At 45.0% G+C, this 60,948-nt stretch overlaps 3 protein-coding genes across 5 annotated transcripts; all 3 read left to right on the forward strand.

Moving 5' to 3' along the window:
* The first annotated feature begins 21,724 nt into the window (after positions 1 to 21,724).
* LOC310696583 (SUN domain-containing protein 3-like) lies at positions 21,725 to 41,794 on the forward strand. Its single transcript, XM_083482304.1, has 13 exons — positions 21,725 to 22,066; positions 25,311 to 25,408; positions 27,971 to 28,084; positions 29,185 to 29,269; positions 31,224 to 31,294; positions 31,518 to 31,573; positions 32,279 to 32,319; positions 33,636 to 33,795; positions 35,178 to 35,262; positions 35,945 to 36,060; positions 37,188 to 37,355; positions 38,713 to 38,802; positions 41,252 to 41,794. The coding sequence occupies exons 1-13, from the start codon at positions 21,954 to 21,956 to the stop codon at positions 41,378 to 41,380; spliced, it is 1,326 nt and encodes a 441-aa protein (XP_083338430.1). The 5' UTR covers positions 21,725 to 21,953; the 3' UTR covers positions 41,381 to 41,794.
* Positions 41,795 to 44,534: 2,740 nt separating this feature from the next.
* On the forward strand, positions 44,535 to 50,635 carry NDUFB6 (NADH:ubiquinone oxidoreductase subunit B6). The gene is made up of 4 exons (XM_083481274.1): positions 44,535 to 44,855; positions 48,172 to 48,264; positions 49,262 to 49,306; positions 50,478 to 50,635. Exons 1-4 carry the CDS (start codon positions 44,622 to 44,624, stop codon positions 50,541 to 50,543), a joined length of 438 nt encoding a protein of 145 aa, XP_083337400.1. The 5' UTR covers positions 44,535 to 44,621; the 3' UTR covers positions 50,544 to 50,635.
* Positions 50,636 to 51,479: 844 nt separating this feature from the next.
* On the forward strand, positions 51,480 to 60,489 carry TOPORS (TOP1 binding arginine/serine rich protein, E3 ubiquitin ligase). 3 transcript variants are annotated; one of them, XM_083481271.1, is made up of 3 exons: positions 51,480 to 54,598; positions 54,639 to 55,070; positions 56,794 to 60,489. In XM_083481271.1, the coding sequence occupies exons 2-3, from the start codon at positions 54,996 to 54,998 to the stop codon at positions 59,749 to 59,751; spliced, it is 3,033 nt and encodes a 1,010-aa protein (XP_083337397.1). In that variant the 5' UTR covers positions 51,480 to 54,598; positions 54,639 to 54,995; the 3' UTR covers positions 59,752 to 60,489. The 3 variants fall into 3 exon arrangements, with proteins under 3 accessions (XP_083337397.1, XP_083337398.1, XP_083337399.1); XM_083481272.1 differs by having other exon boundaries at positions 53,680 to 54,598; positions 54,635 to 55,070; XM_083481273.1 differs by lacking the exons at positions 51,480 to 54,598; positions 54,639 to 55,070 and adding an exon at positions 55,168 to 55,296.
* The last annotated feature ends 459 nt before the right edge of the window (positions 60,490 to 60,948 follow it).

The raw sequence follows: 60,948 nt of genomic DNA on the forward strand, positions 1-60,948 counted from the left end.
AGAATGATTTTCTGTCTTAGGTAACAACAAGGATTCCAGAAAAATCCTGGAAGGCAAAAGTGAATTCATCTGTCTGTCAGATTATTTTTACTAGTGTCCATGCAGCAGTGCTCTGGTCCATGGGGTCATGAAGAGTCGGACACGACTAAACAACTAAACAACAACAACATGCAGCATTTTGGTTTGGTTGTACTGCCATGCCTCAGAGATGTTATAAGAATTTAAGGTCTCAAATATGTAAATTAAATGTTCATAAATTTACAAGGCAAACACACACACAAGTATATAAACCATGTGTCAACAACAACAACAACAACAACAACAACAACAATTTATTATTTATACCCTGCCCATCTGGTTGGGTTTCCCCAGCCACTCTGGGCAGCTTCCAACAAAATATTAAAATACAGTAGTCCATCAAAAATTAAAAGCTTCCCTAAAGAGGGCTGCCTTCAGATGTCTACTAAAAGTCTGGTAGTTGTTGTTCTCTTTGACATCTGGTGAGAGGGCATTCCACAGGGCGGATGCCACTACCGAGAAGGCCCTCTGGCTGGTTCCCTGTAACTTGGCTTCTCGCAGTGAGGGAACCACCAGAAGGCCCTAGGCGCTGGACCTCAGTGTCCAAGTAGAACAATGGGGGTGGAGACGCTCCTTCAGGTATACTGGGTCGAGGCCATTTAGGGCTTTAAAGGTCAGCACCAAGACTTTGTACAGGAGAGCAATGGACCTCAAAATGGGGAAAGCCTCCCCATTGTCTCTTTGCTTACAAATCCTGTCTTAAGGGCGTATTTGTGTATGAATAGGGCAAGCCTGTGACCTGGATTCAGGAACTAAAGTATTTACCATCACAAAAGAATGGCCAGGCTGCCCAGGTAAAGCAGTCAGTGACCATTATCAGGTTTCCTGCCAGACAGGATTTCTGCTGTAGACCGCCTCCTGTGATGGATTTCTGCTGTAGACCGCCTCCTTCTGTGGTGTATATATGATGTTTAGGGGGTTGGTCTTGGGCTACAGGGTGGGCAATTTCAAAAGTCTATATAAGGGCTTGCGCCACACCATTGTTCTGGGTTTTCTCCTCTCTCCTGCATGTGGTGAGTGGGGACCCTGTTTTAATAAACATCAGGCTTACTAGCCACTTTGCTTCTCCATATCCTCTGGTTGGCCTCTGTTATTTTCTCCTAGCGATAGGGAACCCACTTAAGGACTCTATGCGGGCTCTTGGATACCCCATAAAGGAAAACCAGCAGTTTTTTTCTTATAACAGAGGAGGAGCTGCATTATAGATAACGCTTTACCATTCCAGTATTTGCATTTCAATAGTAGATCCTGATTTCAGGCGAACACAAAAAGTCCCCATTAACTTCAGAAGCCCGTTCAATTTTCCTGAAGAATAAAAGACTGGGTAGAGAAAAATTGTCAAGGACAAATTGGTTAGTCCAAAGGCTTGAGGGAGGTTGTATAAATCTTTTAACAGTTTTCCCACAGAACGTTTAAAAATAGAAATATGTTTTAGGTTGGACTGTTTGGGTTTTCTTTGCGGGGGAGGGGGGAGTTGCAGTTGGCATTGGACTTTTCTTTCAAAAGAAGGTTACTGCTTCTCTTGGATGAAATTCTTGCCTTTCGGGTTGTAAATTAGCAAGGACTAGGAGGTGATTTTAGTTCCATTAATTTTATTCCGAGCTCAAGTCAAAAAGAGTTTTTTTTTTATCATAGCAACAATTATATTTATAGACAGAACCACACACATTTACAATGAGAGCTAAAAAGCCACGCCACAGGGAGAACCTGCAGGAAACCAACTTCCCCCTGTTATAAGAATTCTTAGGTCTCAAATATAAATTAAATGTTCATAAATGTACACGCCAAACACATACATAGGTATACAGTGGTACCTCAGGTTACATACGTTTCAGGTTACATACGCTTCAGGTTACACACTCCGCTAACCCAGAAATAGTGCCTCAGGTTAAGAACTTTGCTTCAGGATAAGAACAGAAATCGGGCTCCGGCGGCGTGGCAGCAGCAGGAAGCCCCATTAGCTAAAGTGGTGCTTCAGCTTAAGAACAGTTTCAGGTTAAGAACAGACCTCCAGAACGAATTAAATGCTTAACCTGAGGTACCACTGTATAAACCATGTGTCTAAAATAGTACAGTAGAGCAATCCTGAAGTCATTTTGACTCTCCCAAATTGACCTCAAATATTTCTCTGCAAGGAGAAAGGAAATGGGAAAGCCTCCCCATTGTCTTTTGCTTACAAATCCTGTCTTAAGGGTGTATTTGTGTATGAATAGGGTGAGCGTGTGACCTGGATTCAGGAACTAAAAGTATCAACCATCACAAAAGAATGGCCAGGCTGCCCAGGTAAAGCAATCAGTGATCATTATCAGGTATCCTGGCAGACAGGATTTCTGCTGTAGGCGGCCTCCTTCTGTGATGTATGTATGATGTTTTGGGGGGTGGTCTTGAGCTACGGGGTGGGCAACTTCAAAAGTCTCTATAAGGGCTTGCACACCTTTGTTCCGGGTTCTCTCCTCCCTCCTGAGTGTGGTGAGTGGTGAGTGGTGAGCCTGTTGCAACAGTTTATTAACATCAGGCTTATTAGCTGCTTTGCTTCTCAATATACGCTAGTTGGCCTCTGTTATTTTCTCCTGCCCATAGGCGCCGACTCCATGGGGCTTGAGGGGGCCCGAGCCCCCTCAAAAATTCGTTTGGGGGGGCTCCGCCCCCCCCATAATCTCCGGCGCCCCTCCAGCAGAGCGCCATCGCCGCCCCTCCCCCAGCCCAAAATGCACAGGGTCGGGCTGCACGCCTCCTGCCCTCCCTCCCGAGCAAAAGCTCCACCCAATTTCCGCTCCGGAGCTGATTAATAGGCGCAGCACGCTCTCCCCTATTCGCTCACGAGGAGGCGGCGCCACTTTATTTGCATATTCATGAGCTTATTTATTATTCATGAGCTTTCCCGGGCCCCCCCAATATTTTTTATAAGTCTGCGTCCCTGCTCCTGCCAAAAGGGAACCCACTTAAAGACTCTATACAGGCTCTTGGATCATAGCTGTCAACATTTCCCTTTTCTTGTGAGGAATCCTATTCGGAATAAGGGAATGTCCCTTTAAAAAAGGGAAACGTTGACAGATATGTCTTGGATACCCCATAAGGCAAAGGGAGCAGTTTTCCCCTATAACACCCCCATCCATGGATTTAGCTCTTGCAACCTTCCTCCTATGGAGTTAATTTTTCTAAACCCTCAGACTGGCTTGGAAAACCTTTTCCGATTTCTTACCTGTTTTGTTTTGGAGGTTCTTGAATAATATCCAAGTTAATTTTAAAGGAAGCTTGCCCACCTCTAGGTCTTTCCCCAGGATCCCCAAACCTTAGATCTATGAGATGGGAATGGGCACCTCTTGCAAATGCATGTCATTCCATATGCATGTTTCCTTGAAAGTAAGTGCCATGATATCCAGTGGTGCTTAGCAAATGTGCTTTGGACTGTAGCCTTGGGCCTCACGCTATGCATAGTCTGAAATCAGCAACAGAGGGCTTCACGGCAGGTCACTTTCAGAAAGGTCTCTGCCTCCAGAAATTGCTGATACGGCAAGAGTATTTCTTGAGATCTCTTTTCCCGCCAGAGAGAGAGCTTTCACTGAAATGCTGGAGATATATGGCAAAGGCTATTCTTCTGGTCGGTCGTCATTTCTGATGACTTTCCTGTTACTCTTCTAATTAGATATAGAAAAGATAATCGAGATTTCCCCCCCCCCCTATTCAGCAGCATATTAATGGCAAAGCAGCCTGATGCATTTTGCTACCTAAGGAGGAAAGTCCAAACATTAAGCACCCCTCCTCTCCCGACTCCCATACACACATCTCACTGTAGGTAAAGGTAAAAGGTAAAGGTCCCTTGGACAGTTAAGTCCAGTCAAAGGCGACTCTGGGGTTGCGGCAATCATCTCGCTTTCAGGCCGAGGGACCTGGCGTTTGTCCACAGACAGCTTTCCGGGTTATGTGGCCAGCAGGAAATAATAATAATAATAATAATAATAATAATAATAATAATAATAATAATAATAATAATTTATTTATTTATACCTCACCCATCTGGCTGGGTTTCCCCAGCCACTCTGGGCGGCTTCCAACAAAATATTAAAATACAATGGTCTGTTAAACATTAAATCTTCCCTAAAGAGGGCTGCCTTCAGATGTCTTCTAAAAGTCTGGTAGTTGCTCTTCTCTTTGACATCTGGTGGGAGGGCGTTCCACAGGGTGGGTGCCACTACCGAGAAGGCCCTCTGCCTGGTTCCCTGTAACTTGGCTTCTCACAGTGAGGGAACCACTAGAAGGCCCTTGGAGCTGGACCTCAGTGTCCAGGCAGAACAATGGGGGTGGAGAAGCTCCTTCAGGTATACTGGACCGAGGCCATTTAGGGCTTTAAAGGTCAGCACCAACACTTTGAATTGTGCTCAGAAACGTACTGGGAGCCAATGTAGGTCTTCCAAGACTGGTGTTATGTGGTCTCGGCGGCCGCTCCCAGTCACCAGTCTAGCTGCCGCATTCTGGATTAGTTGTAGTTTCCGGGTCACCTTCAAAGGTAGCCCCATGTAGAGCACATTGCAGTAGTTCAAGCGAGAGATAACTAGAGCATGCACACCTCTGGTGAGACAGTCTGAGGGCAGATAGGGTCTCAGCCAGAATACCAGATGGAGCTGGTAAATAGCTGCCCTGGACACAGAATTGACCTGCACCTCCATGGACAGCTGTGAGTCCAAAATGACTCCCAGACTGCATACTTGGTCCTTCAAGGGCACAGTTATCGTACCCTAAAAATATCATTCACCAGTTTCTGTTCACCTGTCCTGTGGGAACGGTTTTGCTGAAATCCAGCCCATCTAGCAAGATGATCAATTACTTCATGAGGAACTCCTCTTGCCATTAGGAATAGGGGCTGGCTTTTTCTGCATATCCACTTGCCCTACCATGTAGATTTCTAGAGTAGGACAAATGTGTGCTTTGGTAGATACAAATAAACACACACATACGAAGAAATGCTGGCTATACTTGATTTGGGCTCATTTTTTTCTACAGTTTTAAAACACAGCTCTTGAATGTTGTGACTCGTTATAATGCAAGTTTCCGCTGTTCCTACGCCTCAGAAGTTCTGGTTAAACTAGGAACGTTCCTGGAGTTAATACTGGAATTGGAGCATGCACAGATTGCTAAAGCTTTCAGTTCCTTCCATTTGCCTGCATATTTCCCCCTCTATGTTGTTGATATGGGATGCGGGTGGCGCTGTGGGTTAAACCACAAAGCCTAGGGCTTGCTGATCAGAATGTCAGTGGTTCGAATCCCCGTGACGGGGTGAGCTCCCATTGCTCGGTCCCTGCTCCTGCCAACCTAGCAGTTTGAAAGCACATGAAAGTGCAAGTAGAAAAATAGGTACCGCTCTGGCGGGAAGGTAAACGGAGTTTCTGTGCGCTGCTCGGGTTCGCCAGAAGTTGCTTAGTCATGCTGGCCACATGACCCAGAAGCTGTACACTGGCTCCCTCGGCCAAGAAAGTGAGATGAGTGCCGCAACCCCAGAGTCGGCCACGACTGGACCTAATGGTCAGGGGCCCCTTTACCTTTACCTTTACGTTGTTGATATACATGCATGACATGATAATCCCCAGCCCCAAAAAAGGAAATATCCATGTGTATGATTGCACTGAGGTTCTTTTTGCACAGTTTCTATTAATAGTCATTCACCAAATATAGATTTGCAAGAGTCATGTGCATCAGCTAATGGACTATCTGTGCTGTGATCACTGGGCCTGACTTGGGGCTCATCTACACCAAGCGATTTCCCCCTTGTCCCCTTCCTTCCCAAGCAAAAACCCACTCTTTAGTGATAGATCGGAACAAATGGCTACCCAGTGGGAACCTTGATTGCCATTTGCTCCAATTGAGCTCTAAGGAACAGTTTTCCCCAGGGGAGAGCAGCAGGACAACAGGATGCATGGATAAGCCCTTGGTCTGCCGCTAACAAATGTATGCCCTATCTATATATGCCCTCCCTGATCCTAGAGGGCAGATTTGCTAAACTCTCCTTCAAGGATAAGTGCTGTCCTTGCAATCTTTTAGAACTCGAAACAGTCTCTTGTGTGTTTTGCAACTGTGGATTTTACCAAGGGGCTAGAGAACACATAATTTATCCCCTTACAAGGCAATTTCCTAGTGAATCCTTAGAGACCTTTTTAAGTATCTTCCTTAAGGGGTCTAATAAATCTGTGGCAATATATCTGAACATTGAAATATCTTTCTATGGCGGTTGATTCCTGGCTGCTACCTTTGTTCTTCCGAGGCTGTGGTTTGGTTTGGTTTTTTACAAAAGCTATTCTGTGCTTCCTTCAATAGCTGACCTTAATAAATATTTGCTTCGTTAATCTTTTATCAATGCCCACCATTCCATGCACATTCGTAAAAGAGAAAGGATTCGCGATACAATCAAATCTTCGGATCCCAGCAAGATTTCTTTCTGAAATGATTCATCACTGTGCAAATGCAAGAACTAGAAGACATAAATTAGTAAGTGAAGGAACGGCAAGTTGTGGCAAACTGAGACCATGCAGACCTCTGTCCAAACTTTAGAATGAAACAACTAAACAAAAGACAGGCCAAACAACAGTGGATCTCTAATGCATCTGGACCATGTCAGAAACGAGAACAGGCAATTTGGAACTCCAAAACCCAGGGGTACCTTTACTGTTCATGGTTTAATTGACACTGAAATGAGAATGCCTACAGATGTATTGGTGAAAAGGTTTAACATAGGGAATTTCCATGAGGATATACATATTGAAAGCAAGAAGAACTCTCTCTGAGCTGTACCTATTTAATGATTACCTGTTGGCTGTTTCTCTACTCTGTGCTTAGAGAGAACCTTTGATCATGTGATGAAGATATTGAGTTGCAAATTCGCCATCTTGAAAGCTGTGGTGTTTTCAGTCTCTCTGAACACTACAGGGAGAACAATGCGTGCAACAGGCTCTGCAAGAGCTGCCTAGCCTAAGGACAATGGAGGCTGGAATTGGAATGGGGGAGAGAAACAGTTTGGATTTTGGGAATCTGTTATTTCTAAGAAGATGCTGAGCCTGTGCTGGTGTCAGGCTTCAGGGACTTGGTTTCCTCCCCGTCCTCCCCTTTGGCAGTAGATAAGCAGAACAAAGGAAAAGGAGTCTTCTTACCAGTTAGAAACTTTAATGATCACAGCGAGAGAACAAATAATCTCTTTCCTAGGAATGGCGGTGCTCCCAATTAAGGGTTCCACCCACTTCCTCCCTAGCCACTCACATCACTACCGCGTCTTGTAACCTGGTCCCATAACCACTGTGCTTTCTGTGCTGCCACCTTATCAGCTCTTCTTGATTTTTGGCTGAGTGGATGAATGCTTTCCAGAAACAGTGAATTTATTAACTCTCTCTCTCCCAGTGCATCTTCTCCTAGCTGTTCCGCAACCAGTATTTTCCCAGCTTCTGCCTTCTGAACTATGCCCCTCTGCAAACCACTGTTCCAAATCTATAATGTCCTGCTGCTCCTGGGAAGATTCAGGATCCTGATCAGGAGCAGGTGGATGGGGGAGACTCCCAGCCCCATTCCTCCCCAGTGCAGCCCTCCTCAGCACGATCCCTGACATCTAGGCAGCACAAGACATTGTACTGATATTTTGGTTGTATCTTCGACGCTTTTGAAGAGCACTGCCAGTGAAACTTTGAATATTATTTTTATGGACCTGGACAATGATTTCTTCCCAAAGGAGTTGGTTCTTATGCTTCCAAACGCTTCAAACTGCGCAATATTAATACCTGCAACATTTACAAGTTCAGAAGCAGGGCTGGTCAGCTCCTGGTTTCGTGCTGCAAAGGAATCCCTCCTCTGTCAGTGTCAGGAGTGTGTGCAGGAGCCAGGCCCTGTGACCAATAGGACTTTGCAGGACTGGGGCCTTCTTAAGTTTGTTCTGAAGAGGCAAGGCGCGGCCGCACAGGTGAGGCCGATTGGTAACGCACAGTACCTAGTGGCAAGAGCCGGGAAGGGATATAAGGTCAGCATTTCCCTTCGGCTCTTTGCCACAGCAACACGCTTCCTGCCTTGGGCTTCTTGCTTCCTGATCCTTGAACCTCGGCTTCTTGACTCCTTGCTTCCAGACCCTCGGTCCCTTGACTTTGTGACTTCTTGCTTCCTGACCCTCAGACCCTTGGCTTCTTGACTCCCGGCTCTCTGACCCTCGGACTCTTGGCTTCCTGACTCCTGGCTTCTGGACTCCCGTTCCTGCTCCCACCCCGCCTTCTTGCCCCCGGTCCCAACGTCCTCAGCTGGGACTTCTACCGCCCGTGAACTGGACCGTGGCAGTCAGTGAGCTAGGAGGGATTTCCTGGTTGCAGTGGCCATGCCCCGAACACCACGGTGCACGAGTCGCCACCTTTTAAATTCCCCACAGTGCCCCAGAAGGACACTAGAATCAGGGCATCATGGAAAATTAAAGGAGTGGCGCTAGATCTAGCTCCCTGGCACTGTTCGAGTGTTTGGGTCAAGTACTATTTCTTTAACGGGCACCTAGGGCAGGCAACAGCAGTGGTTTGTGCCAGGACTGTGGGACCTTGGCATGCGCTGTCCAATGATATCAGGTGCTGAACCTGACCCAGCTTAGAATTTCAGAAGCATTCCTACTTGTGAACTAGAGCATGTAAATTCCTCCAGTAATACTATCAATCCCATAAGATAACTTCCTTGCATTTCTTCTTCTCTAGTATAATGCAACTGCAGCGAACTCTGACAGATCACTGTCAGGTCCCAGAACCAGCTTCCTCCAGATCCTTTAATCAGGGCTTGCTGTGCTTAATTCTTTCAATAAGGATTTTCCTACCCTTTTCTCCTTGCTTAGGCAAGCATCCCTGCTTTGTTCTTGCTAGCACCTATCAAAGCAAACATGGTCAAATTGTTTCACTAACGAGCATGAAGTAGCAAAGCCCAGTATGCTGGTTATCCTCAAAATAAATAAATTCAACATCTGCCAGAGTCTTGCGTTATCACACGAGGCAGACTCACAGCCTTCTCTGAAAGCCTCTAGCTGCGGAAAATACCTTTATTATTTATTTAAGAAAAGGAACCCAAAAATGGAACGGGCAGAAGGGGTAATTTCAGGATGTGCCTGTTCAGCTCAAAGCATTTTGATGGCTCTGAACCAATTAGCAAGCAAGCAAAGACTATCAGAAAGGGGGAGGGAATTAATACAGAGAGTCATAAAATCTGCCAAACTCTTGCATAGCAAAACCATAGAGCATCCGAAGAGCAAAGAAAAACGGGGTGAGATGATTCAGACATGCTTTTAAAAATTAGGATGGGAGATCCTAATATAACTTGGGGTTTTTGGGGGTTACTTCCTGAGCTTCGCCATTATGCTTCCATGCTGCTTCAACAACTGTGACTAGGGATGGACTGTGTATATATCGTCACTTATTTTGGCTCCAGTGCACTGGTTTTCAAAGCCATTTACCCATGGTATTAGCCACAATCTATATCTGTTCTTGTTTAGTTGTTTAGTCATTTAGTTGTGTCTGACTCTTCATGACCCCATGGACCAGAGCACTCCAAGCACTCCTGTCTTCCACTGCCTCCCACAGTTTGGTCGAACTCATGTTGGTAGCTTCAAGAACACTATCCAACCATCTCGTCCTCTGTTGTCCCCTTTTCCTTGTGCCCTCCATCTTTCCCAACATCAGGGTCTTTTCCAGGGAATCTTCTCTTCTCATGAGGTGGCCAAAGTATTGGAGCCTCAGCTTCAGGATCTGTCTTTCCAGTGAGCACTCAGGGCTGATTTCCTTCAGAATGGAGACGTTTGATCTTGTTGCAGTCCATGGGACTCTCAAGAGTCTCCTCCAGCACCATAATTCAAAAGCATCAATTCTTCAGCGATCAGCCTTCTTTATGGACCAGCTCTCACTTCCATACATCACTACTGGGAAAACCATGGCTTTAACTATATGGACCTTTGTTGGCAAGGCGATGTCTCTGCTTTTTAAGATGCTGTCTAGGTTTGTCATTGCTTTTCACAGGAGGTGCCGCAGGAGGTAATGATGGGCACAGTGGTGCCCGTGAGCACCACGTTGGCATTCTCTGGTACAGGCTATACAGAGCTAAAAGGCCAACGGTCTCATGCATTAGAAGACCAGGTTTTTGAGCGGATCTCTTGCAATTAAGCAAATAGTCAAGGAGCTAGTAAGCAGCTTTCTTTTGTGCATTCTGGCTGAAACAAAAAGCAAGACGGCAGAACCCCACGTGCTGTGTTTGGGGAGAAATTCCACCGTGATTCATCCTTCCCCATCCTCTGGCAAGCAATTTGTACCCAGCTGTCACAAGGATTCCCCAAAGGTATGCGATGTTACCTACCATCTGTGCTAACGGTCCCCGGGCGCAGAAGATTAGGCCTGATTAAGCAAAGGTGAGCTTTCGGGGCAGTGCACTACAATTCACTTATGCAAGCCTCATTGAAATCCGTGGGAAATACAGGGCCATGTCTTTGCTCCTCAAAAATGCAGCCATCGGGCCCTCATAGCCAAATTGCAAGCCATGCTGGAGTCAGCAGAAGCAACCAGTCACCAGAAATAATGCAAGGATTAAGATAAATGAGCTGAATTCAGTAAATGTGAAGAAAGAGCTCAGCTAACTAAGAGGGGTGATCCCTGTCATTAAAAAAAAAAAATGCACACAAATCTATTTTTAGAATTAATTATAATGAGAATATTGTTATTCTTGGTCTCTTCTCGCCCAGTTGCTTTCCTTTCGTTAGACACATTCACCTGCTGATTAACCCTTTTCGAGCTGGGCTTAGTCCTCTCCAATATTGCCTGTAATATATAAGGAGCCAGTTATGAAGTCACCATTTTAGATATATGTAATACATTTCTGTATTGGACAACTGCACTGTGCTCTATTGTAGGGCTTCCCCCAGGGATCGACCTGGAAGTCACAGCAGGTGCAGAATGAGATTGTAGTTTTTTTAAAAAAAACAACTTGGATTTTCTGCAACAGTAAAATACAGGCTTCCTCAACCTCGGCCCTCCAGATGTTTTGAGACTACAATTCCCATCATCCCTGACCGTTGATCCTGCTAGCTAGGGAATCATGGGAGTTGTAGGCCAAAGACATCTGGAGGGCCGAGGTTGAGGGAGCCTGGTAAAAAAGAACAAAAAATCATTTGTACCTACAGGACCACCTCTCCTGGAATGTCCCACAGAGGACCTTACAGTCTCCAAATAAAAACATCTTGCAGATCCTGGGCCACAGGGAGATTAGGCTGGCCTCAACCAGAGCCAGGGCTTTTTCGGCCGTGGCCCCAATCTGGTGGAACGCTCTGTCACAAGAGACTAGGGCCCTGCAGGACTTGATATCTTCCCGCAGGGCCTGCAAGACGGAGCTGTTCCAACAGGCCTTTGGCCAAGGCACAGCCTTTGGCAATCCTCATAGAACTCTAGCCCAATGGTTGCCATTAATTTGATTCAGAATTGATTTTGGAATGAACTGATTTTAGAATGTATTTCAATTAATTGATTGTGATTTTATGTAAACTGTGTTACTTGTATTGTTGTTAGCTGCTCTGAGCCCAGCGTCAGCTGGGGAGGGCAGGATATAAATAAAATTTTATTATTAATAATAATAATAATATTGGCAAGCCACAAGAGGATTGTGAATGGATGCCACACATCGCCACTGACGCTCCGATTAAAATGTATGTGAACAAAGCATGGCAATTGCACCCTAAGCACCTAGCATGGAAGCAGCCTTGCTGCAAATAATATGTTTCGGCAGGGAGAAAGTATAACATCAGAGAAGATGGGCAGATTGCCTGTTTGATTTAATATGGTGCGGTGTATACTGTAAGGAGTTGTTCTTCAAGCTGTGCCTTCCGCATTTGAATTACTACCGGTAAATCGTTGAACAATCCCAAAGTTTGTTTTCATAATGACCGCTCCCCACTTAAAATGGGGGGCGCCCTTTGCGTGGACGCGCGCAGCCCCAAGATCTAGAGCGGCTCCAACAGCATAGGCTTGGCTTTGCCTTCCCTCAGGTGGGATACCTGGAGGTCTCCACCTACCTCAGTCAGTTGTCCAATCCCACCTGGGGGAAGCGTTGCCAAGGAGACCAGACCAGGTAGGGGAGGGATTACCTGCCCACACAATAGAGGGAGGATCTTACCTAGGAATCCTCACTTGGCTCCAGAACTTCTCCCACCCACCTCAGTTAATGTCTTATTTTGCAGGTTAACTTTTCTTCACAGGTTTTGCAGGTTAACTTTTCTTCACAGGTATGCGGGCGCTGCTACGTTAAGGTCGCTGTTAAAGGGCCGGAAAGGAATTTCCCTGCATTGGCAGGTTTCACCTTTCCCGTAGCAAAACGTCACAACTTTGGCGGTATCAGGCCTTGGGCGGAATCCTTTTGTCCATCTTCCTCTTGCGGTGGCGATACCAGGGTTCCCCGTTAAAGGGGTTTTCTGAAGGGAGGCTTTGGCCGTACACCGAAAGGTCGTCATTGCTCTCTCCTGCGGCGGCGGCGTTACGGGGGCGGCCCTCTCTGCTTGAACATATGTTCTCCAGAGCCGGCCCATCCCCCCCACACACACACTGGATAACCCTGATGCTCCCTAGGTCCCCGGCTGGGGACCGGGGAGGGAGAACGCCCAATGCCTGAGCCAAGGTCTACCCACATTTGAAATTTAATAAAGTTGTGGCCAATTTAATCCCATAGCACGTTGTCTTGAGTCGTTATTCCACATGACGGGGGGGACCGCACGGGATCTGGGGACTCCGCCTGTCCACGCAAATGAGAACCGCAGACTCACAGAACTGTAGAGTTGGAAGGGACCTGAAGAGTCATCTAGTCCAACCCCCTAGAAAGCCGGAATCTCAGCAATGGCCATCCATTTCCTGCTTAGAAACATCCAAGGAAGGAGAGTCCACCACCTTCCGAGGGAGACCATTCCACCGTCAAACGGCTCTTACTGACTGGTGTTTATTCAGAATCTCCTTTCTTGTAACTTGAAGCCATGGGTTCCAAAATATAGTCCGGCCCACCACATGGTCTGAGGCCGGGGTCAGCAAACTTTTTCAGCAGGGGGCCGGTCCACTGTCCCTCAGACCTTGTGGGGGGCCGGACTATATTTTGAAGAAGAAATAAATGAAAGAATTTCTATGCCCCACAAATAACCCAGAGATACATTTTAAATCAAAGCGCACATTCTACTCATGTAAAAACCCACTGATTCCTGGACAGTCTGTGGGCCGGATTTAGAAGGCGATTGGGCCGGATCCGGCCCCCGGGCCTTAGTTTGCCTACCCATGGTCTGAGGGATGGTGGACCAGCCCACAGCTGAAAAAGATTGCTGACCTCTGATCTAAACTGTCTTCCTCTTCCTCCTCCCTGGAAGGGTCAAGCTGGGCAGTGGTCTCCACCATTCCTCCTCTGCCCAGTCCCTGACAGAGGCATATTTGGAAATCTGAGAAGCTTCCATCGGTGCCACAAAACATCCCACTTTGCAGAAGAAAAACTATTGATGCTCAGAACCACACATTACCAAACACACTGTAATAAACGAAAATCTGCCCTTATTCCCTTATGGGGGACACAAGAGCCCTTTTAGAGTCCTTTGCAGGTTCTCCATCGGTTGGAGAAAATAACAGAGGCCAACCAGAGAATATGGAGAAGCAAAGCAGCTAGTCAGCCTGATCTTTATTGATCTGTTGCAACAGGGTGCTCCCCTCACACGCAGGAAAGGAGGAGGAACCCAGAACCTGGTGTGCCTGCTCTTATATAGACATTTCAAATTGCCTGCCCTGCAGTCCAAGACCACCACCAGAAGCATCACATCGATCACAGAATGGGTGTAGCTCAAGACCACCCCCCAGACACATCATACCTACATCACAGAAAGGGCGGTCTACAGCAGAAATCTGAGTGTGTTGTTTATCTCCTGTCTGGCAGGTTACCTGTTAATGCTTACTTGCTTCGATACCCTGGGGAGCCTGGCCAGTCTTTTGTAATGATAAATACTTAGTTCCTGAGCCCAGGTCACAGGCTCACCCTAATCATACACAGACATACCCTTAAGACAGGTTTTGTGAATGAAAAGACAATGGGGAGGCTTTTCCATTTTCCTTTGACCTTGCAGAGAAAACATTTGGTCCGTCTGGGAGCCAAAACGGTTCCAGGGCTGTTTTCCTGTGCTGCTTCAGACATGTTGTTTATATATTTATGTACGTGTTTGCTTGGTACATTTATGAACATTTATTATATATATAATACCTTATCTTTTTTTTATTTCAACACAAAACAGGCAAAATGCGTACGCCACTCCAAAAGAAATGAAACACAAAAACACAAAGCAGGCGAGCAGCCCCTCATCAACCCCCTCAAAAGAAAATAAAAATTAAAACTCAAATATTATTTTTTTTAATGGGAGGGGAAGGGGGGGGATGACTGAGGGTCCCACAAGCATCACACTAGGGACCCACACAAGTCTAGCTTATGTGCATTGGTAGAGTTTGTAGTTACAAAAAAGACACCGAATTTTTAAAGTAATGTATATGAAGGTACACCTGCAAGAGCACACTCTTCTGCTTTGAATTTGTTGATCCCAATAACGCCATGGTTTAATCCTACACCCAGAAGCACAATGTGGTTTGACGGTTCAAGGAGGAAGATACCACCCCATATAATGGGACTGCAGATGGTTTTCACAATCCCAGGGGTGTCTGAAGGCCAAACAACATCAAAACAGAATGCAGGCCGAAGGGGTGTTCTGCCACCTTGTGGACGATTGTAAGGAGAAAACATTTTGAGTGCCTTTTCTCACACTAGCCAAGCAGTCAGGTTCACAAAGTGACAGCTGCTCACTGCTTCCTGTTTGTATCTAAAATTGCCTGCAGGTTTCACCAGGAATTCCTTTCTTTTTAATTGCCTTTAGGATCAATGAGCCTTGCTTTCACAGAAAAGGTGCTCCATATTTGAATTGCTAGTCCAAAAGGGTCTAAATTCTGGTTTGGATGCCTCTCCCAGAAATGAATAAGCCCATTTCACACAAGGTGAGTGTATGCTTTGCACATGTTCTTTGTACATGATCTGACCAAATGTGCCCATTTTAATCATGTACAATGTTTATGAACCTGATCTTCCTAATCCAAACCAATCTGTCCTGGTTTTTCTGGGACAGTTGAGGAGTATGTCTTTGTCGCAAATGGCTTGGCCAGGATTTTAACCTGAGTGACATACATCACTAAAAGCACATTTCCCACATGTTCACATGCGTACCTTAAAAAAAAAGGAAGTGAATAGAATTTACCTAGATCAAGGAGTCCGAATAAGTGTGGGGTGTTGTGTGTGTGAATGTGTCTCTGTGTATGTGAATGTGTGTCTCTGTGCGTGAGAGAAACAGAGACAGGGTATATGACAGATAATGTTTCAGTTCCAGCTTCAAGGACCCATACAGATAGAAACTGCACACAGCAATAAGTGACTTCTAGCCAGCTGTGCTCCTTTATGTCCTGGTATTACACTTGCCCTATTTTTTTGGTTTCAAAGCAGTTCCCAGCCTCCGCACTGTGTCCTTTTGCTTCAACTTAACCCTTGGTTTCTTGCTGTTCGCTGGCCTTTCCCCATTCCCGTCACTGAAGTCTCTACGGTTCATCTTTTCTCTCAGATCTACGAAGCTTGTTATTCTTCTTGGCAAGCCTGTACATGCAGAGAGAGCATTTCAGCTGTTTTACCTTCAGCGTTCCCTCAAGAGATTTCTCCCTTGCCTAGAAAGAGCACATTTTCTACATACAGCATTAGAAGTGCTAAATAGCACCAGGAGATGCAATTAAGCATCTTCGGCAGCAAAACTTTAAAAGATGAGTTTTAGATGTAGCATGGGCCCAGGGGAATTAAAAATCAAGTTTACCTTTCTCTGTTTTGTATTGCTGTCTTTCAAGCTTCCTTTTCTTGACTTCAGAGAGATTACAGGCAAATCCTTGTCTCACGGAAGATGCCTCTCATCCAAAGTATTGACTAGACCTAGGCCTGCTTCACTTTGGCAAGATGGCACCCTCATGCGCTGTCAAACAGCAATGGGCATTTCCATAGTATTTGGGAAACTATGGTGCTCAAAACGCCCTGGCTACTAGAAAATTCTAAAACTGAGCTTTTGGCATCTAAGAGTCAGCAGCTGCAATAAGAAGCTAACCTCAGAACAGTGGCAATACTTCGACACAGAACAATACAAGCTGCACATGGGTCAGAGTGCTGGGAGTTGTGATTTCCTAAGCAGCCAAGAATGAAGATAGATGAGAGAAACAGAGAGAGAGAGAGAGAGAGAGAGAGAGATGGATGGAGATGATAGATAGATAGATAGATAGATAGATAGATAGATAGATGATAGATAGATAGATAGATAGATAGATAGATAGATAGATAGATGATAGATAGATAGATGATAGATAGATAGATAGATAGATAGATAGATAGATAGATAGATAGATGATAGATAGATAGATGATAGATAGATGATAGATAGAAAGATAGATAGATGATAGATAGATGATAGATAGATAGATAGATAGATAGATAGATAGATAGATAGATAGATAGATAGATGATAGATGATAGATGATAGATAGATATAGATGATAGATAGATATAGATGATATAGGTAGATGATAGATGATAGATAGATATATAGATGATAGATGATACCCTGAGACCTCCGGGTATAGGGCGGTATATAAATTCAAATAATCATAATCAATCACCTCAAGGCGTCAAAATGTCTTATGCTGGCCCTAGCTTTAAATCTGCATCTTAAGATGCATGCTAAAGCGGCTTAAGGAATATTGCACCTGACTGTAGTTCATGTTTGAATTTTCACACACATGCATTTTTCCTTAATTGGGGATACACACACACCTGCAACCTCCTTTATTGGCACTTTCAGACATCTCGGGATATCAATTTCGAGGTGCATGTGCGAAAAACATTGTTGAGAAAGTATCCCTGTATGGGCAATTCTGTCTGTCCAGCAGCGATGTTGCTTCTTTTGCCTTTAAAAACCCAGTTTAACACATCCCATATCCAAGCCGCGTCCTCTGAATGTTGCTATGGGTCTTGCGTCTTCCCAAATCCCTGCTCCACCTCTCCCCGTTTCAGAATTCAAACTGGCAACCCCAAAACTAGTTGTTTGAGTAACAAGGAGAGAAATAGCAGTGGTGGAGAAGAGAGCCCCTACAACTCTTTAAATGTCAGTTACACAGCTCTTACAACTGAGGCTTGCTAATATATGCAGATAAAATTCATAATCAATGAGAGAATACAAAGAGGTGCTTTTTTAATTTAAAAAACAAACAAACGAACAAACCGTCGCTTCCATCCTTCACCCATCTCATTAGTTTTATTTTGAAAATTAAATGGAAGCCTGTGTACCCTTCAAAGCAACTTTGCAGAGAACAAAGAATAAAAGGAATAAGCATCAAGAAAACAAAATTGGATTTGGGCAATTAAAAAACATGAGCCTGCTTCATTCATAACCTTTTGCTAAAGACAGTACAGATGCCAATTCAGGCAGTCAATTATTTCCATAGTTTCCATTAGTGGTTTTCTATTGATTAGGCTAGCCTATCATTGGGCAGAAATATAACTAGATTTATTCATTTTTAATTGCTTGCACCTTCCTCTATAAACATACTTAATGGGGTTTTTTTAGTGCTAAAGATCAGCCATTGTTAAGATAATACGAGTATTTATAAGACATATTCATATTTCAGTATTGAAATGCATTTAATATTTATAAAATAATGTTGAACTCCTCACTTCTAGCCATTAAATGACACATTTTCGTGTGTGTGTGTAAAAGTGTGTCCCAAAATCGAGTCAATGCAAAGGAAATGGGAATTCGCTCATGACTACCGTATTTACTCGGATGTAATGGGCACCTTTTTTTGGCCAAATTATCTCACAGAAATTAGGGTGCACATTAGATTCGATGGCACATTAGATTCGATGGCAAGCTTGAAAAACACCGCTGACATAGCAAATGCTTTTTTGGTTTCGAGGTTTTGAAAATTGAGGTGTGCATTAGATTCGACTTTGCGTTAGTTTCACATAAATACCGTATTTTTTGCACCATAACACTCACTTTTTTCCTCCTAAAAAGTAAGGGGAAATGTTTGTGCGTGTTATGGAGGGAATGCCTACGGGTGGCATGCCTACAGATTTTCCTCCTCTAAAAACTATGTGTGTGTTATGGTCGGGTGCGTGTTATAGAGCGAAAAATACGGTACATTATACTTTGGAATGAATCCACACACCTAATGGGGGAAGGCACTATTTTTTGTGGCAATTCCTGAATCTGCCTGAATACTTGCACAACCATGAGAGAGAGAGAGAGAGAGAGAGAGAGAGAGAGAGAGAGAGAAAGGGAAATCCTGGAGTTCCATATTGCATGTCTTAGAAGTCTTAGAGTCATAGAACTGCAGAGCTGGAAGGAACCCCAATCATAGCTGTCAACATTTCCCTTTTTTTAAGGGAAATTCCCTTATTCTGAATAGGATTCCTCACAAGAAAAGGGAAAAGTTGACAGCTATGACCCCAATGGTCATCTAGCCCACCCCTTGCGATGCAGGAATATTTTGTAGAACATGGAACTCAAACCCACAACCCTGAGATTAAGAGTCCCATGCTATACTGACTGAGCTATCCTTGTTGAAGAGTCTAGCAGAGCGTATGCCATTTCTTTTACATAAATATTGTGGGATCAGTATGGAGCTGGAGATACACAAAAGATTTTGCCACAATAAGTTGGTAATAATAATACCTTTATTGTCATTGTACAATCTGTGCCCAATGAAATTAAATTAGCCTCCCTGCCCCCCAAAAACACTCAATCTCTTATCGAACAACACACCACCTCACAAGTCAATTGCACTGTGTTATTTTCCTTTCAACAGCCTAACAGCCCATGGATAGAAGCTATTTTTTAGCCTGTTGGTACTGCTGATTATACTTCTATATCTCCTGCCCGAGGGTAGAAGATTAAAGAGGTGCTGGCTGGGGTGTGAATCATCCCTGAGAATTTTTCTCGCTCTCCTAAGGCAACGATCCCTTCCAATGTTATCTAGCAGGCTCAGGGGACAGCCCATGATATCATGTGCTGTGTTCCCCACCCTCTGCAAAGACTTTCTGTCCATGGCTGTCAAGCCAATGTACCACACTGTGATACAATATGAGACAACACATTCTATTGTGGACCGGTAGAAGGAGGTTATCAACTGTTGTTTAACATTGTTCTTTCGCAAGACCCTGAGTCTCTGTCGGGCCTTTCTGACCACCTGAGTTATGCTGATTTTCCAAGTGAGGTCCTCACTAAGATAAACTCCCAGGAATTTAAAGGAGGAGACTCTATCCACACACACACACCCCTGCTATACAACGGGGCAGGTTCCCCTCTCTTCCGGAAATCCAACACCACCTCCTTTGTCTTAAAGGTAAAGGGACCCCTGACCGTTAGGTCCAGTCGTGACTGACTCTGGGGTTGCAGTGCTCATCTCGCTTTATTGGCCGAGGGAGCTGGCGTACAGTTTCCGGGTTATATGACTAAGCCGCTTCTGGTGAACCAGAGCAGCACATGGAAACACCGTTTACCTTCCCACCGGAGTGGTACCTGTTTATCTACTTGCACTTTGACGTGCTTTCGAACTGCTAGGTTGGCAGGAGCAGGGACCGAGCAACGGGAGCTCACCCCATCACGGGGATTCGAACCGCGACCTTCTCATTGGTAAGTCCTAGGCTCTGTGGTTTAACCCACAGCGCCACCCGCAACCCTACTAATATTTAGGTGCAAGTTATTCTCTAAGCATTGCTGTAATCTGCTCTGATTGTATATTTTATCTTTATGAACGCTGTTTTTTGTGTGTTATGCAAGCTGGTATTTGACCGTAATAAATTATCTATCATTCTCTAAGCACCATTTAGATACTTTTTCAACCTGGTCAGCCTGTTAAGGTGCTCCTAGACTCATCGTTTGAGAAAAGGACAAGAGGAGCAACACTCAGTCTTACGAGCCTGTTATGAGTCTCTTTCACACTTGCTAGGCAAACCGCTGATCATTGCAGCATGAAGCTAAGCTGGGCAATCTAGGAGCAGTGGTTGGAGCATCAGACTCTTAATGTCAGGTCGTGGATTGGGGGAAAGATTCCCGCACTGCAGGGGGTTGAACTAGATGACCCTTGGGGTCCCTTCCAAATCTCCTGCTTCTAGAAACCATCCTTCTCTAGCATTTACAGATTGTGATCAAGACGTAAACGATTACTGACCTCTAGTGGAAATGGGAGGCCTTTCAACTAATTTTTGTTTCACTCTGAGCACGGGAAGACCTTTTGAAAAAGAATGTACTGTTAACTTTCTTTTATTTAGCAGAACGCCTATACAGTGGTACCACGGGTTACAGATGCTTCAGGTTACAGACTCCACTAACCCAGAAATAGTACCTCGGGTTAAGAACTTTGTTTCAGGATGAGAACAGAAATCGTGCAGCAGTGGCACAGCAGCAGCGGGAGGCCCCATTAGCTAAAGTGGTACCTCAGGTTAAGAACAGTTTCAGGTTAAGAACGGATCTCCGGAACGAATTAAGTTCTTAACCTGAGGTACCACTGTACTGTTTGGTTGTAGGAAAACCTCTAATTAGCTTACAAATGTATATAATGAAACATTGAATTTTTCAATTGGAAACAGTTAAGAAAACATTCCAAAGAGGATTAACAGTAGCTGAAAAGAGAGAAAACACATGTAACTTCTACATGTCTAGATAGGCTTGGACAAACAAAAAATCTTTCAAAAATAATACAACAAAGGCACCTACTTAATGTCAGCAGGCAAGGAGCTTGAAAATGCAGGTGCTGCCTCAATAAAAACCCAATTTCTTACAAGTATGGAATGAGTATTATGGGACACCTATAACCAGTGCTTTTTTTCTGGGGGTACACAGGGGTACGCATACCCCTAAACATTTTGTGAATCTTTGTACTTTTGTCCATTTACTGTATTTATTTTCCCTGATTTGAACTATAAAATGGTGGTTTCCTTGAGTCAAAATGAGAGTACCCCTAAACATATTTTTTAAAGAAAAAAGCACTGCCTATAATGGAATATACATTTGAGAATATTTGCATTAACAATTTTTTAAGGTGCCTGCTCTACCGCTTACAACCAACTTAGGATCTAAATTGTCAAGAGGAGTATGATGGATTAGCCCATAGTGAGATTCATGTGAAACCATGCTTTTAAGAGAGCTAAACAGCAGCAGCAGCAGCAGCAGCAACAACAACAACAACAACAACAACAACAACAACAATTTATTTATACCCCACCTATCCAGCTGGGTTACCCAAGCCACTCTGGGCAGCTTCCAAACACATATTAAAACTCAATAAATCCTCAAACATGTCTTCTAAAAGTTGTGTAGTTGTTTATCTCCTTGACATCTGTTTGAGGGCGTTCCACAGGGCGGGCGCCAGTACCAAGAAGGCCTTTTGCCTGGATTCCTTCTAACAAAAGTTCTACACCTCAGGTTATCAAGCCCTAAGGGATCCAGGAGCCATTATTTATGGATCTCACCCAGTCAATCTAATCCTAACTCGTCCGCCATTATGATGTCACGAAGCCATCTCACCGCAGAGTTCCTATTATGACATCACCTACTGGACGCCTGGCAGATAATCTCCACATACTTCAGAAGTGCATTGGAAAGACAGAATGGGTGCCACTTTGATGATGACTTATTAAAAGAGGTCCTCCCTTTGGTCGTGTGTGCAATTTTGGCGGGTGTCGGTTTTCAGTGTCCATGATACAGTGGGAAGAATCCAACAGATTTGTCTCGGAATACATCCAGTCCCCCCTTCTCAAGAATGAACGGGAAGCGGTCTGTGCGGAGAAGTTTGGAGCAACCAACACAAGGCTTTCAGGATAACCCAAATATTTCCAGTGGGCCAACGGGATCCAGTGGAACGCAGTCAAACAGGTAGAGCAATATTGTGTGTATTTGTATCCTGGTAAAGTAACAGGATAGGGACGCGGGTGGCACTGTGGGTTAAACTACAGAGCCTAGGACTGGCGGTCAGAAGGTTGGCAGTTCGAATCCCCGTGACGGGGTGAGCTCCCGTTGCTCGGTCCCAGCTCCTGCCAACCTAGCACGTCGAAAGCACGTCAAAGTGCAAGTAGATAAATAAGTACCGCTCCGGCGGGAAGGTAAACGGCATTTCCATGCGCTGCTCTGGTTCGCCAGAAGCGGCTTAGTCATGCCGGCTTAGTCATGACCCGGAAGCTGTATGCCGGCTCCCTCGGCCAGTAAAGTGAGATGAGCGCCGCAACCCCAGAGTCGGTCACAAGTGGACCTAATGTTCATGGGTCCCTTTACCTTTAAAGTATCAGGATAAAAAACATGGGGGAAAAGGACACATAAGAGAACGCTTAGGTTTATAACTTTAATATTGCCAGAGGGTACCTTCAGACACGGGTAGTGCTGTTGTCTAAACCAGCATTTCCCAACCTTGGGCCTCCAGCTGTTTTTGGACTACAACTCCCATAATCCTCAGCTAGCAAGACCAGTGGTCAGGGATGATGGGAATTGTAGTTCAAAAACAGCTGGAGGCCCAAGGTTGGGAAACACTGGTCTAAACCACTGAGCCTCTTGGGCTTGCAGATCGGAAGGTTGGCGGTTCAAATCCCCATGATGGGGTGAGCTCCCGTTGCTCTGTCCCAGCTCCTGCCAACCTAGCAGTTCAAAAGCACACCAGTGCAAGTAGATAAATAGGTACCACTGTGTCAGGAAGGTAAACAGCATTTTCGTGCATTCTGGTTTCCTTCACAGTGTCCCGTTGCACCAGAAGCACTTTAGTCATGCTGGCCACATGAGTCGAAAAGCTGTCTGTGGACAAACACTGGTTCCCTCAGCCTGAAAGCGAGACGAGCGCCACAACCCCATAGTCACCTTTGACTGGACTTAACTGTCCAGGGGTTCTTTACCTCATTTACCTTTACCTTTTACCTCAGGCTGTCAGTATTTTGCAGGTGAGGTTCAAGTGCATTCCATGGCATTTCGGGTTGTGCAATTCAAGTAAATTAAAGTGCTCTGTTACTGTACCTCAACAAATTCCCTTGTGTGAGACATGCCACATATTTAACACTTTGAGCTCATGTGAGATATTTCATGTTCCTGCCGTTAATATGCATTAATTTTTTTTGTTTGGAGTCACAGTGATTTCTCTAAGGCTCCAATTAGGGTGTCTGGATGTAAAAGCAAACAGAGCTCCTACACCTATAATGAACTAATTAATGAATTACATTTCTATCCCACCTTTCCCCCCAAAGAGCTCAAAGTGGCCCCTGTGGTTTCTCTTGCCCGCTTTCTCCTCACGAAAATCCTGTGAAGTAAAATTATGTTTCCTTTTCCACAAGGGAAGCTCCACAAAGCATCTCCCAAATGGGAAGTTAACGTTTTGCAAGTTATTACAGATATCAAACTAGATTGCAAATTCCTTTACGAAGGATGCCGGTGTGGCCTTCCCATCCAATATACCTTTATTTACTGTACATTCACTATGGGCATTGCAGGCAGGATTCAACTATGTTGTTGTGTGTGTGCTATGATCTCCATTCACGCAATGGGACTTGCCCCTGCAACCCTTCAGTGTGTTCTGACTGCAGCAACCCAGTCAGATGGATGGCGTAAAAATAATAAAATAATAATAATTGAAGGAAACCTCCAAACAGGTTTAGGGGACACACAAAGGGGAGAGTTTTATTACACAAGTGGAGCTTGTTCCCCACTTTGTGCTTTGCTGTTGAAATATACTCAGAGTCAAATGTGGATTTCATGCTCCTTATTCAGTTAATAGTAGTGAGGAGGAATGGAAGTTCCCCCAAAATGTCTGCTTTATATACGGTACATTCTTTACACAATGGGCCCCACGTGATTGGCTAATTCCGGGATTCTCCTGTAGGCCAATCAGGTTGCGGATTCACTTCCACCTGGAGTTGGATTGGGTGGCTCCTGAGGACCAATTAGACTGCTGCATTCTGGATCCTATTGTTCTAGGACCAATCAGACTGCTGCAATTTGGATCCTATTCAACTCAGTACATAACAGCTGTATTCTACTTCTGGTATGCAGCACTGACTGCTGCAGAGAGAAGACGAGATCCATATCTGGGGAGTTTATCTAATATGGCATCTGTCAAACTTTTCAGTGGCTGGCTTTTGTTTTGTTTTGTTTTTTCTAGTCTATTAATTAGGATAAGAACATGGGTTACATACACATGGCATTCTCTGTATCTTGCAGAATCTTCTTAAGACAAACCTTCCCCACACCACTTCTGTCACAATGTGCAATGTCAATTTCCATGCAATTTGTTTTTACTCCCATGTGCCCTGTTCCTGGCTACAGTTAAATCATCATCATAACTTTATTATTTATACCCCGCCCATCTGTCTGGGTTGCCCCAGCCACAATGGCCACTTCCAACACATACAAAAACATCAACAAACATCAAACATTAAAAAACCTCCCAGTACAGGTGTCTTCTAAAGGTTGTATAATTATTTAACTGTTTAACATCTGATGTGAGGGCACCACTGCTGAGAAGGCCCTCTGCCTGGTTCCCTGTAACTTCACCTCGCAATGAGGGGAACCCCAGAAGGTCTTCGGAGCTGGACCTCAGAGTCCGGGCTGAATGATGGAGGTGGAGATGCTCCTTCAGGTCTACTGGGCCGAGGCCATTTAGGGCTTTGAAGGTCAGCACCAACACTTTGAATGGTGCTCGGAAATGTACCGGGAGCCAGTGTAGATCCTTTAGGACCAGCATGAACAGCTATCTGTATGGATGAAATCCATCTGTTTTTGGAGACAATGGAGGAGGACACCTTTGGGGGTGAAGACAAACATCTGGAAGGTTACAGTGGCTGCTGTAGTTGTAGAAATACTGGAGAGACATGTTTTGTTGCAGCTGGAGCAGATGAAGGCATCCGGTTGTGCTGTTGCAGATGCACAACAGGTTTTCTTCTCTCTGAGCTTCTTCCCAGCATTCATTTCTCCTCTGGTCACACACAAGATTCCTGGTGTCTACAAACAGTGTGCCGCGCAACATCCAAAGAATTTGTAGGACATCTTTCTTTCTTTTTCTGACAGAAGCATGTCCATGAAGGAATCTTAAACACAAATCGTTTTGAAGAACGCTCAGATAATTTACAGCATTTCCTTCTTTCAGCTGGTACTTGCGCAATTCCACAGGGAAATGCCCCAGAAACTCTACTACCTCAAGTGGTCAAACAACTTCAACTGCCGATGAGGGAGTAGAAACGGGGGGTAAGTTCCAAAAGCCATGCATTTATATGTTTTTATTTGGGGGGAATTTCATACCGTCAAAATTAAGAAATAACATCACAAGGCAGCATAAAATCAACAATAAAATTGCGTTTCTAAGACGAATGTATAACATATCAGTACAGTGGTACCTCGGGTTAAGTACTTAATTTGTTCCGGAGGTCCGTTCTTAACCTGAAACTGTTCTTAACCTGAAGCACCACTTTAGCTAATGGGGACTCCTGCTGCTGCCGCGCCGCCGGAGCCCGATTTCTGTTCTTATCCTGAAGCAAAGTTCTTAACATGATGCACTATTTCTGGGTTAGCAGAGTGTGTAACCTGAAGCGTATGTAACCTGAAGCGTATGTAACCTGAAGTACCACTGTAGATCTTATTAGTACATCAGCATAGTTGGATCTCCCCTTCGGGAAAGTCTAGGTAAACAGAGGTGTTTTAAGCAAGAACCTAAATGCCAGTACTGTAGGTGCCTGCCTGATGTCCGTAGGAGGAACATCCCAAAGGGGAGGTGCCACCACCCTAAAGGCCCTGGCCTTAGTGGACATAAGACAAACCTCAAGAGTCTACAGCATGGCTAAGAATGTCATTCCTGAGGATCCAAGTGCACAGGCAGAAGTATGCAAAATAATGTGGTCCTGGAGGTAACCTCGCCTGATTTTGGGCTTTATATAACAGCAGCGTTATTGCAATACCTTCAATGTGGCATGGTAATAATAATAATAATAATAATAATAATAATAATAATAATAATATATTATTTATACCCCGCCATTCTGGGCGGCTTCCAAAAAAGATTAAAAATACACTAAAATGTCACACATTAAAAACTTCCCTGAACAGGGCTGCCTTCAGATGTCGTCTGAATGTCAGGTAGTTGTTTATCTCTTTGACATCTGATGGGAGGGCGTTCCACAGGGCGGGCACCACTACCGAGAAGGCCCTCTGCCTGGTTCCCTGTAGCTTTGCTACAGAAGGCCCTCAGAGCTGGACCTCAGTGTCCGGGTAGAATGATGGGGGTGGAGATGCTCCTTCAGGTAAACTGGGCCAAGGCCATTTAGGGCTTTAAAGGTCAACACCAACACTTTGAATCGTGCTTGGAAACGTACTGGGAGCCAATGTAGGTCTTTCAAGACCAGTGTTATGTGGTCTTGGCATATGGGCAGCCAGTTAAACTCTTTCAGTACAGTTAATATGGGCTTTTGATAGGCCACTCCATTCAATAGCATTTTTGCCACTTCCTGCTCAAGCTGCAGCTTCCGGAGCAACTGTCAGGGAAGCCCCACCCAGAGTGCATTGCAGTAAACAAATTGGAAGGTCACCAATCCCTGGACTACCATAGCTAAGCTATCTTGATCCATTTCGCTTGTCTTCTTCTTCCATCATCTGTCAGAGTGAACAAGGCCATTCAGTCTTGAAACCAGGTCCGAACCCAGACTGGAATGGGTCTGAATAATCAGTATATTTCAGGAATGTCTGCAGTTGCTCCACTGCCACTGTCTCCATCACTCCCCCCACCCAAAAAACCCCAGGATATTTGCAACTGGTTGATAGCTATCACAAAGCATTGGTTTCAGGTAGAGCTTCTTTAAGATTGGCAGTACTGTCTTCACTGTAAGGTTAATCAGTTGTGTTGTGAGCGGTGGCTGGAGATAAAATGTTGTCTGAGAACCCTCTACGTAACTTGATTAAATCCACTCTTCAAAGATTTATGGGACATGTTGAGGTGAGCTTGCGCGTTGAACCATTCTCAAGTCTAGCTCAACATGTGCAAATCTCCGGAAAGACTTAACTTTGGTTAATTTCAGTACACGCTCAGTTGGTTAGACACGGAGTTATATTGCCTACCCAACAACAGTTGTTTTAAGCAATCACAAAAAGAGCACAATCAAACATCAATATTCTAGGCTGCATCAACACCTTGGTCCAGACCACACCTTGGTCAGACCACACCTGGAATACTGTGTCCAGTTATGGGCACTGCAATTTAAGGAGGTGGTTAACAAGCTGGAAGGTATGCAGAGGAAGGCAACCAAGATGATCAAGCACAATGATGAACAGTTGAAGGAGCTGGGTATGTTCAGTCTGGAAAAGAGGAGACTGAGAGGAGATATGACAGCCATCTTCAAATATCTCAAGGGCTGTCACATGGAAGAGGGAAAAAGGCTTGTTTTCTCCTGCTCTGGAGGGTAGGACTAGAACCAATAACTTCAAGTTACCAGAAAGGAGATTCTCACTAAACATCAGGAAGAACTATCTGACAGTAAGAGCTGTTTGACAGTGGAACAGTTTCCCTTGGGAGGTCCTTGGAGGTCCTTTTTAAGCAGAGGTTGGATGGTCATCTGTCATGGATGCTTTAGCTGAGATTCCTACACCCTTGAGGTCCCTTCCAACTCTACAATTCTATGATTCTAAGCTTCCAAGAAACCAATGGGAGCAGAAGAAGCAACGGGTCCATTTTCCAGATGATGCATGTTTCAATTTTAGATGGGAACACTGAATCCTAGGTGTCACTGATGTCTGGCTAATGAGATGGTGTTCTTTTGGCAGGAGAGTCATCCAACAGAGGACAGATGAGGTTCACCAGAGAAGTTATTGGGAGAGAAAATAGCTGTGGCACCTTATCATCTGACTCGTCTTGCGTATCTCAGAAGAGTCTGCTAAGTATGTATCCAGTTGCATTTGCTTGACACTAAACGTGGGACTTCCCATACTTGCGTAACAAATCTCTTCCAGACTTTTGCTTCTGTACTGTCAAGAGAGATGTTTTTGTTGTACGCTATTTGTTACTTGTGTCGAAAATGGCAATGAAATATTCGGAAATAATGTTAACTTCCTTTACAGGTTATTGTAAGACTTACAGCTGGGATGAATGCATGTGTAAGGGTATCGGGGTTGCTCAAGAGCGATCAGGCAAATGCCTCCCTGGTCGGCTGTAAAGCCTTGTTATTGGTGGAAAAAAAACCTTCACCATGCAGAGCACCACTATTCTGTGGCTCGCTCATTCACTGGCAGAATCTAAGAGTGGGCGGTCCTTAAACCTTCCCCAGCAGAGTAGTTTCTTGACACCCAGTCTGCACTTCCCCTCTCTGCGCAGAAGCCTACTGTGCAAGGAGGGCGTGGGGAACAGAGGACCTCTCTCCTCCCTGCTTTGCTCAGGCAAGGTGTCCTGGCACTGCCTCGCCTCCTCCAAGCCCTGCAGCTCCTCTCCACTGGAGGCGTGGTTACTCTCCTCCACTGACGAGGTGCTGCTTCCTATTATCTTTGTGGGCTCTCTGTAATCCATCCGGCTTTTCCCCTCTCGCCCCTGAGCCGATGGCAGTTCCCTCACAGCATGTGAAGAGCTTTGCATACTAGAAAGTACTATACCAATGTTTAATAATCTCTGCATTACAGTGGTACCTCAGGTTAAGTACTTAATTCGTTCCGGAGGTCCGTACTTAACCTGAAACTGTTCTTAACCTGAAGCACCACTTTAGCTAATGGGGCCTCCTCCTGCTGCTGTGCCGCTGGAGCATGATTTCTGTTCTCATCCTGAAGCAAAGTACTTAACCCGAGGTAATATTTCTGGGTTAGCAGAGTATGTAACCTGAAGCGTATGTAACCTGAGGTACCACTGTATTATGGTTACTGCAAACTTGCCAAAAGTTGCATTTTCAAATGGGAGAATGAGCCCATATTCTCCCCACTGTTCATAGGTAATCATATAGCCAAAGAAAAAGCAATTCCTTAAATGCTTTGTGATTTTCCCCTCTACCCTGCAGGAGCAATATGTACCATTCCCAGCAGCATAATAGTTACTGTTATCTGCCTCCCAGAATTCCTTTGTAAAGCCTGTATCTGTTTAAGGTAAGCACCAGTGCGCTGCTTTTCTTTCCCCCTTTATAAAATAAGATTTTATTAAAAACCTTTTCATAATGCAGTAAAAATAAAAAAAATTCCTTCCAGTAGCACCTTAAAGACCAACTAAGTTAGTTCTTGGTATGAGCTTTCGTGTGCATGCACACTTCTTCAGGTATCTGAAGAAGTGTGCATGCACACAAAAGCTCATACCAAGAACTAACTTAGTTGGTCTTTAAGGTGCTACTGGAAGGAATTTTTTTATTTTGACTATGGCAGACCAACACGGCTACCTATCTGTAAATAATACAGTAAGTTATGCAGCGGCCTGATTCATGCTTAAGAGCATTTTGGAAGCCTGGTCTGGAACAAGAAATGGTTCTGGTGTAAATCTTACAAACGTCACTCAGTCAATGTTGTTGTTGTTTCATAATCTTCGCAATTCTCAAGGTTGTGGACAAGATAAAATCAGCTTAGAAGCAATCAAAATCACAGAAAGGAACAGCAACCAAATATTAAAACATTATAAAGTAGACATCCATGGCAGAGACAGCAGGTAAAGCTGGACAGAACAAAAACAAAGGGATTCCTTTTCCCCAAGGAGAGTGCAGAGAACGGCTGCCTGTTGCTAATACCAAGCGAGATTCTTCATTTTTGTAGCTCTAAAGCAGGGGTCAGCAAACTTTTTCAGCAGGGGGCCAGTCCACTGTCCCTCAGACCTTGTGGGGAGCCGAACTATATTTTGAAAAAATAATAATGAATGAATTCCTATGCCCCACAAATAACTCAGAGATGCATTTTAAATCAAAGCACACATTCTACTCATGTAAAAACACGCTGATTCCCAGACCGTCCACGGGCCGGAATGAGAAGGCGATTGGGCCGGATCCGGCCCCCTGGCCTTAGTTTGCTACCCATGCTCTAAAGAAAGGTTGCCATAAATCTGGAATTTCCTGGACCTGTCCAGGATTTAACTGTTGAAAATAAGAGTCCAGGGGGAGTTTTGGAAAATTGGCAAAATGTCCAGGATTTTGAGGTTGATTGCCTAAAGAAAGCTCAACAACTTTTCTCTCCCAAATTTTACTTCCAGCAATCCTATCTAAAGGTTGTCTCCAATGCCAACCCTGCTCAGAGGAGACTCATTGAAATGAATGGTCATAACTAACTAAGGTCCATTCTTTCAATAAAGGTAAAGGGACCCCTGACCATTAGGTCCAGTCGTGGCCGACTCTGGGGTTGCGGCGCTCATCTTGCTTTATTGGCCGAGGGAGCCGGCATACAGCTTCCGGGTCATGTGGCCAGCATGACTAAGCCACTTCTGGCGAACCAGAGCAGTGCACGGAAACGCCGTTTACCTTCCCGCCAGAGCGGTACCTATTTATCTACTTGCACTTTGACATGCTTTCGAACTGCTAGGTTGGCAGGAGCTGGGACCGAGCAACGGGAGCTCACCCCGTCGCGGGGATTTGAACTGCCGACCTTCTGATCGGCAAGTCCTAGGCTCTGTGGTTTAACCCACAGCGCCACCCTTGTCCCATTCTTTCAATAGGTCTCATCTAAAAACTAAGTCGGATACAAGCCAGAGTCTCTTCGTTCCTCCTTCTGTGGAAGATCTTGTTGTACATAACACAACAGGATGTGACATCATTGCACTGTGCACTTCCTTCATATTGCCTACCTGGCAGTGGTGGGTGGGACACAAGGTGTGGTGATGTCACATCAAGCATTGTCTTATACTAGACATTATTAGGAAGAGAAACATGAAGTAGCAGCAACTCCTGCAATGCCTATCAAATGATCAGAGGTGAATTCTCCCTGGTGAGTCCAGCAGCCATTCCTTTAAAGAGGGGAGCCAGCAGTGTCACAGGATCCCCATTCCATTTCTGTAGACTTTGCTGGATCTCAAGAGTTGTGTCATCATGACTATCAGCCGTTTGACAACACAGCCTTATTTCCTCTCCAGAGACCAATGCACTATGGCGAACTTCGCGAAGTCTCTGAAGTTCTTGTCTATAACAGTCCCAACCATTTGTGGTGAGTATTTGTAGGGTTCCATTCTTAATTTTAGGTGAGACAAACCAAGTTTCACTTACCTGTTATTAGGGCTGGGCAATATATCAAATCTATCTCATCCAAAAGTGGTTGGAAGTTCGTATCGTGATATTGGTTTCAAAGTTTTTGACCTGGCGATAAATCACGAATCGTGGTGTGTGTTTTATTATTATTATCAATAAGTGTTTCTTGCTTATTTCTCTAGCCGCCATTTACTGCTCGTGTCTCTGCATGAGGCTTTCAGACGGCCTGTCATCAAAGGTGAGCTCCTTTCTGGACGGGAACGTAAACTGAAGTCAGTCAAAGCGAGAAGCAGCTACTGTAGGTGCTTTCCTGGGCAAAGGTGTAAAGCATAGGATTGAGACAGGCAGCTTCTAGAGTATCTAGAAATTGGCACAAGGAAAAGCACGTTGAGTGGGTAGGAGGCCTAAACAAGCTTTTGTTTAAACTATCAGCATGCCTTAAGGTGGAATGTTATGACTCCGGGTTCATAACATTTTTGACATCTAGGATAGAACACCTCTGAGAATGTGCAGAGTTTCTTCTCCCCACCCCCCATAAAGGGGAGGATTTAGGTAGGTGGCACTCATCCCATGAAATAAGAAGAATAGTTTGCCCTGAAAGTAGGGTTGCCATATTTTGAACAGCAAAAAAGAGAACGCTATGACAACTCTCATTTTAAATACCCCTACTGTATGTAGCCTATAGAAGCTCTGATATATTTCTGAGGTGGGCAGGAGAAGAGGAAAGCAATTCTTCAACCACCAGTTATGTCTATGTCTCATCCAGAAAGTACAGCCAGGGACTTTGTGGCAATTTTTTTAAAAAATCCACCCGGACAGAAGTTTTAACTCTGAAAAAGAGGACGTGTCCTGGGAAAAAAGGCCACATGGCAACCCTACAAAGGCCCAAATATATTATTAACGCTGAGGTATATCTGTTTGTTTTTCCCCCTTCTTTTTATAGGAGCTTACACAACTGTATGAAACTGAGCTGAAATCGTTGTGGTAAGAGGGCTTTTCAGATAAGAATCCTGCTTAAATGCACATGTCGCTAGGTTGGTCGTTACTCCTTGTTGGAGCCTTGTGGGTGAATATCTAGGCTGCTCAGAGGGAACACAGGATAAAATTCTCTCTGATTAAAAACAAAAATGGTTGAAGTTCTATACCCAGGTGCACCTTGGTGGGCTTAACTTCAGAGCAGCCATAAAGAGGATTGCATACCCTCCAAGTGCCCCGATTTTCCAGGGTCCGGAATTACGGAATCCTGTTTCCATGGAAAATAAAACCCCTGCACCCAATGAAGGAAACAGTTAACCCGTTTCAAATTCTTTCACTGCAATGCTTCAGCACCCAGCCACTTCTTAGGACAGGCATAGGCAAACTCGGCCCTCCAGATGTTTTGGGACTGCAGCTCCCATCATCCCTGGCCACTGGTCCTGTTAGCTAGGGGTGATGGGAGTTGTAGTCCCAAAACATCTGAAGGGCCAAGTTTGCCTGTGCCTGTCTTAGGAAATGTGGGGAGTGTTGACTCCTTTAAATGGAGCCTGACACTTGTCTAGTCAGAAGAAAGTCCCACTGTATTCCCTGGAGCTTACTCTCAGGTAACTGGGTCAAGACTGGGCAGCCTTACGCTGAAATCTGAAGCGTTTTGACTCAGAACTAATTCCTACTGAGTTCAATAGCATTTACTCTCTGGCAAGTTCCTGATCATGTTCACAGTTTCTTCTATTATTATTATTATTATTATTATTATTATTATTATTATTATTATTATTATTCCCCACCTTTTTCACTGACAGGGACTCAAGGCAGCTTACCACTAAAATTTTATTTCATTCCCTTTATCTGTGGAAGGTGTTGCTCACGATCCCTCCCCTCACACTTTTTTTTCCCTTTACGACAACCCAGCGAGGTAGGTGAGGCGGAGAGGTTGCATTGGCTCAAGGCGACCAGTGTCAGTGTGTATATGGCGTACATCTGTGCAGGAGATCAAACACAAGAGAAGCTTCCTGGTGTCCTATTTTCATCGGAGAAATGTTGGAGGGGTTGGAATAGGATGTCCCAGTCTGAACCTGAGAAATGCTGGAGGGGAGGGAATTGCGTTGCAAGACACACTTAGCAGGAAACTTGGCACCACATGACTTACCTGTATGTTGAAATTAGCCTTTGACCGATCATCCAGAAAAAGCCCTAATCTGCAGGTACCTGTTGATGGTACCTCAAATTACTATCGCATCGCAGCCGGTTGGAGAACCGGGTTCCTCCTGCTGGACAAGCAAATGATTCCTGATGTTTACATTGCTCCTATTTTTCATCTCAAGGAAGTCGCAGAATTTGCTCGAGGAACAAATCCATGAAATCCAGGGCCTTAAAAAGGAGACAGATCGCCTGCGTGCCGAAATCAACAGCATCAATGAAGGCATCCTGAAATCTGTGAAGGAAATCCTGGAGGAGAGTGATATCCCGGGAGAGAACAAAGATGTAAGATGCTGGAAAAGGCAACTCTCTGCTTTGCACTTCATACCCTCATTACAGGCTCGTCTTGCTGTTGTCATAACCCGGCAGCTTTAAAAACAAAACAATGGGGAACAGTTAGCCTTGTTCCCTATCAAAAGTATATACCATATTTTTTGCTCTATAAGACTCACTTTTTCCCTCCTCCGAAAACTAGGTGCGTCTTGTGGTCTGGTGTGTCTTATACGGTATATAAAAAAGCAAGCCCACTCATAAACACAGCCTCCTGTGAGGGCAATGGTTTCCTTACCTGCTAAGTTCAGAGGAATCCCTGTCTGTTCCAGAGGATTCTGGGATGTATTCAAGGGTAGATGCTAATTTCACACAGGTCAGCCTGTTGGGCATCGCTGTCATTCCATGCAAACTGAGAGTGTGTCCCAGAATAGTGGGAGGGTTGCATGGTATATACCCTTTTACTGCTTTTAAAAGAAAGCGCAACACTGGAAATATACCGTATTTTTTGCTCTATAAGACTCACTTTTTCCCTCCTAAAAAGTAAGGAGAAATGTGTGTGCGTCTTATGGAGTGAATGCAGGCTGCGCAGCTATCCCAGAAGCCAGAACAGCAAGAGGGATCACTGCTTTCGCTGCACAGCGATCCCTCTTGCTGTTCTGGCTTCTGAGATTCAGAATATTTTTTTCTTGTTTTCCTCCTCCAAAAACTAGGTGCGTCTTGTGATCTGGTGCATCTTATAGAGCGAAAAATACGGTAACTTTCACACACATACTGCAGTGCTTGGCTATGTATACATTGTCACTGTTTGTATGAAAGTTAATTTGTTAACGGATTAAGAAATACTGGAAGATGTCTGGATTTTGCCTTCAAGGTCTTAAGGTATGAGAGATTCTTAACCACCCCTGCCCACCCCAGCCAGTTAAAACGCACGCCCCCTCCTGCCAATTCTCACCGGCCAGCGTCATCCCTATGCTCACATTCCCTGCCATTCCAGCAAATCTTAACTTTGGAGTTAGGGCCATGTGTTTGCTGAGATAATATTTTAGGATTGCCATACATCCGGACATAGCTGGAATACTGCAGTCGGAAGCAGTGTCTGGGCGAAAATTGCTTAAATGTCCAGGAAAATCCAGGCAAGTTTGCCCAAAACAAAGCTAAATAACTTTTGTGTCTGGATTTTTCACTTTTTGAAATATGGCAACCCTATCATATCTTGCTTTGCCATATAAGCGCATGATGCGCATTTGTCCATATTCATGCAACTGCTGCACGTAGAGCCTTAAGCTGCATTGTTCAAACTCCTTGGATAATTCATGTGTTGCAATGCATGCCTTTGATATCTGCAGTGACTCTGCCCTGAGGTCTCCCTGACTGGGTCTTTCTCTCTTTCACAGCAAGTGCTCACAACGATCAACTTGGCTTTTAAGAAGATTTATGAAGATCATGTGCAAATGGCTGATTGGGCTCAGAAAACAATAGGTAACAATAGACTATGCTCTTTTCTTATTACCTGAATAAATGAAGCTACTTCCCCCTGCCTTTTAGGGCTGAGCAAATGAAACCCATTAAGACTGTTGCCCAAAGTACTTAGGTAAAGGTAAAGGGACCCCTGACCGTTAGGTCCAGTCTTGGACAACTCTGGGATTGGGGGGCTCATCTCACTTTATTGGCCAAGGGAGCCGGCATACAGCTTCTGGGTCATGTGGCCAGCATGACTAAGCCGCTTCTGGCGAACCAGAGCAGTGCACGGAAACACCATTTACCTTCCCGCCGGAGCGGTACCTATTTATCTACTTGCACTTTGACGTGCTTTCGAACTGTTAGGTTGGCAGGAGCAGGGACCGAACAATGGGAGCTCACCCCGTTGTGGGGATTCGAACCGCCGACCTTCTGATCGGCAAGTCCTAGGCTCTGTGGTTTAACCCACAGCGCCACCCGTGTCCCTATTCTGGGGGAGGTTTCCAAAAAAAATCTCAACAAATTGGGTTTGCAGGTGTCAGGAATTTTACTTTTTGATCCACCCAGACTCTCCTTATGTGGCAATGAGAAACTGTGCTATGGTCAGTGAAGTACAGATTGGATGGAAATTTAGGTCTTGTGGGTCAGTAGAGCTTGCTCTCGCTCTGTTAATTCTAATCTTCTTCTTTTTTTATCTCTATAGGAGCCACAATTGATAAAGACAGGACATCTAAGAGTTATGTACCTGAGAGTATGCAAAACTGCTGGTTTCAATGGCTTTTTGTGTCTTCAACAAATCCTCCTGATACTGTTCTGCAGGTACGGTAGACTACCTGTATTCTATCACTGGTAGTACAGGTTCGGAGCAGTATTAGGATTCTTCAGTCATCCATTCTCCAAACTCTCATTTTCCTGCCTATCCTCCAGGTGTCCGTTTTCCAGGGACAGTCCTGGAATTACAGAAGCCATCCTAGTTTCTGATTTGATCCCAGCACGTTCCAGTTTTCCTTATTCCTCTACTCGAAGTCTTGGAGACTTATTTGGCACTAATCCCAGATAAATACAGACAACTGTTTTGTTTGTTTGTTTGTTTTATTAACAATTTCAACATAACAAAATATCAGAACATATCTTCATTGTTTCCCCCCTTCCCCCCACCTCCCCAACAAACCCTCCCCCCCAAATACTTCCCTCAGATCATAGTAGTCCTTATCTCGCAGTTTGTATGTCAGTTTAGCCAGTTCTGCATAGTTCATCAATTTCTCTTGCCACTGTTCTTTTGTTGGGGTTTCCTCATTCTTCCATCCAGAGCCAGTGTGGTGTAGTGGTTAAGAGCAGTGGACTCCTAATCTGGTGAACCAGGTTTGATTTCCCGCTCCTCCACATGCAGCTGTTGGGTGACCTTGGGCTAGTCACACTTCTCTGAGGTCTCTCAGCCCCACTCACCTCACAGAGTGCTTGTTGTGGGGGAGGAAGGGAAAGGAGAATGTTAGCTGCTTTGAGACTCCTTCAGGTAGTGATAAAGCGGGATATCAAATCCAAAACTCTCTTCTTCCATCCTTGTGCTACCAAGACTCTAATACAGACAACTGTTTATCAAGCTGTCATCATTACTGTGTAGCTGCCCCATTCTTAAACCAGCCATTCACCTCCATGCCAAAACTTCCCTGTATCAGGAAGTTTTTAATATTTGACATTATGTTTTTATAGGTGTTGATAACCACCCAGAGTGGCCTGGGGTATAAATAATAAAATTGTTGTCATTGTTATAATATCTGCCTCACTTGCATAGCAGGCCCGAACAGAAATTGTAGGAGGTCGGTAACCAATGATCATCTGTACTCGGCCGCAGAAGTCAGTTTATATATATTGGACCCAAACTGCAACTATGCCTGGGATGGTGGGAGTATCATGTTTTAGTCACTTGAGTTGCTTCCTGTCTCTAGCCAGATGTTTATCCTGGAAACTGCTGGGCTTTCCGGGGTTCTGAGGGCCAAGTAGTAATTAAACTGCCGGAGAAAATCCAACCAACGGCCGTTACGGTTCAGCACATCTCTAAAGCTATCTCTCCCTCCGGAGGAGTCAACAGTGCCTTGAAGGACTTCTGGGTTTTTGTGAGTATTAATGTTCAACTCGGCATTGCGGTCCTCTTAGATAAAGCTGTAATTTCAGGCACTGGGAGGGCTACTCAGGAAGCCCAGATGCGTGGGCTGCTTCTCACGGACAGGGCATGGGTTAAGGAGAACTAACACACATCACCATGTCAAGCTCAACCAGAACTGGGGAGCACTCTAGGAGGCTGCCTCATGTTGAGTGAGATCACCAGTCCACATAGCTCAGTAATGTCTACACACTCCAGTAATGTTTATACACCAGTGGTGGCAGCTCTCCTGCGTTTGAAGGCCAGTTGGTGTAGAGTGAGGAGGCCAGGGGGCCATGGCCCTGGGTGCAAATTTCTGACAGGGCACAACCAGGCACCCCCACAACAGGTTCCCTCATTGAGGCCTGAGCCACGGGGAGGCAAGCTGCACCCAGGCAAGGCTCACTGCAAGGACAGGAGGGCGAGGTGATACAGCAGCGCTCCTGGCTTTGCGTTTCTCTGCCTTATCTCTGCTCCCAGATTGGGGCTAGTTGGCAAGGAGAGACTCCCTTGATTAAATGCTGGCCAGAGAAGGGGCTGACTACTGTCCAGTCCACCATAGGGTATAACACTTGCCCTGCCCCGGGCAGCAGCAACCCACGCTACGTCCACTTGAGGCAAGAGCCAGACTCTGGTCTTTTCTGTATGGTTGCCTACGTTCTGTCCATGTTTTTGCATGTCTGTCCTCTTAGCCTGCCAGGTTACTGGCCTCTTTATCGTCTTGCCCTCCAGTTTGCCTGAATCCTTCCTCCAGCTCCTTTTTGATAGGGTGCCTTCAGCTAGATCAGGCGTGGGGATTTGTGTAGAGCAAGCGCCACATTCTGTCACCAGCCACCCAAGGGCCACATGCCAGAGCAAAAGTAGGCAGAGAAGCAGGTGTGACTCTTAAGCTTTGTCCAGTAAAAGTCGGACGTTTCTACATATTCATATTCTTCCTTGATATACCACTTCATATTTCAAGAGACATCTCTAAGTGGTTTATGTGCCACACGTTCCATCTTCCCATCCTCCCATCCAGACATGGGAGAGGCACTGTCACAGTTCAATGACACAAGTCATCCAGGCAAAAGCACCCGAGGAGGCTGCAGTGTGGGGACATTGAGGGGTGGGGCCTGGGGATAGGGGGTGGGACCTGGGGAAAATCCTGGGCACCAGACAAAGAAAGCTAGAGAGACACATGTAACCATCATCCCTGGGCTTGACCTATGGACGTAATTAACTCTGCCCCTGCAGCAGCCTCCCAGGGTGCCACCTTAATAAAGAATTGTTTTCCAGACCGCCCTTTCTGCCACTAATTTCAGCTCCCCGCTACTTCTGGCTTTCCATTTTAGGGGCTAGAGGATGAAACACGAGAAGAAACTCTACTGGGGAAATTCATGTATGATATTGAGAAAGAAGCCATTCAGACATTCCAACTGAAGGTACCCTAACTAATAATAATAATAACAACAACAATAATAATAAATTTATTTGTACCCTGCCCATCTGACTGGATTGCCCCAGCCACTCTAGGTGGCTTCCAGCATATATAAAAACATAGCAAAACATTAAACCTTAAAAAGCTTCCCAATACAGTCATACCTTGGAAGTCAAACGGAATCCATTCTGGAAGTTTGTTCAACTTCCAAAACATTTGGAAACCAAAGCACAGCTTCTGATTGGCTGCAGGAAGTTCCTGCAGCCAATCGGAAGCCGTGGAAGTCCTGTCGGATGTTCGGCTTACAAAAATAGTTTGCAAACTGATACAGTCACTTCTGGGTTTGCGGCGTTCGGGAGCCAAAACGTTCGAGAACTAAGCTGTTTGAAAACCAAGGTACGACTGTACAGGGCTGCCTTCAGATGTTTCCTAAAAGTTATATAATTACTCATCTCCTTAATATTTGAGGGGAGGGTGTTCCACAGGGCGGGTGCCACTACCGAGAAGGCCCTCTGCCTAGTTCCCTGTAACCTCGCTTCTCACAGTGAGGGAACCGCCAGAAGGCCCTCAGAGCTGGACCTCAGTGTCCGGGCTAAGCGATGGGGGTGGAGACGCTCCTTCAGGTATAGTGAGCTGAGGCCATTTAGGGCTTTAAAGGTGAGCACCAACACCTTAAATTATACTTGGAAACATACAGGGAGCCAATGTAGATCTTTCAGGACTAAGCATGAGAGCAATGGGGTATCCAAATGGAAGAAGCCCACTTGCAATGGGCTGCCCAAAAGCAGTGTTACGAGACAAATCCTTGTGTACAGGACAGTTGCTCCACTGCTGTTATGCACTGAGTTGAATAGGATCCAAAATGCAGCAGTCTGATTGGTCCACAGGAGCCACCCAATCCATCTCCAGGTGGAAGTGAATCCACAAGCTGATTGGCCTACAGGAGAATCCTGGAATTAGCCAATCACGTGGGGCCCATTGTGTAAATAATGAATATGAAGCAGACATTCTGGGGAAACTTCCATTCCTCCTCACCACTATGAGCTGAATAAAGAGCATGAAATCCACTCTCGACTCCGAGTATATTTCAACTGCCTTCTTCTAGGGATTGGGTCTCTGCGTCTGATCTTCACAGCTCTTTTCCTGAATGCCCTGTTGGTACTTCATCAGCATGAAAGAACCGACAAATTAGATGGCAGGGACCAAAACAAAAGGCAACTCCTGTTAGCATCAATGGGAAGACCGGAGTTGCTTTTCATATACAGATTAAAATATGTGTGGGTGCATTACTCCAGTCTAATTTGAATAATGCTCATATGTGGACAAGCCTTTGCCTCCCAGTCATTTTACATAAATGGGGTGTGTGGATGGCTGGTACGGCAAAGTACAGTAGGAGGAGAGACTTTGTCTGTGTGGGCAACCTTGCATAGAGGACCTGTACCACTATTTATTGCAATGCCTGCTATATATAGAACCAAGAGACCAATTTATAAAACCCCTCCTTACGAATGGAACACACTCGAACAGGGCAGAAAGAGTGAAATGGCTGCTGAGTGATACTGATGACTTCATAACTTATAAAGTAGCACTATATGCATTGGCAGCTAAGAAGATCAGGAGAAAAGAACTACGGTAGATAAAATAGTGGTCAATTGCAAAGGTGATTTGGACATTTATTTATTTTTCGTTCTGCTGCTCATTGTGTGCATATCCAATAAGGGATCTGCAAATCTCAACTTTTTTCCAATTTTTTTTATTGATTTTCCAAAAAAAATTAGACAAACAAACAAACATATATCTTAACTATACTTAATCCAATCTCAGTAACATTGTTAAGTGACTTCCTCAAATCCCCCTGGCTGAGTTTCAGTGTATATCATTGTAACAGTTTTCCAAAACCTATTTTCTCAAAAAATTAACTTATTCACTTAACATCTTTCTTTCTTTCCATTTTAACTTTAAACATATTATTCTCTAACATTACATATTTAAATCCTATCTGATATTTGCAAGTTTTTCCAATTAAGTTATCTTAACATATTTGACTAAATAGTATTTAAATTTCTTCCATTCCTGCTGGTACTCCTCCTCCTTCTGGTCACGGAATCTTCCAGTCAGGACGGCTAGCTCCGCAAAGTCCATCATCTTCATCTAGGTGATTTGGACATTTAAGCTGGCACATTCTATCTGAGAACCCCCTGCTATTCTCTTTTTGTTTCCTTTGTGAATGATGGCATGGCCTTTGGCTAGTGCAACAAAGTTGGTGATGATGACGGTGAATGGGGTGTGTGCCCTGAACTCTCCCCCTGTGAAGTTGGGCTCTCCTTGGAAGATTAAAAAAATAAATAAATCTGCTAGAACAATTTGAGATGATGACAAAAGTACTGGTGAAGCACAGCAAAGTTTTACACATTTGATTCCGTTTGTTCTTTCTCTTCTCATCTGCATTTCAGAACGAGCATTTAAAACAGTTTCAGCATATAAAATTCAAGGTGCTGAGCAACTGGGGCAACTCAGAGTTCACCTGTATTTATCGACTCCGGGTGCATGGGAAGATGGTCGGTTCCTCGCCCATCGGATGAAGGCAGGGGGTGAAAAATCTTGCAAGATGAATAAAAGGAACGAAAACAGGAGTACCAACGCCCATCGTACTGAGCAAACTGTAAAGAGCACTCGCAGCTCACACTGACGTTTTCCTAGGGGAGGGTGGAGAGGGAAGTTTGGAGGGGGAGGAAGGGAAGAATCCTAATTATGCCAAGATATTTAAAGTCTGACAGGTGTTCATGACGGAAAGACCCAATCTGTGGTCTGCCCAAGAAACCAAGACAAGAATGACAGGGGAAATTTCAGATGATCAATGCAAAGTCGTGGCACTGGCAAATTGATCTTAAGTCACGTGAATATTTTTGATCCTGTCCAGTTTTCTGTGGAAAGGGGGGAGGGGAATAGTTATGAAAGTAGGCAATGTCCCAATAAAGATTTCTGTCTAGACTGAAGTGTGTAGAGGCCAGTGAGCTGTTCGTGGAAAGGGTGCCTCTGATTTATGCGATATATTGCTTTGAGTTAAGCTGTTCTAAGTGCTGTCTTCCATGGACTGTGCTGTGGCTGTGTTCTAGAATGTTCCTCTTATCTTATACAATGTTTTAGACTTCCGTCAACACCTCTGATGATTTTTCGTTCTTTATCACCTATTCTGCATTTCTTAATTTCTCTATTACTCTTAATTATCATTAACTAATAGTTCTCCTCATAGTCTTTCTTGCAATATTTCAAATAGTCCTCCTTACAAAACTTCTTGCAGTCCTACTAGTGTAAACTGTTCATTACAATTACTTTTCAGATAGTTCGTATATTTACTCCAATCTTCTAAGAATCTCTGGTCCCGCAGGTTTCGAATCCTTCCTGTTAATTTATCTAATTCTGCATAGTCCGTTAATTTCATCCGGATTACTGATTTTTCTAAGTGGGGATCCTCTGATAAGCTTCCAAGGAACACCAGAACACAGTCTGAAAAACGCGCAGGAGAAACAGATCAAGGAATGTTTTCTACCACAGACACCTTGGTTCCATCAGGATCTCGCATGTTTTGACCCAGATGGAAGAGGAGCAAGGAGCAGGAGCAGGGGGCGTCTGGCAGGCTGGGACCCAGGGATGGTGGTCCTCCCCTTGGGATTCTAGATATTGGAGAGGGGGAATCAGATCTGCCAACTTGCTCCACTGGCCCTCCTGCAGAGCACAATACTGTGGTCAAGAACTAGGCATCACCTCCATAGTTGGGATCAGAAGCATAGGCCTAGACCCATGTGCAGCAGTCCTATAGGGCAAGAGAGTCTCATGACTGAGCTTTCCCCATGTCTTTAAAACTTTGTGTCAACTGTTGGGACAGCTTTGTAGTTTCCGTCTGGATAAGAACCTCTTGCATTGTCATGTACCTTGGAATCATGACATCGGGATCTTGTGCTTCTCACAAAGCCTGTGAAGCCTGTATAAAGATATATATCTTACTCTCAAGTAAGAGATGCTGTCGTCGTGTTTTGCAATCCGAAACATCTGGAGAGCGCCAGGTTGGGAACAGACAGAGAAATTAACGGACATGTTTTTTAAAAACTTACCTTTTTAAGCAAAACATGGCCCCTTACTGGCGTACCCCAGTTAAAAACCATCATGAAAATACTGGTTGCAATTCAACAATATAATACAGTCATACCTTGGGTTACAGACACTTCAGGTTGCGCATTTTCGGGTTGCGCACCACGCCGAACCCGGAAATACCAGAACAGGTTACTTCCAAGTTTTGGAGCATGCACAGAAGCACTAAATCGTGCTTTGCGCATGCGCAGAAGCGCCGAATCGCAACCCACGCGTGTGCAGACGCCGTGCTGTGGGTTGCGAACGTGCCTCCCGCACAGATCACGTTCGCAACCCGAGCATCCACTGTAGTACCTCAGGTTAAGAACTTAATTTGTTCTGGAGGTCCGTTCTTAACCTGAAACTCTTCTTAACCTAAGGTACCACTTTAGCTAATGGGGGCCTCCCGCTGCCGCCGCACAATTTCTCTTCTCATCCTGAAGCAAAGTTCTTAACCTGAGGTACTATTTCTGGGTTAGCGGACCGAGGTACCACTGTATGCAAAACTTGATGGTCGCAGGTATAAGAGCAATTGATGGTCGCAGGTATAAGAGCAATTGACTTTACATTGGCTCAATTAGGGTGCTATTTGCCTGCTGCTTTCTGCAGCAACAAAAAACTCCTCATTTCAAAAAGAAAAAAAAAACAGCCCTGTCCCACTGCATCTTTTAATAACATATCCTTACAGAGGGAAATAGTCTATAGCATTCTGAAGGGTCGCTACAACCTTTGGTTCTAATCGCCAATGTTTTAGGATTCCTCCCCCTTTTCTAATTTCTTTCTCTTTTATTATTTTATTGTCTAAATTATGCCAATAAAGGATGGATGGATGTTCTAATCCATTTATCAACACGTCCCGATAGTTCAGCAAATGCAGCTCATCCCCACATTCTTAACAGCTCAAGCCCAACCACGCCTACTCGGAAGAAAGCCCTACTGAACACACATCAGTGACGCTTGGTGATTTGAAGCTAAACAGCTAAACCAAAGCAAGTCTGGCTGCTGGTGATGCCATGAATTTGAATCTGATCAGGGCTTCTTGAAGAAGAAAGGTGGGGTGAAAATAAAATAAAAATATAAAATAATAACATAAAATAAAAAGGTGGGACGTAAATAAAATAGAAATTAATATACAATACAATACGGGAGGAGACCTCAGACATTCAAGTGAGGCTCTTTTAGGTGATATACGGGAAAGCTCGGCTCTCTGCTCTGTTTGATCCGCTTCTGCTGGATTCAAGATGCAGGCGCCGCCCCCCAGAGCCAGAAAAAGGGTAGAGCCATGCATAGCAGCGGAGCAGCCGCAGATTCCGGGGCAAAATGCTAAGTTCCTACGCAAAGCAGGGAGCCGTTCTCCCTCCTGAAAAACCGGATAGAAAGACGTTACTGGGGTTTTCTTTTCACGCTTCCTGCGTTTTGGATTCTCAACAAAATCACCTTTTTAATTTAAAAAAACTCACATTGAAAAGTACTGGGAGGGGGAAAGGTGCCTACGAAGAACCCATCCCGCATCGCCGGAAGTATGAAACCGTGTGTCACTTTACCTTTTTTTCCCTTCTTCCTATCTCTATGGGGTCCTGCGGCGGCGGCGCGCGAAGGTGACGCCACTTCCTGTCCCTCGGTCGCCGTGCTGCTGCTGCTGCCCGCTGCCGGGCAAGGTCGCGCGGCGGGGCCGGGAGCGGAACGCGTGTGGAAATGGCTCCTCCGGGCTCGGAGCTGGGCCGCGGCGGCATCGTCCCTCAGGGGACGACGATGGGCTACACGGCCGACGAGAAGCTTCGCCTGGAGCAGCTGAGGGCGCTGCGGCGCCGCTGGCTGAAGGACCAAGAGCTGAGCCCCAGGGAGCCCGTCCTGCCCCCGAGGAAGCCCGGCCTGGTGGAAGGCTTCTGGGAGGGGTTCCTCAAGCCTGGCGGGCTCTGGAGGCAGCAGGTGAGGCGGGGAGGGAGGGAGGCCCAAGGGTTTAGGTCAGGCATAGGCAAACTCGGACCTCCAGATGTTTTGGGACTACAACTCCCATCATCCCTAGCTAACAGGACCAGTGGTCAGGGATGATGGGAGTTGTAGTCGTCGTCATCATCGTCGTCGTCAAACCTTTCCTTGGCATCACATGCAAACATCCAAAACAAATCAATACAGAATTACTGCTTCCTCAGTGGCACTGTGGGTTAAACCACAGAGCCTAGGACTTGCTGATCAGAAGGTCGGCAGTTCAAATCCCCGCGACGGGGTGAGCTCCCGTTGCTCGGTCCCAGCTCCTGCCAACTTAGCAGTTTGAAAGCACGTCAAAGTGCAAGTAGATAAATAGGTACCGCTCCAGCAGGAAGGTAAACGGCGTTTCCGTGCTTTGCTCTGGTTCGCCAGAAGCGGCTTAGTCCTGCTGGCCACATGACCCAGAAGCTGTACGGCGGCTCCCTTGGCCAATAAAGCGAGATGAGCGCCGCAACCCCAGAGTTGGCCACGACTGGACCTAACGGTCAGGGCTCCCTTTACCTTTACAGTGGCACAAACATTTGCTCAAAGAAAGGAGGCAGGGCAGTCTATCGTCACATCTCTTGGTCTCCAGGGAGATCAGACGTCTGCAGTGTATTTTGACGGCAAAGACCCAAATAGAGATATTTAGCCACTAACTTGGTGAGCTCCTGATCATTCCCCAGTAATAGAAAATGTACGACCTCCAACTCTGGTTTCCATTGGGGGATACAGAGTTGATCTAGAAATTGCTGGTGGAGATCAGCATATAGTTTACAATTGAGAACCATATGTGTGAGGGTTTCCACCAGGTGGTCTTCACATGGGCAAGTTCTTTCTCCTTCCACCCTGCCTGAGAACCTTCCCCAAAGGAGGTTTGATGGATTTAAATTAAACCTGGCCAGCGAAAATGTCCTCCTTTCTTGAGGGTTAATCAGAAATTCAAGAAATCTGGCTGCGACATCTGTCACCCCATTGATCGCCAGGGTTGATTCGAGTTGTAGTCCCAAAACATCTGGAGGGCCGAGTTTGCCTATGCCTGGTTTAGGTATTGGTTCATTGCAGCACCAGATTTACATATAAGCTAAACAAGCTGTAGTTTAGGGCCCCACTCTCTTGGGGGCCCCAAAAAAATCCAAAGAGGAAAAAAACTCGATGTACATTTCCAAAATATAAGATAGATAAATAAATGAAACCTACATACAGCTACAGTGGCAAATGACTTTAGATACCTATTAGGTCCATACATTACCGTATGGCATATATTCAACACACACAAAAAACAAACAGCAACAATTTGTTGTTGACAAAGGACAGCTGGACATATAAAGGGCCCCATTACCTTCAGTAGCTTAGGGCCTCATCAAACCGAAATCCGGCCCTGGTTCATTGGTCCATCGTTTGTTTGCCAATACATTTAGTGCACAGTGATTTATTCATTTAATCTGCCCTTGCCTTCCAAGGAGCTCCAGGCGGTGCACGTGGTTTCCATCCTCCCAACAAGCTATAGCTTAGGGCCCCACTCTCTTGGGGGTCCCCAAAAAAATTAAAGGAAAAAAAGGCACTGGATGTACATTTCCAAAATATAAGATAAAAATAAAACCTACATACAGCAACAGTGTTTTGTGTTGTGTGGGCTCCTATTTGTTATGTGCAAATGGCTTTAGATACCTATTAGGTCCATAAATTACCATATAGCATAAATTCAACACAAAAAACAGGCAACAATTTGTTGTTGATAAAGGACAGCTGGACATATAAAGCTCCACATTTTACCTTCAGTAGCTTAGGGCCTCATCAAACCTAAATCCAGCCCTGTGTTTACCTATTCGTTCATTTTACTCGTTTACTTGCCAGTTCACTTAGCGCGCAGTTGTTTTATTCACTTGTTACATTGATATGCCACCTTGGGATGTTTTTGTTTTGATTATGTATTTTTGTGTTTTTATATTGTGATTTTATCCTATGAACCGCCCTGAGATGGGGAGCCACCGCAGAGAAGGCCCCGTTCTCGTGTTGCCACCCTCCGGATCTCCAGAGGAGGAGGCACACGAAGAAGGGCCTCGGAAGATGATCTCAGGGTCCGGGTAGGTTCATATGGGAAGAGGCGGTCTTTGAGGTATTGTGGTCCTGAGCGGTTTAAGGCTTTATAGGTCAAAACCAGCACTTTGAATTGGGCCTGGAAACTAATTGGGAGCCAGTGCAGTCGGACCAAGATTGGTGCAATATGCTCAAACCGCCGCTGAATTCTACATTAGCTAAAGTTTCCAAACTATCTTCAGAGGCAGCCCTCTGAAGGCATACGTATAATGCCTTGCAATAATATAACCATGAGGTTGCAATAATATAACCATGAGGTTACCAGAGCATAGACAACAGTAGGCGATCCCTGTCCAGACAGGGGTGTAGCTGGGCCACCAGTCGAAGCTGAGGCCACCTGAGCCTCAAGCAACAACAAAGGATCCAGGAGTACCCCCAAGCTACGAACCTGCTCCTTCAGAGGAAGTGTATCCCCAGCAAGAGCAGTCAACCTCCCACCCATCCAGTCTAGGGAACCACCCACTAATTGTGCCTCTGTCTTATCTGGATTGAATTTCGGTTTGTTGGCTCTCATCCAGTCCATTACTGAGACAAGACAGTGGTCCAGCACTTCCACTGCCTCAGCTGCAGATGTAAAGGAGAAATAGAGCCGAGTGTCATTAGTATACTGCTGACAACCCCACCCAGCGGTTTCATGTAGTTACCTATTTGTTTGTTACATTTATAAACCCCTTTGGGTGGTTTTTGTTTTGATTATGTATTTCTGTGTGTTTATATTGTGATTATATCCTGTGAACCACCCGGAGAGCAGTGGGTATGGGGCAGTGTACAAATTTAATAAATGATAATAATTTATCTTCCAAGGAGCTCAAGCATATGGGTTTCACACTCACAACAACCTTGTTTACGTATTCATTTATTTTACTTGCTTATTTGCCAATTCGCTTAGTGCGCAGTTATTTGTTTGTTTATTACATTTATAAGCCGCTTTTACCTTCCAATGAACTTCTTGTAGCTGTGCTGGACAAGAAGGCGTGAGGTTACAACCCCAAGCCTTGCCGAAGTTTGTTCCTCTTATGACTAACCATGGTATATTGTGGCACTCGAAGTAGCCCAAAGTCTGGCGCGAATTAATCATAAACTATTTGTTTTAATTTTTATGAATGGAAAAAAATATTGTTTATATCAAAGTTCTTAAGATGTCAGGAACTAATAAGAAAAAACTGTTTGTTTTTAGGTATTCAAAACCTACAAAGCTTCAAAGTTTCTTGTAGTTCGGCTCCTTATTCCTTTTTGGCTTGCCCACTATTACACCAAGTATCACCTAGCGGTATGTATTTTGTAGCATTTTGTTAATACAGCTTTGGGACCTAGCCATGAGCATAGATTTATGGATATACAATATATATAGGCACCTTTTCTGTGATGCTTTTCTCCACATCCCCAACCTGCCTTTTGCTGAAAATAATAGGTTGCTGTTTAGAAACAGACGACCAACTTCTTAAGCCCAGGAGGCTGGACTCCCTGTCTGTGTGACATCATTTTCCTCCAGCAACATCTTGGCTGTAAAGTTTAACTCCTGTCCCCCAGGTTTAAGGAGTTGAAAGGTGCCCTTACCTTTTGGGGAACAGGAGTTAGAACAACAGGACACTTTGTATCCAGTAGCCAAGGCCAAGTCACTGCCTGAAACCTTCAAAAATGATGAGCTTTGACATTTCTAGTTACTGGTTGGCAGATGAAGCACCATACAGCCTCTTCCCTCTTCTCTTCTCTTCTCTTCTCTTCTCCTCTCCTCTCCTCTCCTCTCCTCTCCTCTCCTCTCCTCTCCTCTCCTCCCACTCAGCTTAACAAGATTGTCAAAGCTGACTGCACTAACAGTACATTCAGTGTCAATTTTTTAAATTCTTTTGCCATTAAAAAAATACCTTTTACTGGCTAAAATTCCTCATATATACTGTTGCTTTTGAATTAGGCACTGTAGATATGCTTGCTATACTTTTAAGCTGCTTTCTGAAGGTGTTTTGCCTAGAAAAGGGCAGTGTAAATAGCTAAACAAGTACATGTAATTTTGTGCTAATGCCAAAGATCAGATTGCATCTTCCTGTTCATGGGAGTGAAGCGTTCTATTGGGATGTGTGTGTTTTTCTCAGCTGTGGAGGACTTTGGCTCACTTAAGAGGGCACAATGAGCTTCGGCATAGCAAAATAGTTGCAAGCTACAAGGGACTGAAAAGCTATTAAGATGGGACAGGGTATAACAAATGCCCAACGAGCTTCCAGAATGGCGACTTCCCTTAGAATCCTTAAGATTGCTATTTTCATTCACAGCGTCGGCCATACGGAATAGTCGAGACGAAGCCCAAGATATACCCAGTGAGTAAAATTTGCTTTTATTCCTTTGGTAGTCTGCTGTATAAAGAATTAATAAAGCGACTACGCAGAGCAGGAGTGGAGAACCTCAGACCTGAGGGATCAATGAGGCCCTCTGGGTCTCTCCATCCAGTCCTGTGTTATGGCCTCTCAGGCCATATCCATCAGTGTTACTGCTCTGCAGTTTCAGGTGCTTATACCAGCCTGAAATATGTTCATGAACCATGATGATCTCCCTCAGGAGAGGTATGTGTGTGTATAGAGAAACTTCTGGCTTTTGTGTGACAAAGGTATCCTACTGGACAAAGGCAAGTTGCTCTGCCCATTTTTTACTGGCCAGGTCTGATTTTGCCTCTGGCTACTCAACCTCCCACCCTGTCCTGCAGCTTCTGGAGGGGCTGCCCATGACAGAATGGGACCACTGAGCTGAAAGTGGTTACCTACCCTTTGTATGCAGGGTAAGGTAAAGCACAAAACCAGTAGCACATATTAAAACTTTTACCTATAGGTCATAGAATTGTAGAGCTTGAAGGACCATGAATGAGGGTATTCTCATCCAACCACCTGCAACCTTTCGGCCCACATGTATAGGGCCCCTGAAAACAGTGTGTTTGTTGTTTCTGTGGGGCTGCTGTAAATACACAAGAGTCCTTCTCTGTTCCTGGTATGAGAAATACAGTTCCAGAGTGAGCATTTTCACTCACAGAGAGCAGGTTTGGAGCATACTTATTTCTCTGCTCTAGGAAGACTTTGTTTTTTATGGTACAGGTAAATAGCAACTTACGCGCATTTAACTTGTGCACATCCAGCTTTATGCACCTGGCAATTTAAAAAAATAAATAAGCAGGTGCCTGAGAAAAAGGACTTTGGCAATCCCACCCGCCCTTGAACCCAATGGGTTTTGTCAATACACGATTTTGGGTTTAGGAGCTATCCCCGGGACACAACCCCATGTAAGTCAAGAGTTGCCTGTATAGCAAACTATACGTGGTTTTGAAAGAGTGAGTTTAGTAAATCAGTTATATAGTTGGAATTTCTGATTTGCAAGAAAGTATTTCCAAAATGTACCAAAATAGGAACAAAATTGGTACTGAAGAAGGATGTGTATGTACTTCATTCGGTGTCTAAAACAACTGTGTTACAACAAAAATTATGATTTCTTTTAACTTCTTAGGGTGACATAATTATGGAGACGGGGGAAGTAGTTCCCCCATTGGATATACCCAGCAGCCATCATTAAGAGGCTCAAGAACTTGGAAAACTACAGACGCGTGTCTGTCTTCAGGATGTATCAAATTTAACAATAAAGATGACTTCCAGACTACTAGAAAAGACTACGGCTTTTCATTTTTGAAATAAACATATTATTTCTCTGACTTGCTGTTCAGTAATGGAACATCCCTGCACGGCACACAGCAGTGAACAATCTTACGAATTAATAGCATTTTCTGATAGCATGGACTGCCTACTCCAAAGAAAGGGATGGCATGTGATAATGTGCTCAGGGTCTCTCAGTGCAATTCTTGTAGGTGTTGCTATTGAATTCACTCATTATAATTCCGGATGCAGGCCAAGGAGAGATTGCAGCTTGGCTTGTATTGGGGGGTAGAGGGGGGGAAGAGCGCAGGCTTCAACCATCAGTTAAAACTATTCAGGTCATGAAGTGTAATACACTAAACAGTTTAACCAGCATTTTAAAAGATGGCAGAATGAAGCCATTTGATACCTGAACAAAGCAAACAGGAAAAGAAACTAAAGCTACACTTTACATATAAATTATGCTGCCATAAAAAATCAATAACCCTTTAAAATGACCTTATAAAGTATAGGATCTTTTATTACAAGGATTTGATAAGCATATACTTCTGCTTAATTGAGGGCAATGTAAACTATCGGGATGGGGAGGAGTAAGAATGTTTCTTCAAAATCGTGTATTGTCATTTGAGATTAGTCATTGAAAAATCGAGCTCTGGCTGGAATGCAGGACGTACTGTTCAGAAGTAGAGCGGCCCTTCATTTTGTTACTACTCACCTTTCATCTCTTAATAGATTACTGATATTGCATTGTAAATATTAATGATTATATTGCTTTCAGATATTCCAACACTTCTGTGTCTGGGCTGTTAAAACAACTTATATATATGATCACTGTTTTATTGAAATAAATCCAGCAACAAAATTTACAGCTGCATTGTTACCAATTTATTGCTTCAACAGTAGAATTCTATAATCTGTTTTGAACATGGAATTAAGGAGTGACCTCTCCACCTTAAAATAATGAGTTTGTCATTCAACCTACAATCCCTATATACATAAAGTTAGTGGAGTATTCTTAGGTGTGGCAAGTCTCTCTTTGTGCTTGGCTATCAGGGCCAATTGCCCACATTGAGCCAAGTGGAAAGGAGAGATACAGTGGTGATCCTGAGGCTATGCACTCTCTTCTTACAGAAATTTCTCACAACAGACAGCAAGACCATGCTGAATGCTATCGCTGTCGAACAGAGATTAGTAAACAGTGATCAATTCTAAACTTCAGGTTGAAGATCAGACTGGTTGTGACGGAAAAGGAAGATCAGCTCAGTTTTGGGAGAAGGAGAACTTCTCAAAGGAGGGAGAAGAGATGCGAACTGATTTGGAATTTTATTTATTCTTGCATTTCTTCCAAGTAGCTCAAGGTGGGAGACGGTTCACCTCCTCTTTATTTCATCCTTACAACAGCTCCGGGACATTATTTGTTCCTTTCATTATTCACACATAAACCATCTCCAAGTGACTTAGAAAATTTAAAAGCACAAAGGATGGTATAAAATACGAAAGAAGAGCAATGCATACAATTAAACCTATAAAAGAAATGCAACAAAACTTCAGCCAATATGTTAGGCTGAGAGGATGGCCAGGTTTCACCCGTGTGCTTCATGACTGAGTGGGATTTGAACCTTTGTCTCCCAGATGGTAGTTTGACACTAAGCACTGCACACACTTTCCTTTTTTAGGTTTCAGAAAGAGTAAAAGACGTTAGGAAGCCTGGAAAAACTACTGGATTTCATTCATTTTCACTATACATGTGATAAATCAGGTTTGCTGATAAAATCTGTTCAGAAGTGATCCAGATATTTAAAACAGGCTCTTTTAGGATGCCGACTTAAAGCCTCATGCTTGAAGTGAAGTGTATCCGAATCAGTGAAATGGATCTGAACTCTAAAAGTTGTATTCTTAGTTGATGTTAGCAGAGACAGGAATGTGAAAAGAGAACATTCTTTTTCATTGACTGAGAACATAAATTCCTTCCAGGTGTTTTCTTGCTTTAATCCTGATTTGAGAAGTTTCAGTATTTTTATATATTTTTTTGTAAATCTTCTTGCTATCTTTGAATTCAGATTCTTTTCACAAGTCATTCCAACCGCAATAAAACAACTGTGGATATCTTCACATTGCTTCATGGCTTGTAGGAATGTTTTGCTGCTGAATGACTCACAGATTCTTTGTTTCTGCAGGGTAGTCTTCCTTCAGCTGCCATTTGGCTGCTATTCGTGTTGCATAAATGACATATCCCCATGAAAGCAATACAATGGTGAGAAGAATCTGTTAAAGGCAGAATAAAATGGTGTTTATAGACATTTACATTTGACACGGGAGGCTTGTTTCCAAGCAGAATAAAATGGCTATTCTTAAGCAGCCCTGTGCCATACATTTAAAGCAGTAAATGCATTAAACCACTTTAAATAGCCATGGCTTCTGCCAAAGGATGCTGGGAACTGTAGTTTGCTAAGGGTGCCAGGAGTCGCTAGAGAAACCCCTATACAGGGCATAGTGCTGCAATTCCCAGAGTTCCCTGGGAAGGGAGACTGTGAAACCACCACATTGTATTTCTGCAAGGGGAACAGGACTCCCCTAACAACCCTCTGCACCCTTGCACTAGCCGCAGACAAAAAGTGCAGTGCAGCTGGGGCCAGTGCTCCAAATGAAAAACCTATATTATAATTAGCGCCTGGTGCTGATAACGCCATGGTTGGAACGTTCGATCCCCATATGGGACAGCTGTATATTCATTAATTCCAGCATTTCAGTGGGGTTGGACTAAATGATCCTCGGGGTCCTTTCCAACTCTTCAATTCTGTGAATTGCAGCATATGCGCCCTTGGCCTGCGTACCCAGGAAACGTGCATAGGATTGCAGCCCAGTAATGCAGGATCCTGCGCCTGTCTGCACAGCAACCAGCCTCATTGAGTGCAGCGGTGGTGGACACGGGACAGGACCGCAGCCCAAACCGCCGCCTACCAAACTTCCCGTTGCCACGAAGGGCGTCAGGAGCCTGACTCCCTGCTTGCTACGGAAGAGGCCAGAAAGAAACAGGGGCGCAACGGGCGCCTTACCAGCGAGTATATCCACTCCAGCGTCCTCCGGCTGACTTGCGCCATTCTCGCGCTCCCTCCGACTCGCAACCCGCAGCGGAGTCTCGGGAAGTTGCGTGAACAGGAAAGGGAACCAGTGGCTGCGTCCCGGGGAGCCATTTTCCTTAAGGGAGCAAAGCTCTCAACCCGTCCTGTTGCTCGAGGGCAACCCTTTCCTCGGACCCCACGCGCGATCGGGACTCTCTCTCGCGCAGGAGAGGCGCCAACGGCTGCAAACCCGCCGAGAGTACCAGTCCCGGGGCTCAGCTCCTACCGAGCACGCCTGGCTCTGGGTTCGAGTTCTCCCTTCCCTGAAGAAGCATTCAGCATGCATATTGCTTTCAGGTCCCGCGCGGCGCTCCTTCCCGAGCTAAACTGTGCATAGGATCGCAGCTTTAAAACGCTTGTGATCCAATTATTTGGAAGCAAGCTTCGTGGAGCTCCGGGGCTTGCTTCCAAGGAGAGATGCTCCGGGATGCTACGGTTCCTGCGCCAAAAGGGAGCCTCGCTTCCCCGCTCGCTTGTGGTACCCGGACCCACGGCGGGCGCCTTTGGGGAAACGGTTTCTATATAGGAAGGCTTTGATTCCCCACTCATCCTTTTTTTAAAAAAATAGTGCCAGGAAGGCTCGCTGATCTATCTATCTATCTAATTCAATATCTGCATGGCTTTAAAACCTGGGTCTCCCGCGGTGATTGAACTACAACTCCCATCATCCCTATGTAACAGGACCAGTAGCAAAGGATGATGGGAATTGTAGTCCAAAAAGAGGCGGCGTTTGGGAGACACTGGCTTGTAGACGATTATTACACACGGAAGCTTATATTTAGTTGATCTTTAAGGAATTATTTAAAAAGATTTTTCCTCTTTCATCTTGTTATTTATTATGGCTTATAGACAGACAGTAGATAGATAGATAGATAGATAGATAGATAGATAGATAGATAGATAGATAGATAGATAGATAGATATTAGAGAGAAGAGATCTGCAAGTGTGGGCTGGGAGTTGGACGGGGAAAAAAAAACTGGCCAGAAACCGACATTATAAGGCTGGGGGAGGGGGGCTTCACTTGATTGACAGCAAACGGCCAGGACTGTGGCGTCACTGGGGGAAAGGGGTCTGGGGGGGGTGTGAGAGAGTGAGTGATATAAACCAACGCAGGGGTAATTTTAATAAGTTTTCCTGTTAACCCGGAAAGGGAAGAGGTTGCGTATCCGGGTCGGCCAGGGCCAGAGCCGTCCTGAGGAGCCGCCTCCCCGCCGCCGCCGCCGCTGTCGCCCAACGGCCGCTTTCGACGCCGATGGGTGACCCGCGGGAGCTTCGCAGCCGAGCCTCCGGGGCCAACGGCCCCCGGCGCCAGAGATCGAAGGCTCAGGTGAGCGTTGGGCTGGGGGGGGGGGAGAGAGAGAAGGTCGTGTCATCCGGGCATTCCGCTTCCGTTGGCCCCCTCCCTCCGCTGTTAACGGCACACGGCCACTCAGTCGTCCCGGCGCTCGCTCGCTTTTCTCGTCTCGCGCCTGCGCCTGGATGCTCCTTGGCTCCCCTGGGTCGCCGGTGTCAGTCTAAGGTTTACCCCCCCTCGCCCTCCCCTTGGGAGTGTGGTAGGTGGTGTGGAGAAAGCGGGGGTTTGGTTAAAATTATTGTATTTTAATGTTTTGGTGGAAGCCGCCCAGCCTGGTTGGGCGAAGGTATAAATAATAAATTGTTGTTATTGTCATTATTATTGCTCGACGCAACACTACTCTCCTTATTATGTACAGGAAATACAATGTACATGCCGTAAGGAAACCAGAAATATATATTACCAATAATATATATAACCAATCACATAATATTATATTATATGGGGGGAGGTTGCTCCAGCCGCTCTTATATATCAGTACATAATAAAACACTAAACCTTGAAATGCTTCCGTATACAAGGCTGCTTTCTAAACATTATGTAGTTACTCACCTGTCATCAATGTCACTATCATCATTATGTACAAGAAACACAATGTGCATACCGCTTGGCTGTAAGGAAACCAATGATATATATAACCAATATATAACCAGTCATATAATATATATTAGAGAGAGGGGGGAGTTGCCCCAGCCACTCTGGTTGGCTTTCAACAAATTAAGCACAGTAAAACCGAACATTAGAAGCCTCCCTATACAGGGTTGCCTTTCAGATGTCAGTTAGTTGTTTATTTCCTTGACATCTGATGGGAGGGCGTTCCAAAAAAATAAAACAAAATATTAATATTCTTAGCCAAAACCAGCAGCTTAAAAAGTAACTGAACCTCATAGAGCTTCCACGCATCTGAATTGGTGTTTTAAGGAGGCTCCAGAAGTAGTGCAGGGAAGGCAAAAGCACTGATGACTAGGCTTTTGGGAAGAAAGTGGGCAAATTGTAGGACCCTGTCAGAGCCCTCAAGCCTCCTTCCCAAAGTAAGGCACATCGTTTACACAGCTTTGGGGAGGCAGCATGATGCTGAGAACTGACTGCCCAAAATACCTTGAGGGATGCATGTGTCCCTTAGGCTGTGCATTGGACCACCTTGTGCTAAGGGCTTTCATGTTGACCAAAGCACCAAAATTTGAAATGACAGCTGTCAAGGGCCTCTCCTTTAACAGACACATTATTTAGATAATATTGATGCAGTGTTGTATCCTGTGTTGTGATTAGACCCAGCTTCACTGCTGCCTCTTCTCTTCTTTGCGCTTTTTCTCCCTCTGTGCTTTGCCGTCCTGGTTATGGAGACATGGAATATGTTTCTTCTGCTGTCAGTATAGAAACTGTTTGGACTGGTAAAGCAGGGATGGCGTTCTCTGCTTCATCAGCCAAAAATAGCTTTCTGCAACTGTGGACTTAAGAGAACAGGTATGAGAGAATGGTGCATGGCCTAGGGATAATGATAGGGGACTGTTTCCAGGGCTGCAGGCCAGATTAAGCTCATGGACCAGAGGTTCCCCTTCTCTGTGGTTGGAGGTTCAGTTGGCTGACACTGTGTAATTTCACTTCCAGCTAACTCAACACTGATTTGGATCATTGATTTGGATCACAGATTGCTGAGTGCACGTGGATCATTGCCTCTCTTTTTTCTTATTTGCAGAATGTGGCATCGGTGACAGAAGACTTCACGGTGGATCGCTGTTCACCCAAAGTTGGCACCGATAAGCTGCATCAGACAATGTCTTCAGATTCCTCACCAGACTCCAAGTGTCCGATCTGCCTGGACCAGTTTGAAAATGTGGCCTACTTGGACCATTGTTGGCATAAGTTCTGCTTTCGCTGCGTGCAGGAGTGGTCCAAAAACAAGGCTGAATGCCCGCTCTGCAAACAGCCTTTCCACTCCATTGTGCACAGCATGAGATCGGAAGATGACTTTAAGGTTTATACAGTCCGGCCTTCAGACACGGACTATTTCGCTAATCCTGACGGGAGGCGATTCCGTTACCGGACAACTTTAACAAGGGAGCGCCGCACGCCAGCTTATCCCCGGAGAAGTTCCTCTTCTCGAACAACGGTGTCCCCTCCAGACAATGGGATTTTGTTTGAGGGGTTATCCAGCCAGACGACGAGGCAGAGAAATGCAGAAATGCAGCAAATGATCAGGCGTCTAGCTTCGAGGCGACAAGCCTGTTTAGAAGGCAGGTCCATGCGTCAGATTCAAGAACAGGAGATAATCAACTTCCGAAGAGCTCTGTACCGCTCTGGCACACGTGTCAGGAGCATTGAGGACGGAGGGCGCTATAGAGACATATCGGCTGAATTTTTCCGCAGGAATCCTGCCTGCCTCCATAGGCTCGTTCCATGGCTAAAGCGTGAGCTCACAGTCCTGTTCGGCGCTCATGGGTCTCTGGTCAACATTGTGCAGCATATCATCATGAGTAATGTGACCAGATACGATTTGGAGAGCCAGGCATTTGCTGACGACTTAAAGCCTTTCTTACTTCATCGTACGGTGCACTTTCTGCACGAATTCATCAGCTTTGCCAGATGCCCCTTTAACATAGAGGCATACGATCAGCACGCAAATTATGATTGCCCTGCTCCATCCTACGAAGAAGGGAGCCGGTCTGATTCCTCCATTATTACAATCTCTCCAGATGAGGCAGATGCTCAAGAACCAGACCATAGTTCCTTTGCAGCTGGTATTGGTCAGGCACCATGGGATGATGAGACGCCTGGTCCATCGTACTCCACTTCAGAGCAGGTTCGTGCCGCTGTATCTACTGCTTTGGACACTTCGGAAAGCTCTGATGGAGAACTCTCTGCTAACCCAGTTGAGTTGCAGGCTCAGTTACCGGCTATCGTGGAGATGAATGGTGACAGCTGCGATTCCTCCGACAACTGTGTTATTGTTGGCTACGTGAAGCCGTTAGCAGAGAGAACGCCCGAACTAGTGGAGCTGTCTTCCGACTCTGAGGAATCTGCCAGCGAGAAAAGCAAAGATGTGAAGGCAGTGCAGCCCATCCAGTATCACAGTTTTAGTGACACTGATGCCAGTGGGTCCGCATCACCGTTCTCCATCGGGTCTGGAAATGGGAGCACCAGTTATAAAGCCAGCGTATCCCTATCCAATAAAAGGAAATCCAAAAGGAGTGAAAAGGAGGGCAGTAGTACAACCAGAGAACCAGATACCCAACCTTGGCTACAAAGCTCCCCTACAAAAAGAGATGGTGACGATGACTACAGTTTATCCAAAAGGAGGAAATGTGAATCGCATTCACGTAGCAGAGAGCATCGTGGCCTGAAAAGCAAGAGGAAGCATCGCAGTATGGAGAAACGGAAAAGGAAAAGAGACAGTAGCAGACATAAGCATAGGAAGGACAAGAAGCGGTCAAGAACCCGGGACAAGAGTCTGTCTCAGAAAAGCCAAGCTCTTTCTGTGAGTAGTGAGAGCATTGAATCTAGAGATCTAAGCCGTTCTAGATCACACAGCAACGACAACAGCAAAAGCAGATCAAAGAGCAAAGACAGTGATTACTACGTAAGAGACAGTTACGTAAGAGACGCCAAGTACAAATGGGAGTGCACCATTTACAGCAGAAATTCAGCCCGAGATGGGTATGAATCATCTTACAGGAGAAGGATTCAGGCCAGAGCTCGGTATTCAAGGCAGTCTGCCAGCCCTGACTACAGAATGCAGTCCTTTTCTGAACAGATGAATACTCGAAACCCAAGAGGTGACAGAGAAAGCAGGTATTACTATTATGAGAGGCGCAGATCAAGAAGTCGCTCCAGCAGCAGGTCGAGGACTCCTCCCAGAGGGCCCGAGAGAGTGCGATCTGAGAAGCCCAGCGGGAAAAGGAAATATAAAACCCGTCACCTGGAGAGTGCCCACGCAGGAAGTGAGGAAGCCTCTTCGGCAAAAGATGCAAGCACCCTTGAAAAATACAAGGGCTTTGACAAAAAGAAAGAGAGCTTATCGGACAGACAGCCTGAGGCCGAGAGTCGGCACAAGAGAAGGATGCAAATATCAAGGAGCCCAAGCGTGGAGATTATTTATGAAGGGAAAGCCACTGAAATGGCAAGGCATCATAAAAAGAAGAGGAAAAGAGAGAGGAAGCCACGCAAGAACTACATTGACCCTTCCCCGTTTTCTTCTCCAGTGGTAATAACAATTGACAGTGACAGTGATAAGGACACTGAGATCCAGGAGAACACAGAGTATGAAAGTAGCATTTCCTGGAGTCCTACGATCCCGCAAAATGAGAGAGAGGCAGAGTCTCCTTCATCGCTCTTGGAAGCCAGAGACTGTAATTATGACAGAGTTGATGAACTGGAAAGTGTGGACAAGGACAGCATTGTTACTTCAACTACTAGGATGGTGGTAGAAGATGTGACTTCAAATGGGGATGTACAGCCGCAAGGAGCAGCCAACGGACACACCCCTACTTTGACAGACTGTGGTACTTCATCTAGCATAGGAAATCAGCCTAGCAGTGTAGAAGCTGAATCTGCCAGCCTGTTGCCAACCACCAGAGCGCCTTTGCTGTTAAGGATCTCAAGGAAACTTATTATTGAACATTCATGTCAATTGGACTTGTCAGAGCAGAACGTATAACTCCTAAGACAGAACTGTTTTTGAACAAGGATGTTTCCTGCCCCCCTACCCCCAATCAGACTTTTCTTGAAAGTGACAAACCTTCTCATGGTTCCTGTGCTAAGAATTATGAAATCACTTATGCATAAAGAAGGTCTTGTCCTCCCATTTTTGTACATAAGCCCAAGAAAGCAGAACATCACTAATCTCCAACCCCCTTCCCCCTCAGATTTTATGTTTCCTGTGCCACAAAATCATACTGTTCCTCTCCCTGCCCCCCCCCCCGCCGGACACCCCTGTAATATAAACCCTCTGGTATCTCATAGCTTTTTAATATGTAATGTTAGGAAATAAATTCAGGTTTAATTTTGCTATGTCCTTGATCTGCTTAGATTGACTTTGCTTTGTGCCATTGATTCTCCACTTTAATGGATCACTTGCAGACCATATTCTTTTTGCTGCTACTGCCCTTCCCTTCCCAGCTCCTCTCTTCCTGTGCTGCTTCATGCACTCTGGGTGGTACCCAACAAAGTCACACTCAAGAGTAGACCCATTGAAATCAATTAACATTTCAGTGGCTCTACTCTGAATATGATTAACATTGGCTACCACCCTTTTGAAAGCAGTGGGCTGTTGGATCCAGACCTGAGGTACCCTACCCCACCAATAAAGATCCATGGTTGTTAAATAATCGTGATTCAGGCTGCCCTTTGAGCAAGTATTTCATAGGAGTTCCAATAAAGACGTTCCTGAAATCTATTATGTTTACCGTCTACACGCTTGTTTGCTTTCCAGTTTGTGAAAGCTGACCACACATCGAATATTGCTAGATAATTGGTTATCTTAAAAACAAAACTGCAGAATTTGTAGATCATCTAGCAGTGTCATTCCTCAATTATGGGAGACGAAGAAATAGTGATTTCCTGTTATTTAAGTGGACTGCCAGCCGAGGATGTAAGGGGAGAAGACATTGGAAGGTGAGAGCTCTGGTTTGGAACCAGCGAAAGGTCCTAAAAGGCTTCGTTGGCTATTCCCCATGAGCAGATCTTGCAAAGTGATGTTTGAGTTGACCACTGATGCTGCACAGAAAATGAGCTGTTTAGAATGAATAGTTAACTTCAGATGTGGGAAAATTGGGTTGGTCTATAAAAGAGAAATGAAATAGATTTTATACTAAAATACAGAAGAGTGATGTCTTCCTAATTTGCCAGGTTTTTT

Source organism: Podarcis liolepis, assembly GCF_965112155.1.
Source record: "Podarcis liolepis genome assembly, chromosome: 17".
In the NCBI taxonomy this organism is placed as follows: domain Eukaryota; kingdom Metazoa; phylum Chordata; class Lepidosauria; order Squamata; family Lacertidae; genus Podarcis; species Podarcis liolepis.

What these genes read in the sequence shown, in the direction of transcription:
- TOPORS (XM_083481271.1), top strand. Translation starts at nt 54,996, where the DNA reads ATGGGTGACCCGCGGGAGCTTCGCAGCCGAGCCTCCGGGGCCAACGGC. An exon ending in GCCAGAGATCGAAGGCTCAG is followed by an intron (nt 55,071 to 56,793) that starts GTGAGCGTTGGG and finishes TCTTATTTGCAG; the next exon opens with AATGTGGCATCGGTGACAGA.
- LOC310696583 (XM_083482304.1), top strand. Translation starts at nt 21,954, where the DNA reads ATGAACGGGAAGCGGTCTGTGCGGAGAAGTTTGGAGCAACCAACACAA. An exon ending in AAAGCCTGTATCTGTTTAAG is followed by an intron (nt 29,270 to 31,223) that starts GTAAGCACCAGT and finishes TTTCCTCTCCAG; the next exon opens with AGACCAATGCACTATGGCGA. An exon ending in TTGGGCTCAGAAAACAATAG is followed by an intron (nt 35,263 to 35,944) that starts GTAACAATAGAC and finishes TTATCTCTATAG; the next exon opens with GAGCCACAATTGATAAAGAC.
- NDUFB6 (XM_083481274.1), top strand. Translation starts at nt 44,622, where the DNA reads ATGGCTCCTCCGGGCTCGGAGCTGGGCCGCGGCGGCATCGTCCCTCAG. An exon ending in ACACCAAGTATCACCTAGCG is followed by an intron (nt 48,265 to 49,261) that starts GTATGTATTTTG and finishes TTTCATTCACAG; the next exon opens with CGTCGGCCATACGGAATAGT. An exon ending in CGAAGCCCAAGATATACCCA is followed by an intron (nt 49,307 to 50,477) that starts GTGAGTAAAATT and finishes TTAACTTCTTAG; the next exon opens with GGTGACATAATTATGGAGAC.